Here is a 72089-nt window from a genome sequence, read left to right as displayed (position 1 = left end):
TGGGCATGTTCCTGGCAATCAAGGAGTTAAATGTGATTACTGGTGTACTGATGGGCAATCTGACGCTATCTGGGAAGGGTGCGAAAATCACAGGAGCGCGAATCACGTATATATACGTGATTTTGCGCACCCGTGCCGCCCTGTAGCAGTATTTCTACTATAGGACAGCGCGGAAGCAGTTAAATATGTCCAGTAAAAAAAAATTTAAAAATCGAATTTCATTAGAAATTTAGGCCAAAATGTATTCTACGACACGTCTTTTCTGAAAAAAAATCCCAATACGTGTAAATTATTTGGTTTATGTGAAAGTTATAGTGTTTACAAATGGCAGTATAGATACTGGATTTTTTTTTTTTATTTATAATGGCGGCGATCAGTGACTTATAGCGGGCATTCTGACACTGAGGGAAACTGACTTGGTGTCACTGACATCCCCAGTGACACCAATACAGTGATCAGTGCTAAAAAAAGCACTGACACTGTACTAACGGCACTGGGCAGGAAGAGGTTAACATGAGGGGCGATCAAAGGGTTAACTGTGTGCTGGGAGTGCTTTACTAGGGGGCGGTGTGTGCTTCACTGTAAGCACACTGCTCTGAATGGCTGTGCACAGCCGCAAATGTCGGCGCGGGTAGGGCGAGCGCGTAGCTAGATACGGAAATGCTAAATTACATATATATACATGATTTTGCACACCCGTGCCACCCTGTAACAGTATTTTTGCTATAGGGCAGTCGGGAAGCTGTTAAAGAGTCATGTCCAATTTCTGAGCAGTGCGGTCCTGTTCAGGTGTGGATTACAGGCTATTGACTTCTATGGGAACCGTTTCTAAACCGCATATATGTGAACAAGATAAGTTCCTGAGCTGCTCCTGTGCTGAACCTGATGTGAACCTGAGAACAACCACTGTATCAATTATCTTTGAAACTTGAGCTTCAATCTGCTCTGCACATGTGAGAACAGCACTAACCCCTGGTTTACATCTGTGCAGGTGGTGCCACTGCGGATCCACACAAAAATCTGCGCAGCTGCACCACCCGAACAGAGGAATGTAGACCCGCTGGCGGGTGCCATTAATTCTAATGGCATGCTGCCCGCACTGGAAATCGCAACCATACTGGGAACCGCAGTTCCCATGCAGTCTGCATTTCTGAAGAAGTGCAGGGACTTCTTCCCTGCGTGTCTCGGGGTACGGGAGTCCGTTCAAATGAATGGGCTCTCGTGCCCGTGCAAAACGCGGCCCGCAGGAATGCGGAGATGTGAACCTAGCCTAAGTGTCTATATAGTGAAACAACATTCACAAAGTGCAATGAAAAAAAAGGCTATAACTTCCCAATGTCCTTGCGACAAAGAAACCAAAGACAATTCTTCAACAATGTGCTTCCAATGTGCTTAGTTAGGAGCACATTTGGCTTTCTTTGTCATGGACATTGGGAAGTTATGGACTTTCTTCTTTGATTGCACTCTGTGAATGTGGTTTCACTATATGGACACCTTATATTTTAGTTTTGTTGTTTTATTCACATTATATTTTGATTCACATTATATAGTTAAGTACTTTAGCACTGCACGTTTGTACAATAATAATAATACCAGTTGCCTTCCTGGATTCAATATTTTCTGGGACACCTACCGTTTACAAGCCTGCACATGGGCGGTTCTTATATCTACTAGACTCTGTCTAAAATAAAAAAAAAGTTTTGGCTTTTATGAAGATGAGAGTAAGGCTTTCCCTAGGACCGTGGGCCTAGTAATAGTAGCTTTCTTAGCTACCCTTTTGCACTGAGCTGTGGCATGGCAATATGTACAAATCCACACTAATGTTTTTACTACAGCACATGCACTTCTTTTGTTCTGTTTTTAATGGTAATTTCTCTCCAGTCTGCAAGTGAACAAAAAGCAGAAGAACCGGTATTCAAAGCAGAATGGCCAGAGGAATGCTTCAGTGCTTATCAACAGACTGGCTGCTTTTTCTTTCAATAAGGAAACCTAATTACCTGCAACTTGAAATCTGATTCTATGACTGATAGAGCAACTCATTAACAAAGGACATGATGAGAGATAATTTTTCACCAGAAAATGGAGCTCCAATTTTCTAGGACAGAGATGCACCTGATTATGTTTTTACTATTAATGATAAATATGGTACAGAGTAGCCTTGCTACCTTTCAGGATATAAAATTGAAGTAGCAGCAAATGTATTATGTCTGCTGAAAATGTAAAAAAATCTGATACAGTGAGGAACAGAAGTATTTGAACACCCTGCTATTTTGCAAGTCCTCCCACTTAGAAATCATGGAGGGGTCTGAAATTCACATTGTAGGTGCATTCCCACTCTGGGAGACAGAATTTAAAAAAAATTTAGTTAATCACATTGTATGATTTTTAAAGAATTTATTTGTCTTGCACTGCTGAACATAAGTATTTGAACACCTAAGAAACAGCAAGAATGCTGGCTCTCAAAGACCTGTTACTGTGCCTTTAAAAAGTCCACCTCTACTCCACTCATTAATGTAACTTAGTAGCACCTGTCTGAGCTCTTTAAAGACACCTGTCCACCCCACAGTCAGTCAGATGCCAACTAGTACCATGGGCAAGACCAAAGAGCTGTCAAAAGACACCAGAGACAAAATTGTGGACCTCCACAAGGTTGGAAAGGGCTACGGGGCAATTGCCAAGCAGCTTGGTGAAAATAGATCAACTGTTGGAGCAATTGTTAGAAAATGGAAAAGGCTAAAGACAACTGTCAGTCTCCCTCGGACTGGGGCTCCATGCAAGATCTCACCTCACTGATGATAAGAAAGGTGAGGAATCAGCCCAGAACTACAAGGGAGGAGCTTGTCAATGACGTGAAGAGAGCTGGGACCACAGTTTCAAAGGTCACTGTCGGTAGAACACTACGGCGTCATGGTTTCAAATCATGCATTGCACGGAAGGTTCCCCTGCTCAAGTCATCACATGTCCAGGCCCGTCTGAAGTTTGCCAATGACCATCTGGATGATCCAGAGGAGGCATGGGAGAAAGTCATGTGGTCAGATGAGACCAAAGTAGAACTTTTTGCTCTAAACTTCACTCGTTGTGTTTGGAGGAAAAAGAAGGATGAGTTGCATCCCAAGAACACCATCCCTACTGTGAAGCATGGGGGTGGTAACATCATGCTTTGGGGGTGCTTTTCTGCGAAGGGGACAGGACGACTGCAGAGGATGAATGGTGCCATTTATTGTGAGATTTTGAGCAACAACCTCCTTCCCTCAGTCAGAGCATTGAAGATGGGTCGTGGCTGGGTCTTCCAACATGACAACGACCTGAAGCATACAGCCAGGATAACCAAGGAGTGGCTCCGTAAGAAGCATATCAAGGTTCTGGAGTGGCCTAGCCAGTCTCCAGACCTAAATCCAATAGAACATCTTTGGAGGGAGCTGCAACTCCATGTTGCTCAGCGACAGCCCCAAAACCTGACACATGCAGAGGAGATCTGTGTGGAGGAGTTGGCCAAAATCCCTGTTGCAGTGTGTGCAAACCTGGCCAAGAACTACAGGAAACGTTTGACCTCTGTAATTGCAAACAAAGGCTTCTGTACCAAATATTAACACTGATTTTCTCAGGTGTTCAAATACTTATGTTCAGCAGTGCAAGACAAATAAATTCTTTAAAAATCATACAATGTGATTTCCTGAATTTGTTTTTAAAATGGTTAAGTGGGAATGCACCCATAATGTGAATTTCAGACCCCTCCATGATTTCTAAGTGGGAGAACTTGCAAAATCGCAGGGTGTTCAAGTACTTCTGTTCCTCACTGTACAAGGTGTGTCCAGAATATAATGAGATTGAAATTCCTACACTCGGGAAGAGCTGTGTGAAGGAAGAAGCTGGCCAAGGTCACTTGGGGTGGGGTGACAGGTATATGTTAAAACACTGGTCAGTTGCATTCCAGCCCTTTCAGAGTCGAGACATTCGTTTTTGTGAGAGACATTCTTTTTTGTGACACCCTGTTCAACTGCCTTATACTAAGAAAAATACAAGCAAGTTTGGAACAGCGGTATGCAATAAAATTATGTATACAATTGGATAAAATTAAATCAGAAACTTTGGAAATGGCAGGGAAAGCTTATGGAGAAGCTGCACTATCATCTGCACCAGTGTACCAATGGCAAAGGGTCTTCAAAGAAGAATCAGAAGGTGTTGAAGACAAACAAGGATCAGGCTGTCCCTCTTCGTCAAAAACAGAATGTGGATGCAGTGAGGTCTGTTCTCAACCGTGACCAACGGTCCACTAATGGAAGATGAAGGAGGGATTGAAAGGATACCATTTTGGTAGTGTGGATGACGTCCAAACAACCACTACGCAGCATTGTGTACACTCATAAGGTGCATACTTTGAAGGAGACAATGTTCAATTGTAACATTTTTCAATAAAATAATTTTTAAAATATTATTCTCAGTACTTTCTGGACACACCTTGTACAGTATGTCAGTGCCTCATCTTTAACCACTTTGAGTGCCATTCTTCATTACAAGGCCATTTTTTGTTTTGTTTTTCAGTGCTCTGATACTCTAAGTGACAATTACTCCATCATGCTATACCATAACCAAATTACATTTATATACACTGCTCAAAAAAATTAAAGGAACACTTTTTAATCAGAGTATCGCATCAAGTCAATGAAACTCCTGGGGTATTGATCTGGTCAGTTAAGTAGCAGAGGGGAATGTTAATCAGTTTCAGCTGCTTTGGTGTTAAAGAAATTAACAACAGGTGAACCAGATGGGCAACAATGAGATGACCCCCAAAACAGGAATGGGTTTATAGGTGGAAGCCACTGACATTTTTTCCCTACTCATCTTTTCTGACTGTTTTTAACTAGTTTTGCATTTGGCTAGGGTCAGTGTCACTACTGGTAGCATGAGGTGATACCTGGACCCTACAGAGGTTGCACAGGCAGTCCAACTCCTCCAGGATGGCATATCAATAAGTGCCATTGCCAGAAGGCTTGCTGCTTCTCTCAGCACAGTCTCAAGAACATGGAGGAGATTTCAGGAGACAGGCAGTTACTCTAGAAGAGCTGGACAGGGCTGTTGAAGGTCCCTAACCCATCAGTAGGACCAGTATCTGTTCCTTTGTGCAAGCAGGAACAGGGTGAGCCCTACAAAATGACCTCCAGTAGGCCACTGGTGTGAATGTCTCTGACCAAACAATCAGAAACAGACTTCCTGAGGGCAGTCTGAGGGCCCTATGTCCTCTAGTGAGCCCTGTGCTCACTGTCCGGCACCATAGTACTCGATTGGCATTTGCCATTGAACACCAGAATTTCACAGATGAGAGCAGGTTCACCCTGAGCACACGTGAAAGACATGAAAGGGTCTGGAGACGCTGTGGAGAATGTTATGCTGCCTGTAACATCATTCAGCATGACCATTTTGGTGGTGGGTCAGTGAAGGTCTGGGGAGGCGTATCCATGGAGGGACACACAGACCTCTACAGGCTAGACAATGGCACCCTGATTGCCATTATTTATCGGAATGAAATTCTTGGACCCATTGGCAGACCCTACACTGGTGCAGTGGGTCCTGGGTTCCTCCTGGTGCAGGACAATGCCCGGCCTCATGTGGCGAGAGTATGCAGGCAGTTCCTGGAGGATGAAGGAATTGAATTGATACCATTGAAAGGCCCCCCCATGCTTGTCTGATCTAAATCCAATAGAACACCTCTGGGTTATCATGTTTCGGTCCATCCAACACCACCAGGTTGCACTTCAGACTGTCCTGGAGCTCACTGATGCCCTGGTCCAGATCTGGGAGGAAATACCCCAGGACACCATCTGTTGTCTCATTAGGAGCATGTCTACCTGTCTATCCTGTGCAGGCAGATGTCATCTCATCAGTTGTAATCAGGGGTGGACTGACCATTTGGAAACTCGGGCACTGCCAGTCAGTAGGGGGCCCCATGAGATGCCCCTGGTACCTTTTTCATAGGCTTTTTTTAGTTTGGGCAAGGACACAGGGGCTCCATGATCCCCTATTGCCCGGGGGCCCCATGAGTTGTCAGTCCGCCCCTGGTTGTAATTGATTTAACCCCTTGGCGCTAGTGCCTCTCAGCCCTTTTCAGATGCTGGGAAGTGGTTTGTGATCATGTGACCGCTGTCATTGCCTGTCGCAGAGGTCACATGAGTTAAACAGCGGATGATTTATTAAACAGTTAAATGTTTAGGAGCTAGGATTCTCCATTGTAAGTCAAGTCCCCAGCCTTTCTATTGGGGCAAATCACACTGAACTAGTTAAGAAACTCATGCAGTCAATTTTCTCCTCGGAAACATCTAAAAAGGGAAGAAATATACTGTATATATATATATATATATATATATATAATTTTTAGGTATGCTGTGAGCATAAACACACATAATAAACATAAAGTGGAGTTTTCTCGTATTTGAATGCAAAAGTGGAATACACTTTAAAGTGGAGTTCCACCCAAAAGTGGAAGATCCGCTTTACTGCTTCCTCCCCCCATCTGCTGCCACATTTGGCACCTTTTGGGGGGGGGGGGACAGGCCGCGCGCGCCTCCCCACATCCCCGTCCCACTTCCAGCTGAGTGCACCTCAGCAAACTGAGCCAGAAGTTTGCCACGCAGCCCTCTGGGACACCTCCAAGGTCACAGAGGACAACAGCCCATTTACAAAGTGCAGCACTCTTCACGCATTCACAGCAAGGGGTAGACGATGAAGACGCAAGGCTTCGCTGCTGGTTTCCCTTAGTCAAGATGGCGGCGCCAGCACCTGACAAGCGATTGAAGAATCAGTTAGGGTGAGGACACTGCTGGTTGCCTGGACAGGTAAGTTCCCTACTATTCAAAGTCAGTAGCCACAGTATTTGTAGCTGCTAACTTAATTTTTTTTTTTGGGAGGTGGCGGGGTCCACAACTCTGCTCTAAGTGTTATTTAAGCACTATAAAACTCCAATAAGATATCGCTATATGCAACTGATTCCTTTTCTGCTGACATCCTCTGATGTCAATAAGCTCAATTCTTTATTTCCAGGGCTTTTTCTCTTCAGGTGCACTCACATTCACATTCCCCCCCATGACGGCCCACCCCAGAAGCACATATTGCACATGGTGCAGAGATCAGGAGTGATCATTGCTCAGTGCTCAGGAGTGCATATGACACAGATTCCCCCCTCCCTCAGCGCTGACCTCTCCCCCTAATTACCTCCAGTAGAGAACTCTCCCGCCAGTGCAGAGCTTTCCCCCTAATTCACTCCTCCCAAGTACAGAGCTCCCCACCATACAAAGCTCCTTCTCTTCTCAGTGCAGAGCTCTCACCCTAACTCCCCCCCCAGTACAGAACTTCCCTCCTTCCCAATACAGATCTCCCCCCTCCTTCAATGCAAAGCTTTCCCCCTAACTTCCATTCCAGTACAGAACCCCCTCCCTCCTTCATTGCAGAGCTCTCCCCTTAACTCCACCCCCCACAGTATATAGTCCCCCCCAAATACAGAGCTCCCCCCTAACTCCCCCCAGTAAATTGCTCCCCCCTATGTGCAGAGCCCCCCCCAGTACAGCTCTAACCCCCCTCCGTGCATAGCCCCCCCAGTACAGAGCTAAGTGTAGAGTTATTCCCCTACCCAGTGCAGAGCTCTCCCCCTAACTCTGCCCCAGTACAGATTCCCCCCTCCCTCCATGCAGAGCTCCCCCCCAGTACAGAGCTAACACCCCCAGTGCAGAGCTCTTCCCCTAACTCCCCCCCCCAGTACTGAGCTCCCCCTACCCAGTGCAGAGCTCTCCCCTAACTCCACCTCTGTACAGATTCCCCCCTCCCTCCATGCAGAGCTCCCCCCCCGGTACAGAGCTAATACCCCCAGTGCAGAACTCTTCCCCTAACTCCCCCAGTACTGAGCTCCCACCCACATCAGTGCAGCGCTCTCCCCCCAACTTTCTCACCCAGTACAGAGCTCTCCCCTAACCCCTCCCCCCCTGTACAGAGGTCCCCCTATCCCCAAATAGTACCCCCTTCCTAGTACAAAATTGCATAAAGGCGCACTTAACTTAGAGATGGCGATTCAGGATACTGTCACATTCTGCCTGAAAAAAGCCCTGATCATTTCAACTTCAAAGGACAACATGTCAAGCAGAAAGAAGAGTGTCATGGTGGATTGAGATATAAGGACTTTTTAAGGACTAATGTGTGTTGTGTTTTGACATACTGGGTACCTGTTATTTATTATTCAACCCCTTCCCACCCAGCCCTAGTATTCACTTTTTAGGGTCTGTACATCCAGGAGGCAGAAAGTATTGGCAATCATGTAGCGACCATGATTCCTTGTAACAGTGGTCACATGATTGGGAGCTGGTCCCACCAGCTAGAGATCGTTAGTGGGAACCGAGAGCTGTCCTTGACAGCTCGGTCTCTGTGCTGGGAGTCTCAGCACACAAACATTGGCTGCCCAATGACACACATGCGTTGCATGTGGGCATTAAACCCCATCCCTTTGCTGCCAAGCATATGTGTTACACTGGGAGCAACAGGTTAAAATGCATTTATAGCCAAACTATTTAAGTAGTGTTGGATAAGGTTGGGGGTAGTTAAAATTCCTGGCAGTTTATTTTCTGTCTGTATTCTGTTATGGAGATTTTCCTTCACTTCCTGTCAAACAACATAAGGGAAAAAAAATGTTTCCAAAGGAAGGAGACTTTCCTCGTAGTTGTCATCGGGTCAGGTGTCTCCATTGGAGGTGTTTACTATACATACAGTACATACAGTACAGAGCTAACCCCCTACTGTGCATAGCCCCCCACAGTACATTTCAATATCTTTTCATAATTATTATTATTACTATTCAGGATTTATATAGGGCCAACAGTCTGCACAACGCACTACAAAATGATATAATGTAATGTTTAATTCCTCATGTACACTGGATGTTTTTACAGCTGCTGTTTTTGGCTTTTGGCATTTTTTTCTACAGCCAGTAAACTCCCCAGCATGTTATCCTATGTGTCCATGCACACATAGACTGTAATCAGCGGTTTTTGGCAGGGGTATTTTTTGGCTGAAAAAAAAAGGTTTCTGGAGGCGCATTTTAGCTGTAAAAACACTCTAATGCTGAAAAACACGGTAAAACAGGAAACCTGGCATTTTGGGGTGTTTTTTTTTTAGCAAAAATTTTAATTTTTTTATGTACAAAATGCAAAAAAAACGCAAACGCAGCTAAACGCAGATGCAAAAACACTGAAAAATGTGTGTTTTTAATGCGACTTTACACAGTTGACACTACCAGCGTTATTAAAATGCCCAGTGTGCATTGGAGCCTAAAATGGAAGGGATACCATTTTTTAGTTTTTTTGTATTGATATATTAACCACTTGCCCTACAGAGGATTTACCCCCCTTCCTGACCAGGCCATTTTTTGTGATACGGCGCTGCGTTACTTTAACTGACAATTGCGCGGTCATGTAATGCTGCACCCAAATGAAATTTATGTCCTTTTTTCCACACATATAGAGCATTCTTTTGGTGGTATTTGGTCACCTGTACGTTTTTTATTCTTTGTGCTATAAACAAAAAAGTCCAACAATTTTGAGAAAAAAAACAATATTTTTGACTTTTTGCTATTAAACATGTCCAGTAAAAAAATTAAAAAAATCAAATTTCGCCATAAATTTAGGCCAAAATGTATTCTGCTACATGTCTTTGCTAAAAATAAAATACCAATACTTGTAAATTAATTGGTTTACGTGAAAGTTATAGTGTCTACAAATGGTGATATATATACTAGAATTTTTTTGTTTTGTTTTTAACTAGTAATGGCTGCGATCAGCGACTTATAGTGGGACTGCAGTGGGCATTCTGACACTGGGGGGAAACTGATTAACTGCCACTGACATCCCCAGTGACACTAATACAGTGATCAATGCTAATTTTTATTAGCACTGACACTGTACACTGTACTAATGTAATGGGCAGGAAGGGGTTAACATCTGGAGCAGTCAAAGGGTTACCTGTGTGCTGTTTTATTGTGTGCTGTGTGTGTTTTACTGTGTAAGCATGCTGCTTTGTATTGTTCTGTTGTGCAGAGCAATACAAAGCAATGTGCAGGAACTGACAGGGGAGAGATCTGCACTTCTATGTAGTCCTCCTGTGCTCTAAGTATCTAATGTTTATATAAAGCTGCTAACACCTTACCATATACCAAATAAAACAATGCCAAGTGAAAAATAATTGGTGCTGCGCTAATATTAAATAAATATAAAATAGTCAAGAAAATTAATAGTCAAGAAAAATAATTATTATTATTATTTTTCTTGACTATATTAATTTTCTTGACTATTTTATATATATTTATTATTAGCGCAGCACCAATTATTTTTCACTGAGAGATCTGTATTGTTTACATACAGACCTCTCTCCTGTAAGTGATGCTCAGTGATCGCTTTGTGCCGCCAGGGAATCACAAGCCGGGACCCAGTGATCGACAGCTGAGGCCGCCAATGGTGGCATGGGTAGGGCCCTCTATCTGGAAATGCAAAATCATATATGTATGTATGTATGTATGTATGTATATATATATATGTGGCTTTGCGCAGTATTTCTGCTATATGGCAGCGGGTAAGCGATTAACTGTTGAATGCATTTGCTGTTTTCACAACATAGGGTGTAGGAGCTCAGAAGTTCTAAATAATAATAATATATAGTCTTATCAGATATGAATGATGAAATTACAGTAGCGCAAAGCAAAATGATTCAGACTCACCTAACCGGTATTCATAAATCTTAAAGGAGAACTAAGAGCTTTTAATATTGCTGTCAGTTGGCAAGGGAATTTTCTCCAGAGCTTAGTGAACATGGTGAAAGAATATCCAATCATGTGTAAGGAAAAAACAAAAACAACATTTTTATTGCTTGCACATGATTGGATGATGGAAGCCAGCAGAGCTTCACCTCGTTCACTTAAAGTGGAGCTCCACCCAAAAGGGGAAGATCCGCTTTAAGGACTGCTCCCCCGCTCCCCTTTAAGGATTGGCACCTTTGGGGGGCGGGGGGGGAGCGGGTACCCGAATTCGACAGGTACCCGCTCCCACTTCCGGTCCGATCGCCTAGGTGATTGGAAACGGAAGGTGCCCTCCCTCCCTGTAGTCTTTTGGGACACGTGACAGGTCCCAGAAGACTACAGGACCATTCATGAAGCGCATGCGCAGTGGGTACTCGGCTGTGAAGCCGCAAGCTATCACAGCCGGGTGCCCACAATGAAGATGCCGGCCTCCTTCAATAAAGGACGGCCGGTGAAACGGGCTGCAGGGGACACACCACGGGACCGAGGGACAGGTACTGTAAGTGGCTGTTTTTTAAAAGTCAGCAGCTACAGTTTTTGTAGCTGCTGACTTTTATTTTTTGACAGGGTGAGTGGAACTCCGCTTTGACTTAATTCTTTTCCAGAGACCAACTTGCTTTAGTGACATTGCTTTAAAAAAGGCCTGGATTCTATCTTAGATACACAGAATATAACTGGATACTAACATTTATAGGTAAAGTTGATCCAGGGAATATCTGATCACGTCTCGGGGGTCAGGAAGGATTTTTTTTTTTCTGCATGAGCAAATTATATGATGCTTTGCTGTTTTTTTTTTGCCTTCCTCTGGATCAACTGTGGGTATAGGATTATAGCTTTTTTTTTTTTTTGGTGGTTGAACTGGATGGACTTTTGTCTTTTTTCAGCCAGACTAGATATGTAACTATGTAACTTCCCTTGCAAAGTGAACAGTCTATTAGCATTTAGTAAACCCTGAGTGTCTCTTCCGCTATGAGGCTTCTGTCTTGTCTGCTAACAATTTTCTTCATTTTGTACATGGAGCCATGTAGCTCAGTATACAATGTCTCCACTCCTTGGTGCCAAAAAGAATGAACTCCCATGTGCGCATGCATGGATGTTATGTCATCCCAGATGAATCAAGACCGTCAATGACAGCAAACGTGTTTGAAGACTGGGGTGAAGAAAGTTGCGCAAGGAGGGAGGTCCGATACATCACATCGCTGCAGGCAGAGGGTGGCCCTTGTAAGGTAAGCATGTCCTAATATGCATGTATACAGTGCCGACTTGCACATTCTGGCAAAAGTCCAATCACCACAATGCTGGCTTTAGTTCCACTTTAAAATAAAATCAATTGCCTAATCCATTAGTCCCAGCCATGGAGTCTGCTTGTTGCATCTACACTATGATGCTTATGCCTGAAGCAAAAATGCCTTCATATCATAATAACCACATTAATAACCACATGATTTTCATAATGCTTTATGAATAAAATAATATACAGCCTGTCACGGAAACCACCGTGACTTGGGCTGCTGGAGGGGCCTAGGGGCCAGTCTCCTTCTCACTGACTATCGACCCAGGACAAAAGAGACCCCCATCTTGGGGTTAAAATGAACCTTTTCCCAAAGAGGGTTATATAACTTCCCTTGGTACCTAGCTGACTGTGAATTACACCTGCTACTGTTTCTCTGCAATTGGAGCTGAAGGGACTGTTTCTATGCGCAGGGGGGTTAGTTCCAGCATACTGTATGTGGGGTTAAGGAAATGTATTTTCTCTTACAGGATTCCTGGCATCAACCATTGTTTGCTGTAATTAGGTTTAGTTGATAAGCTCTCACTTAGTTTATTCACCTCCAAAATCCAGACTGCTAGGTGCTGGGAAGGAATCCATTGTTTTCTAGTGTTTGATTGCTTATTTGTTTATGTAATGTAAATTTCTCCTGGGACTTGTAATGTAGGACATACCTGTCTGGGGGGGGGGGGGAGGGTTTTGTGTATAAATGCTGTGCTGTTTATTAATAAAATCAGTCTTTGTTTTATTCCAACATTGGTTCTGTCTGATGCTTGGGGGGTATTTGCTATATTCCGGTTCCAGAGTAGAAGAAGCTGTAGTATGGTGGAAATACCACGTTGTGGTGTCAGGCAGTCCATTACACAGCCTTTCTAAATGATCATTAAAGTGGTTGTAAACTATTACATATACCCAGTGAAGTGACTGGCTTCAGAGATTAAACAAATCCTCCTACATAAGTTATACCTGTGTATCTGCAGCCCTCTCTTTGCTGCATCGGTTCAAAGTGCTGAATTATAAAGCTTTTCTGAGAGTTAAAAAATAGGGGCTTAGGGCTGAATTTACACTCTACAGAGTTCAGCAAAAAGAGCTCTGAGAGCTGATTGGAGGGAAGGGACACACCCACCTCCACACAGCACGCAGGAACAGAGCTGAGGCTGTCGGTCAGCTGGAGTTTCCTCCCATCACCATTTTTCTCTGCAGTGTCAAACACACTCTATTATGCATCATTTATGATTGGACACAGGAGCAATCAGTACTAATCAGACACAGGAGCTTTCAGCTTTCAGTTGCTTCATAGAGAGCCATACAGGGAAAGCAGTTCTTGTAATTGTGCCCCACCTACACCATTTTTCACCCAGTTGGGGTGTCAGGAAAATTTGTCAGAAGTGACTCAACCAATCAGCTCCACGGTTTTATTGTCAAAGCTTAATTGAAGCTGAAGTTGGAAGCTGATTGGCTGCCATGCACAGCTGCACCAGAGTTTGCACTCTCCAATTTTAGTAAATCAACCTTTTAGTGCTCTTAATTGAGATAAGAACACACTATAGAGGGGTATGCTTTTGTTCATATTTCATTTCTGAGGTTTACAACCACTTTTAAGTACAGTATATGTGAACCATCATCTTATAAATCAACTCATTCAGTTTAAATTAGAAATGCAAGGGGGGAGGGACATGAACATGGCGCCGTAAGCAGCGTAAGCTCCAGGCACCTGCCATCCACGAGCGAAGCCCTGCAGCCCATCAGCCTACCCTGATCTATCTTGCTGCTCTCCCTAAAGCCCTGTCCTACCTGAAAGCTGGGCGGGAGTGGAGCAGAGAGCCACAGCGGCACCGGGTCTGGGCATCCTGGAGCTGGTCCTGGAGGCAGTCGGTGTCGGTGGGCGGCGAGGCTTGGCGGTTCTTTGGGAGGAGGAGAAGGGGATGGTGAGAGCATCCCTGTGACACCCATGTGACCGCCTATGTGACCTAGCAGGTGACAGCCCATGTGACGGAAGGTGGTAATTTTGAAAAAGTGACAAGCAATTTCAAAAGCTCAGGAAAGTGATGTGGCTTCACAGCTGAAGAAGAGAAAGAACTTTAAAGGTGATTTACTAAGGACCTGGGTAGCAGCCTTGGGAGACCCTGAGACACCCTAGATGTTCAAGATACAGAGACCCCTCATTAATTTATCTAACCCCATTGAGAGTCAGGCTCGGTGGTAACGGCTGGGACTGAGTGCACCCTAGGGCGGTGAGATCTGGATCTACTGGCACAAAAGGTGGTGGTGAGTTGCTGTGAGCAACGGTGGGACTTTTTCTATTGTGATTCATCTGATGTTACTGCTTCAGTCTAAATGCACTCCTGAGTACTGGGGGGGGGGGGCGGAGGACTGTATTCGTGGGGGTTCTCAGTGGTTCTCAGCTGCAGTGGAATCGGTTAGATCACTCCTGCTCCCAAAGTAACAAATAGTAGTGATTAAAGTCAGCAGAGGAAAAAGTATTTCCTGGGGATGGATAATACAGCAGCCATGCATCAATAGCAAACTCAGTGGTAAAGTTCAAAGGGATGAGGAGCAAATCTGCAAAAGGGGGGGGGAGTAAAAACCCCCCAAGCAATTGCAAATACTAGCATGATAAGGAAATATCTACCTCTGCAGGAGAAAAGTCCAGAGAAATTAACCCCTGAGAAACAACAGGAGAGAACTAGAAAAGGGGTGGGAGATCACTCAAGAATGTCACTAGGGATACAAGAAGCAAACCAGTCCAATGGCCCAATAAATAGGGACAGTATATCAGATCAAAGTGTTTTGGAGCAACAGGGAGCTACATTAGAAACACTTACAAAAGCTGATATGGAAGATATGTTTGCAAAACTCGAATTATCTATGAAAAATTAATTGGGGGCAATACGTAACGATCTTGGCCGAATACTGACACGAGTGGAAGAGGTAGAGGGGAAAATGGAGACACAGGAGCTTTGGATCACTAAACTTGAGACGCGGGTCGAAGAGATGCAAAGAGAACAGAGAAAGCTTGTATTTATATTAGAGGATCAAGAGAATAGAGAAAGAAGAAATAATCTAAGGATCCTGGTTTGACAGAAGAGTCCCATGGGAAAGAATTGGGAGATAACTTAAAGAAAGTGCTTAACCCATTGTTAGGTAGACTCACAACAGAATATCTCAAAATGGAGAGAGTACATAGGATAAGGAGACATCAAGGAGTGCCAACAGACTTGCCCAGAGATGTAATTGTCCGTTTCCACCACTATAAGGACAGAGAAAAAATTTGGAAAAAGCTTAGAGAGACCCCTGAAATAAAATATGGAGAGATAAAGTTACAAATATTTGCTAACATTGCATCTGAGATGCTAGCTAGGAGAAGATCACTGAAACCGCTGTTGGAGCAGATGAAGGAGAAAAAGATCTGATATAACTGAAGGTTCCCGGCCTACCTGATTGGATGGAAAGATGGGAGATTGGCAAGACTGAGATTCCCAGAAGAATTTAGTGACTTCTGTAGAAAATTAGATTTACAGGAAATGGACATCGTGGGATGTGCAGGGGGTCTACTGAGTGTTCAGGGCCGGGAAAGGAAACGTGGCAATGGTAAATAAAAGGAGAAGGTAAACCAGTGTAGGGGGGAATTAGGGAGGTGAAGGAGGTGAGGGGTGTCTGTCTGTATCTGTTTTCTCTTGCAAGGAAAGCTAGTAGGTCAACGTAACTATAATAGAAATGAGTTTGATTAAGTTTATGATCTATAATGTGAAAGGACTGAGCTCCCCTATAAAAGGACATAAGATACTCAGGGAAATCCATCAACACTCTATAGAAGTAGTATTTCTTCAAGAAACACATTTAACTCGAGATACAAATATCACTCTATACTCAAAGTATTATCCAGTGTGGTACTATACTGGCTCACCAGTTAAAGGGGCCAAAGGAGTATCAATCGGGTTCTCAAAAAATGTAAATTTTTCCCTGGAAGATAGACTAGAAGACCCAGAGGGTCGTTTTCTATTTCTCAGGGGAAAGTTACAAGGATTGGAATTTACATTAGCTAATATATATTTCCCAAACAAAAACCTAGTGATAATCTTAGAGGGGATGTTAAGGAAATTCTCTGAATATAAAAAGGGAAGTCTGGTCATGGCTGGAGATTTTAATCTGTGTTTAGATCCTCAGTTGGATGTGTCATCATGTACACAGAGAGAAGGAAGTAGAAAGTTGAAATTACTGAAGAGGTTATTATATAAACATCAACTGGCAGAGAAATGGACAGTGAAACATCCAAGAGAAAGAGATTATATCTTCTTTTCTCGTGTACATGGTTCGTATTTGAGTCTGGATTATCTTGATAGAAGATAGACAGTTGTAGTCATTGGTTAGTGCCAACATATAGGTCATGTCCATTTCTGATCATGCTCACGTCACAATGAGATTACGAGCAGGAAGAGGCCAAGATAAAACAACTATATGGAGATTAAATGAAATGCTCACACAGTATCACGAATAGAGATGAGCGAATTATTCAAAAATTCGATTTGGCTGATTCGCCGAATTTGCGGGAGAAATTCGATTCGATGCGAATTTATTCGCCGCAAATTTAACTTATTTAAAGGGTTTCTAGGCTTCAGAGAGCCTTTATATTAGTGCAGAACACTGTACCTTTAATTTAAATGCCCTTGGAGTCTGCTGGGGAAGAGAAATAATACTGTCAGTCAGTATGACATGCAGATGAGTGCCGTCGATCTTAGAATCACTGCACACTTCACTCATTTTGGCAGTCACGGGGCACGACGAAGAAGAAGAAGAAGAAGAAGAAGAATGAAAAGAAGAATGAAAAGAAGAAGAAGAAGAATGAAAAGAAGAAGAAGAAGAATGAAAAGAAGAATGAAAAGAAGAAGAAGAAGAATGAAAAGAAGAATGAAAAGAAGAAGAAGAAGAATGAAAAGAAGAAGAAGAAGAATGAAAAGAAGAATGACAAGAAGAAGAATGACAAGAAGAAGAAGAAGAATGAAAAGAAGAAGAAGAAGAATGAAAAGAAGAATGAAAAGAAGAAGAAAAAGAATGAAAAGAAGAAGAAGAATGAAAAGAATAAGAAGAAGAATGAAAAGAATAAGAAGAAGAATGAAAAGAAGAAAAAGAAGAATGAAAAGAAGAATGAAAAGAAGAAGAAGTAGAATGAAAAGAAGAAGAATGAAAAGAAGAAGAAGAATGAAAAGAAGAATGAAAAGAAGAAGAAGAAGAATGAAAAGAAGAAGGAGAATGAAAAGAAGAAGAAGAAGAAGAATGAAAAGAAGAATGAAAAGAAGAAGAAGAAGAATGAAAAGAAGAAGAAGTAGAATGAAAAGAAGAAGAAGCAGAATGAAAAGAAGAATGAAAAGAAGAAGAAGAAGAATGAAAAGAAGAAGAAGAAGAATGAAAAGAAGAATGAAAAGAAGAAGAAGAAGAATGAAAAGAAGAATGAAAAGAAGAAGAAGAATGAAAAGAAGAAGAAGAAGAAGAATGAAAAGAAGAATGAAAAGAAGAAGAAGAATGAAAAGAAGAATGAAAAGAAGAATGAAAAGAAGAAGAAGAATGAAAAGAAGAAGAAGAAGAATGAAAAGAAGAATGAAAAGAAGAAGAAGAAGAATGAAAAGAAGAAGAAGAAGAATGAAAAGAAGAATGAAAAGAAGAAGAAGAAGAATGAAAAGAAGAAGAAGAATGAAAAGAAGAATGAAAAGAAGAAGAATGAAAAGAAGAAGAAGAAGAATGAAAAGAAGAAGAATGAAAAGAAGAAGAAGAAGAATGAAAAGAAGAAGAATGAAAAGAAGAATGAAAAGAAGAAGAAGAAGAAGAATGAAAAGAAGAAGAAGAAGAATGAAAAGAAGAATGAAAAGAAGAAGAAGAAGAATGAAAAGAAGAAGAAGAAGAAGAATGAAAAGAAGAATGAAAAGAAGAAGAAGAAGAATGAAAAGAAGAATGAAAAGAAGAAGAAGAATGAAAAGAAGAAGAAGAAGAATGAAAAGAAGAAGAAGAATGAAAAGAAGAATGAAAAGAAGAAGAATGAAAAGAAGAATGACAAGAAGAAGAAGAAGAATGACAAGAAGAAGAAGAATGAAAAGAAGAAGAAGAAGAATGAAAAGAAGAATGAAAAGAAGAAGAAGAAGAAGAAGAAGAAGAAGAATGAAAAGAAGAAGAAGAAGAATGAAAAGAAGAATGAAAAGAAGAAGAAGAAGAATGACAAGAATAAGAAGAAGAATGAAAAGAATAAGAAGAAGAATGAAAAGAAGAAGAAGAAGAATGAAAAGAAGAATGACAAGAAGAAGAATGACAAGAAGAAGAAGAAGAATGAAAAGAAGAAGAAGAAGAATGAAAAGAAGAATGAAAAGAAGAAGAAAAAGAATGAAAAGAAGAAGAAGAATGAAAAGAATAAGAAGAAGAATGAAAAGAAGAAGAAGAAGAATGAAAAGAAGAAAAAGAAGAATGAAAAGAAGAATGAAAAGAAGAAGAAGTAGAATGAAAAGAAGAAGAATGAAAAGAAGAAGAAGAATGAAAAGAAGAATGAAAAGAAGAAGAAGAAGAATGAAAAGAAGAAGGAGAATGAAAAGAAGAAGAAGAAGAATGAAAAGAAGAATGAAAAGAAGAAGAAGTAGAATGAAAAGAAGAAGAAGCAGAATGAAAAGAAGAATGAAAAGAAGAAGAAGAAGAATGAAAAGAAGAAGAAGAAGAATGAAAAGAAGAATGAAAAGAAGAAGAAGAAGAATGAAAAGAAGAATGAAAAGAAGAAGAAGAATGAAAAGAAGAAGAAGAAGAAGAATGAAAAGAAGAATGAAAAGAAGAAGAAGAATGAAAAGAAGAATGAAAAGAAGAATGAAAAGAAGAAGAAGAATGAAAAGAAGAAGAAGAAGAATGAAAAGAAGAATGAAAAGAAGAAGAAGAAGAATGAAAAGAAGAAGAAGAAGAATGAAAAGAAGAATGAAAAGAAGAAGAAGAATGAAAAGAAGAATGAAAAGAAGAAGAAGAAAAATGAAAAGAAGAAGAAGAATGAAAAGAAGAATGAAAAGAAGAAGAATGAAAAGAAGAAGAAGAAGAATGAAAAGAAGAAGAATGAAAAGAAGAAGAAGAAGAATGAAAAGAAGAAGAATGAAAAGAAGAATGAAAAGAAGAAGAAGAAGAAGAATGAAAAGAAGAAGAAGAAGAATGAAAAGAAGAATGAAAAGAAGAAGAAGAAGAATGAAAAGAAGAAGAAGAAGAAGAATGAAAAGAAGAATGAAAAGAAGAAGAAGAAGAATGAAAAGAAGAATGAAAAGAAGAAGAAGAATGAAAAGAAGAAGAAGAAGAATGAAAAGAAGAAGAAGAATGAAAAGAAGAATGAAAAGAAGAAGAATGAAAAGAAGAAGAAGAAGAATGAAAAGAAGAAGAAGAATGAAAAGAAGAAGAAGAAGAATGAAAAGAAGAATGACAAGAAGAAGAAGAAGAATGACAAGAAGAAGAAGAATGAAAAGAAGAAGAAGAAGAATGAAAAGAAGAATGAAAAGAAGAAGAAGAAGAAGAAGAATGAAAAGAAGAAGAAGAAGAATGAAAAGAAGAATGAAAAGAAGAAGAAGAAGAATGAAAAGAAGAATGAAAAGAATAAGAAGAAGAATGAAAAGAAGAAGAAGAAGAATGAAAAGAAGAATGAAAAGAAGAAGAAGAATGAAAAGAAGAAGAAGAAGAATGAAAAGAAGAATGAAAAGAAGAAGAAGAAGAATGAAAAGAAGAAGAAGAAGAATGAAAAGAAGAAGAAGCAGAATGAAAAGAAGAATGAAAAGAAGAAGAAGAAGAATGAAAAGAAGAAGAAGAAGAATGAAAAGAAGAATGAAAAGAAGAAGAAGAAGAATGAAAAGAAGAAGAAGAATGAAAAGAAGAATGAAAAGAAGAAGAAGAATGAAAAGAAGAAGAAGAAGAATGAAAAGAAGAATGAAAAGAAGAAGAAGAATGAAAAGAAGAAGAAGAATGAAAAGAAGAAGAAGAAGGATGAAAAGAAGAATGAAAAGAAGAAGAAGAAGAATGAAAAGAAGAAGAAGAAGAATGAAAAGAAGAAGAAGAAGAATGAAAAGAAGAATGAAAAGAAGAAGAAGAAGAATGAAAAGAAGAAGAAGAATGAAAAGAAGAAGAATGAGAAGAAGAAGAATGAAAAGAAGAAGAAGAAGAATGAAAAGAAGAATGAAAAGAAGAAGAAGAAGAATGAAAAGAAGAAGAATGAAAAGAAGAATGAAAAGAAGAAGAAGAAGAAGAAGAATGAAAAGAAGAAGAAGAAGAATGAAAAGAAGAATGAAAAGAAGAAGAATAAGAAGAATGAAAAGAAGAAGAAGAAGAAGAATGAAAAGAAGAATGAAAAGAAGAAGAAGAAGAATGAAAAGAAGAATGAAAAGAAGAAGAAGAATGAAAAGAAGAAGAAGAATGAAAAGAAGAAGAAGAATGAAAAGAAGAATGAAAAGAAGAAGAAGAATGAAAAGAAGAAGAAGAAGAATGAAAAGAAGAAGAAGAATGAAAAGAAGAAGAAGAAGAATGAAAAGAAGAATGACAAGAAGAAGAAGAAGAATGACAAGAAGAAGAAGAATGAAAAGAAGAAGAAGAAGAATGAAAAGAAGAAGAAGAAGAATGAAAAGAAGAATGAAAAGAAGAAGAAGAATGAAAAGAAGAAGAAGAATGAATGAAAAGAAGAATGAAAAGAAGAAGAAGAAGAATGAAAAGAAGAAGAAGCAGAATGAAAAGAAGAATGAAAAGAAGAAGAAGAAGAATGAAAAGAAGAATGAAAAGAAGAAGAAGAAGAATGAAAAGAAGAAGAAGAATGAAAAGAAGAAGAAGAAGAATGAAAAGAAGAATGAAAAGAAGAAGAATGAAAAGAAGAAGAAGAAGAAGAAGAATGAAAAGAAGAAGAAGAAGAATGAAAAGAAGAATGAAAAGAAGAAGAAGAATGAAAAGAAGAAGAAGAAGAATGAAAAGAAGAATGAAAAGAAGAAGAAGAAGAAGAAGAAGAATGAAAAGAAGAAGAAGAAGAATGAAAAGAAGAATGAAAAGAAGAAGAAGAAGAAGAATGAAAAGAAGAATGAAAAGAAGAAGAATGAAAAGAAGAAGAATGAAAAGAAGAAGAAGAATGAAAAGAAGAAGAAGAATGAAAAGAAGAAGAAGAAGAATGAAAAGAAGAAGAAGAAGAATGAAAAGAAGAATGAAAAGAAGAAGAAGAAGAATGAAAAGAAGAATGAAAAGAAGAAGAAGAAGAAGAATGAAAAGAAGAAGAATAAGAAGAATGAAAAGAAGAAGAAGAAGAATGAAAAGAAGAATGAAAAGAAGAAGAAGAATGAAAAGAAGAAGAATGAAAAGAAGAAGAAGAATGAAAAGAAGAATGAAAAGAAGAAGAAGAATGAAAAGAAGAAGAAGAAGAATGAAAAGAAGAAGAAGAATGAAAAGAAGAAGAATGAAAAGAAGAAGAAGAAGAATGAAAAGAAGAATGACAAGAAGAAGAAGAAGAATGACAAGAAGAAGAAGAATGAAAAGAAGAAGAAGTAGAATGAAAAGAAGAATGAAAAGAAGAAGAAGAAGAAGAAGAATGAAAAGAAGAAGAAGAAGAATGAAAAGAAGAATGAAAAGAAGAAGAAGAAGAATGAAAAGAAGAATGAAAAGAAGAAGAAGAAGAATGAACAGAAAAAGAAGAAGAATGAAAAGAAGAATGAAAAGAAGAAGAAGAATGAAAAGAAGAAGAATGAAAAGAAGAAGAAGAATGAAAAGAATAAGAAGAAGAATGAAAAGAAGAAGAAGAAGAATGAAAAGAAGAATGAAAAGAATAAGAAGAATGAAAAGAAGAAGAAGAAGAATGAAAAGAAGAATGAAAAGAAGAAGTAGAATGAAAAGAAGAAGAAGAAGAAGAAGAATGAAAAGAAGAATGAAAAGAAGAATGAAAAGAATAAGAAGAAGAATGAAAAGAAGAAGAAGAAGAATGAAAAGAAGAAGAATGAAAAGAAGAATGAAAAGAAGAAGAAGGAGAATGAAAAGAAGAAGAGAAGAATGAAAATAAGAATGAAAAGAATAAGAAGAAGAATGAAAAGAAGAAGAAGAAGAAGAAGAAGAATGAAAAGAAGAAGAAGAAGAATGAAAAGAAGAATGAAAAGAAGAAGAAGAAGAAGAATGAAAAGAAGAATGACAAGAAGAAGAAGAAGAATGAAAAGAAGAAGAAGAAGAATAAAAAGAAGAATGAAAAGAAGAAGAAGAAGAATGAAAAGAATAAGAAGAAGAATGAAAAGAAGAAGAAGAATGAAAAGAAGAAGAATGAAAAGAAGAATGACAAGAAGAAGAAGAAGAATGACAAGAATAAGAAGAAGAATGAAAAGAAGAAGAAGAAGAATGAAAAGAAGAATGAAAAGAATAAGAAGAAGAATGAAAAGAAGAAGAATGAAAAGAATAAGAAGAAGAATGAAAAGAAGAAGAAGAAGAATGAAAAGAAGAAGAATGAAAAGAAGAATGAAAAGAAGAAGAAGAAGAATGAAAAGAAGAAGAAGAAGAATGAAAAGAAGAATGAAAAGAAGAAGAAGAAGAATGAAAAGAAGAAGAAGAAGAATGAAAAGAAGAAGAAGAATGAAAAGAAGAATGAAAAGAATAAGAAGAAGAATGAAAAGAAGAATGAAAAGAAGAAGAAGAAGAAGAATGACAAGAAGAAGAAGAAGAATGACAAGAAGAAGAAGAAGAATGAAAAGAAGAAGAATGAAAAGAAGAATGAAAAGAAGAAGAAGAAGAATGAAAAGAAGAAGAAGAAGAATGAAAAGAAGAATGAAAAGAAGAAGAAGAAGAATGAAAAGAAGAAGAAGAAGAATGAAAAGAAGAAGAAGAAGAAGAAGAATGAAAAGAAGAATGAAAAGAAGAAGAAGAATGAAAAGAAGAAGAAGAAGAATGAAAAGAAGAATGAAAAGAAGAAGAATGAAAAGAAGAAGAAGAATGAAAAGAAGAATGAAAAGAAGAAGAAGAAGAAGAATGAAAAGAAGAAGAATGAAAAGAAGAATGAAAAGAAGAAGAATGAAAAGAAGAAGAAGAATGAAAAGAAGAAGAAGAAGAATGAAAAGAAGAATGAAAAGAAGAAGAAGAATGAAAAGAAGAAGAAGAAGAATGAAAAGAAGAATGAAAAGAAGAAGAAGAAGAATGAAAAGAAGAAGAATGAAAAGAAGAATGACAAGAAGAAGAAGAAGAATGACAAGAAGAAGAATGAAAAGAAGAAGAAGAATGAAAAGAAGAATGAAAAGAAGAAGAAGAAGAATGAAAAGAAGAAGAAGAATGAAAAGAAGAAGAAGAATGAAAAGAAGAAGAAGAATGAAAAGAAGAATGAAAAGAAGAAGAAGAAGAATGAAAAGAAGAAGAAGAAGAAGAATGAAAAGAAGAAGAAGAAGAATGAAAAGAAGAAGAATGAAAAGAAGAAGAAGAAGAATGAAAAGAAGAAGAAGAAGAATGAAAAGAAGAAGATGAAAAGAAGAAGAAGAAGAATGAAAAGAAGAATGAAAAGAAGAAGAATGAAAAGAAGAAGAAGAAGAAGAAGAATGAAAAGAAGAAGAATGAAAAGAAGAAGAAGAAGAATGAAAAGAAGAATGAAAAGAAGAAGAAGAAGAATGAAAAGAAGAAGAAGAATGAAAAGAAGAAGTATTCCAGTACAGCAAAAAGTGTATCTGCAGAGAGCTCCGCTATTTCTGACAGTTCTCTGACAGTTCCTTCACATTTACAGCGGTTGAAACATTGTATCTATTTATTTCCGAATAAAAACATCTGTATCCTAAATGGAAACAAATAGATACAATGTTTCAACCGCTGTAAATGAACTGTCAGAACTGTCAGAAATAGCGGAGCTCTCTGCAGTGACACTTTTGCCGGCTGATCGGGAAAAATTTGATTCGTGCACCCGAAGTTGGCTAAAATTCGGATTCGATGCGAATCGAATTTTTCCCGATATTCGAAACGAATTCCACTTCGCCTGGTTCGATTCGCTCATCTCTAATCACGAAGTAGAGAAAAGGTATAGGCAAGACATTGAACAATTTTTCGAGCTTAATGAGACTAACAAGGTCTTGAAGGCCACAGTCTGTGAGACACATAAAGCATATATTAGGGGAATACTGATTTTGGCAGGAACCAAACAAAAGAAGGAACAAGGGAACAAAATAAAGATGTTGATGGAAGGGCTTTATAAGTTGGAACAGTTACATTAAAAAATGAGGGGAACAGATGTATACCAGAAGATGAGTTAAAAGATCTTATGGAACACGAGTCGAGGTGGATATTTAATAGGGTCTCAAAGGAAAGATACCAGTTTGGGAATAGACCTGGAAAATATTTAATGAGAGGGTTAAAGAACAAGAAATCCAAAAATTTTATAGCAAAAATTTGAGATGGGAAAGGAGAAATATTGCATGCTACCTCTGATATTGCTAATAGGTTCCAAAAATATTATAGTGAACTGTATGACGTGAGCTGTGGTGATCAAAAGGAAAGGGAAGAGGAAAAGAAAAGAATTAGACAGAAATATTTAAGTGAGGTGGGGCTGCCACGATTAGCACAAGAAAAATTAGAGACCCTCGAAAGACCTATTACCCAGGAGGAAATTAAACTAGCCTTAAAGAATACGGTGGGAGGTAAAATCCCAGGCCCGGATGAATACACAGTGGGATATTTTTAATACTTTTGAGATCTTCTTGTCCCTAAAATGTGTAGGTATATGAACGCACTGAGGGAAGAGTTGGAAATGAGAGAGGAGTCACTGCAAGCTCATATAACGATTATTCTTAAAGAAGGGAAGGATAGCACACAGTGTTCCAATTATAGGTCCAGGGGCGGACTGACCATTTGGAAACTTGGGCACTGTTCGAGGGTCAGTAGGAGGCCCCATGAGATGCCCCTGGTACCTTTTTGCATAGGCTTTTTTGAGTTTGGGCAAGGACACAGGGGCTCCATGATCCCCTATTGCCTGGGGACCCATGAGTTGTCAGTCCGCCCTTGTATAGGTCCATATCATTATTAAACATAGACATTAAACTATATGCTAAGGTGCTGGCGACAAGACTGAAGGACTTGATGCCGGAATGGGTACATCTAGATCAGGTGGGTTTTATTCTGGGAAGAGAAGGTAGGGATAATGGTTTGAGATCCTTGATTCTTGTACAAAGAGCTAAAAGAGAGAAAGTGCCGGTAATAATCCGTATTATTCGATTTATTATTCGTAATAATCGATTGATGCCGAAAAAGCTTTTGATAGTATTAATTGGGGATTTACGTTTAACACACTAGAGGCAATAGGAATAGGGCCTAAAATGCTAAAATGGATAAAAGGATTGTATAATAACCCATCAGTGGCGGTTAAGGTTAACTGATCACTTTCTCGGTTTTTTAGAATGTATAAGGGTACTAGGCAGGGATGCCCCCTCTCTCCCTTGTTGCTTGTACTGTCTTTGGAACCTGTTGTGGTGAGGGTAAGGAAGTGTGTAGATATAGCTGGAATAAAGATAGGTGAAGGGGAGCATAAAGTAGCTGCATATACAGATGATATGTTGTTTTATATTGTTAAACCTAGAATAATGTTGTCTAACCTAATGAGAGTATTAAAACAGTATGTTGAGCTATCAAACTTGAAAATAAAATCAGAAATAATAAATATCAACCTTCTAATGTCAGAAAAGTGGAGTCTACAAAAAGTTTCCATTTAAAAGGAAATATGATACTTGGGGGTAAAATTAACCCCCTCAATAAAAAGTATATATCAGGCAAACTATATCCCCCTAATAAATGAAATTAAGGAAGAACTAAGGAGACTTTCAAAGGGAGGAGCCTCTTGTATAGGATGTATAAATCTGGTAAAGACGGTGATAATGCCAAAAATTCTGTATAAGTTCCACCTGCTTCTGGTTCACCTCCCAGGGTCTTTTTTCGGAATATTAAAGAAGATGATCACTAAATTTAAACCGAGAATCAGTTATGAGGTCCTGAGTAGAGAAAATGGGAATTGGGGTTTGGGCTTACTTAATTTATCACATTTGATGAGCGGCGGTATTATCAATTAAGCCATTTCGTTTCAAGTCTCCCTCAACCACTGAGGACGTGGGAAGATATGTATCCATTTGAAAAACTATTAAATGAAAACATAACCCCAACAAATGTCACTTCTAGGATTTACAAGATCCTAATGGTTATGGAAGAAACTGATCCTCCAGGGTTTTTGGAAAAATGGGAAAAGGAGCCTGGAACATAATTGAATGTACAGCAATAGAATACATTTTTCAAATGAACACATGAGGTGACAAATATGAGCACAGAAGAGATGAACTATAAATGTCTAGCTAGATGGTATATAACACCAAACGTAGCTTACAGACAACAAGTAGATACCTCACCTCTGTGCTGGAGAGGATGTGGAGAAAGGGGTACAATGGCACATATATGGTGGGGTTTCCCAAAAATATGGGATTACTGAAGGGAAATAATCCAATATATTCAGGCGATATGCGGGATAACTGTACAGAAAGATCCTTGGGGGCGTTTATTCTATAAGTTTGAGCTCTCAGCAAAACTATATAAAGATAGGGTACTCTATCATCTAATTAGTGCGGCTAAGGGTTTGATTCCCAAGTTCTGGCAGGTTCCTGAAGCACCAAGAATTAACGAATGGATAAATAGAGTTGAAAATATTTATAGGACGGAGGAGGATAAAATGGAAAAATTCAAGAAAACGTGATGTAGTTGGCTGAAATTTAAATCCTCTGAAAGATATATGGAACTGGTTGGAATTGACGGGGAAGTTTAGAAGTCAGGAGAGAGCCTTAGTTGAGAATTTGAGAGAGAGCAGTATCAGAGATAGAAAGATAAACATGAGAGAAGATATAGTTCAGGAAAGAGGATGTGGATTGGGAAAATGGGTTGGGGGGAGGACAGAACGGCAGGGGGGAGGGGTAATATTGGGGTAAATGGAATGTGTATACATGAAATATTTTTATAAATGTGTTGTTATTTTTGTACTGGAAAATCAAATAAAAGTTAAATAATAAAAACAAAATTAGAAATGCAAGGCAAAACATTTCTGTGCATATTCATAAGAAAAACATAAATTTTATCTGACTTTTATAAGTGATTGTGTAATCTCTGTTCTCAGCTGCATAAGGGGTTTAGAGAGGTGCGCTGATCTTCCCAGTGAATGTCCATGCAGGGGCATAAGTCTGACCATTGGAGTACAGTCAGGCTGTGCTCCTACCACAGCCAGAAAAATACCCATGCTAGGATGGATGAGCTTCCATTCCTAGCATGGCCAGTTATTAATAGGGAAGTCAGGGGACTGGTAGAATCACCAGATATTTCATACAAAGAAAGCAATGCAAAGAGAACTTGAATACATTTTAATATAAGTACATGGTACAACAGACACATATTAGGAATATGAAATGATGGGGTAACAAACACTTTTTAGTGGATCTACAGCCTTTTTTGTGCTGAATAGAAAGAAGTGTTAATTGAACTCCAAGTAAAATGACTTCAATTTAAATAGGTTCCTCAATAACCAATAAATCCACTTTTCGTGCACCAAATGCTTTTGCAAACCCAGATGTTATCTTGTAAAAATGGTGATGATGTCACTGGGCTGCACAAAGCCTGTGTAGATAGCAGAGCTGTGGGTGAATTCCTCCTAGGGTTTCACTTCATTTTGTAGTAACAGTAAAAATAAAGTGTTAAGGAAACTACATTTTTCTTGATTATAACTTTTGCATTCATTAGATGGAAAGTTTTCGTTAAGAGTTTTTGACAGGTTTAAAAATGTTTAACAGTGAGGAGCAATACTGCAAAGTCCATGCTTCCTGCGAGATCTACCAATTACAGTGTGCCTGTTCAGTTCATGGCCGAACATTCAAACCTAACAAAATTTTGCCCACAAACTTTGAACAGAGGGGACAATTCACTAAGCGATATCTTACCGCATATAGGTATGCGTTAAGATACCACACAGCTTCTTAAGACACTCTTTAATGTTTCAACTGTCAACAGGATTCCCCACTGACAGCTGAATGTAAAAAGAATTACCCCCCCCCCCCATCCATGCCAAGCCCTTCGGATTTGGTACGCCAACATTTTTTAAAAAATGGCATGGAGGTCACCCCCAAAATCCTCCAAAGACCCTTATCTGAGCATGCAGCCCAGCAGGTCAGGAAAGGGGGGGACAAGTGAGTGCCATCCCCCTAAACCATACTAGGCCACATCCCCTCAACATGGGATGGGTTTTTTTTTCCCCAAAAGCAGCTTATCTCCATGTTGATGGGGAGAAGGGCCTCTTTCTCACAACCGTGGCCCCCAGATCCCAGCCCCCCATGTAAATGAGTATGGGGCACATGGTACCCCTACTCATTGACAAAAAAAAAAGTGTAGCATAAAAAATAACAGGAGACAGTTTTTAACAAGTCCTTTATAAAAACAAAATGTAAAAAAATGTTCCTCGAAGTAGATTCAACATCAATCACGATGCTCGCCACCACCGCTGACCTGGAAAAGAAGGAAACTAAAAACCCTCCTTTGTCGATGCTGGCTCCCACCATCTGACAGCTGCGCAAGGATGACATTTCTTATATACTGTGGTGACATCACAAGGGGGCAGGGTCACCCCACTCCCTTGTGATGTCATCACACGCTATGAGTGGCCAAAGCATGGCACCTGACCTGTGGTCAGGTGCATTGCTTTGGCCAATCACAATGCATTGTGGGGCGCAGCAGTTGAAAAGCCCACTGAACGCCCTTACCGGTCGTGTGTTCGATGAACACACGAACACCCAATGTTGGCCTTGCTTTGGCCAATCACAATGTGTTGTGGGGTGCGGTGGGTGAACAGCCTGCCAAACGCCCTTACCACTCATGTGTTTGCTGAACACAGGAACGCCCAATGTTTGATTCAAACTTATGTTCGACTCGAACATAATGCCGAACACTATCTGCCTGTAGGAAACTACAGGATGGGCAGATACAAGTCCAGTCATCCTACACAAGGAGAGAGCAGTAGTGACTGGCCTATATTACAGGAAGCTCCTGCACTGAGGCCAAGTGCAGGAGTTGCCCTATGATGGATTACTGCATAGATGATCCCTTGTTATCCATAAATAGTCTCTCATCCTCTCTTCTTTCTTTAGTTGCTTTTCCTCTCAAAATGTTTCCTTATTGCTTTACTACTGTTTACTTGAAAAAAGTTTTTTGTTTCCTAAGTTCTTTTTTCAAAGTGTAAGGGTCCCTTTATACCTTTCCAGTCCATTGCTTTCCCCCAGCCACGTTAAAGTGTACTATTGTTAATGTCTATTGCATTAAGGCATCCCATTCATTTTTAATTTTCTGCCTACAAATGACAATGGACAAATAAAACAGACTTGCCTTTTTTAACACGATGCATTATAATCCATTGCATGTGTATTATGGTGTGCTGCAGCATGGTTATGTTGCAGGCTACTTTGTTTGTGCTTTTCAGTCTAAATAACTGACACTACAAAATGCTGCAAACATATAATTGTGAAGCCAGACATAAAAAATATTTAAAAAATCTTAAAAATGCTTGTATTTCATTTTGGAAAAAAATAATCATGTTTTGTGCAAGAAACATAATGTTAGTGCCATAAACAGCTCCCACAGGATGCATAGGGCCAATCACAGCTCCCTGCACCATGTGACTAGTTCTGGCCAATCACAGATCACTATTATATTGAACTGTCATGAACTTAACTCATTCATGACAGTTCAAAGCAAGCTTTGCATTGCAGAGCAATAAACTTTATTTACCCCCAGAGTAGTACAATGTTTCTATGGTAACTTTGCACTACTCTGATAAAAGTATTTTTAACAAAAAAAAAAATACAAAATGTAAAAAAAAAAAAAAAATACTGTATTGAAAATGTATTTAAATTTATTTTAAAAATGATTAAGGGTTTTTTTTTCTTTAAGCTCTTGCCAACTGCCTGCCCGCATTGGGTGGTCAAGCAGCAGCTCTGGGCAAAGCAACACAGCCTTAGCGATGCCGCTTTCTATTTTGGATTGTGAACGCGCCTGCACCCCCCGCTGCCCTCCATTGGTCCAGGGAGAGAAGAGAGAACTGTAAGTAAAAGCACTACATTTTCACCCACACATTAGATTAGCACATTTCCCCTGTCAATCGCCCCTCTTAACCCTTTGATCACCCAACTGGTGCCATTAGTACAGTGTCAGTATTTAGAATTTTTCACTGATCACTGTATTACTGCTGCATCCACCTAGGTGAGTATAAATGTTTGTTTTTATAAAGTCTGTATTTGTTTAATAAAATAGAAACAAACTAAACTCTTCAGCAGGAAAAAAATGGTTGAAGAGAGAAGGAGAATAAGGAGTTAATTGCGGCTGATTAGAATAAACTAAGGGTTAATAAGGCGTCAAAGGAACATTTTATAAAAAACAAAATCAACAACTTTTTTTTACCTGTTGGGTTGCTTTAAATGACATCATTTGCAGATCTAAGTTCTCCCCTTTGATATGCAGATAAATGAACAAAAAGATACAAGTGTAACAATACAGTATGCTTACATTGTATCTTTGTATAATGGTTTGAGCAGTGTTGTTCATAAACATTTATTCAGATTGCTTTTTTAACAACTAGAGCTGCCCACTTCTTTTCTGAGTATACTGTAATGCCTGCTATGATTGATCACAGCAAACAATTAAGATACTCTGGGAGGGTGAGTCCCAAAAGCAGGGACAAGAGACTGGATGTGTTACACAAACCCTGTGCACAATGATTACATTTTTTACACAATTCTGCAACGAGTTAAAGTGTGAAAAATGTGCATATAAATAAATAAAACTCACATAAAAATGCATGAAAACGCAGGTGACTGCATATCAGTTTTTACCTGCATTTTTTTTACACACAAGTGTGAACCAGCCCTAATATTTGGGTAGTTATCTTTTATTTATTTTTTGGGGGAAGGGTTGACAAATGGCCCTCCCCAAGTAGGATATTATGCTAAACCTGTAGGTAATAAAGAGAACCATAACCTTCACTAGGTGGAAGAGTGGGTTTGTTAATAAAGTTGCCTCCACTCAGGACAGGACCTCTGTGAACAAAGGGGATTTTCTTCCTGGAAAATTAACCAGTAAAGTACCTGGGAGCAGAGGAACTACTGCAACCATCATATAACACTTATATAACATTAAGTGCAGCTCAAAGTCCTAGCAGTATGGAACAAACAGTCTCTATATCACTTCATACGCCTGTCCTGCAGAACAAGCTTACCCTAGTGGGTTGAATCTCCAGTCTCTGAATTTAGGAAATATCTTTCTTCCAGTCATTTGAACTTACATCCAGGCTTACATAAACCATTAAGGAGGTCCCAGACATTGCACAGTTCTGGCCTGGGGGGAACCTTATATTCTTGCTCTATTTGTCATGCACATCCCAGGTGTGGAAAACTGACAGATGGCATTCCTCAGTTGTTATTGTCTGGACCCTGGGGAATTAATAGATTCACCAGGAGATGTTTCGAGCTCTATTTCATAGGTAGAAAACACCAGACATTAACCTTTTGGTACCAGGTTCAACAATAAATAGAACAAATTGTTGGCCAAATTAGGGATCCTCAGGCCATTGTACTTACACACTGTCAAGCTCATGAGAGATTCTCTGTTGGCCTCCCCAGATCAACCAGACTTCTATTCTAGAGCCCGGTCTATACCCTGTTTGTCAGCTTTGGCGGCATTACTGTTGAAGCCCAGGTCCTGATGGACAGGGGTCTCTCAGATTTAGTCATTACTACTCTCCTAAAATCTAGGAAATCAATTTCTGGTAAAGTCTACCATCATGTTTGGAAGGCATACGTTGCTTGGTGCCGGGCTAGTAAGTTCCTTCCCAGGAAGTACTCCATATTACAAATCCTGTCTTTTCTCCAGTTGGGTTTGGACTTATTTCATCCTTAGTGTTTCTGTATTAGAGGCCACTTGGTTCTCATTACACAGGGTACAGGGTGTCACTTACATTGTTCCTTCTGTGCACTCCCTGTTGATGCCACAAGATATCAACCTGGTTCTGTTGGTTCTTCACCAGCATTTGAACCTATGAAAAATTTTATGCTGTCTGCCCTTCTTCACATGGTGGCCTTTTTCATCACCATCACCTTTGCAAGGCGGGTTTCTGAGTATGTGGCCTTGTCCTGTGAAGAACCTTTTTCTGGTTCTTTACAAGGACAAAATTTGGTTTGAGGCCAAGAACTTCTTTCCTTCTTTAAATGGTTTCTGCCTGCCTTCAGGATGTCATCTTACCTTTTCTTTGTCCTGCTTTATGAATCCTAAAGAGAATTCTCTTCATTTTGTTGGATAAATGCTGTTCACATTTACATTTCAGCTACATCCTCTTTTTGTCAGTCTTACTCTGTTATTCCTCAAGAACCCCTCAAGGGTCAGCCAGCCTTCAACTGCACTGTTGCTAGGTAGGTAGGGAAATGTATCATTTAAACCTATACCTCAGGCATAAAGTTCCCCCCTTTCTGGTCAAGGCACACTCACTTGAAGTGATAGCGTATCTTTGGATTTTCAGCATTAGGCTTTGGTCCACTGATCTGCAAGGCCACCACTTGGTCCTCAGTTCACAGATTTAGGTTGTACCAGGTGAGCTTTGGCTGTAAGGTTGTTTTGGTAGCCCTGTGACCTGGGAACCTTGCCTATTTTGTTTCTTTTCACTCTTGTTCAGGCCTGTTAGCAGTTTTTTTGCTGTGTGGCCCACCCCTCAGTTGGAATACTTTGAGACATCCCTTTAGTGACTGATTTAACAACCTGTGTCCTCTGATGTTCGATCAAGAATATTGTTTTTTTGTTTTACCTGTAAAATTATATTCTTGGAATACATTACAGGCTACAAACCCCTCCCTCTCTCCCTGGTTACTGCTTGCTGCAAAACTGAATGTATGCTGGGAGTGGGAGGGCATAACCTGGGTTGTCTATACAGCTTTTGTTTGCCAGTGTCAAATCACCTGAAGGTAGCTGCTTAACCCAATAGTGTTTGATTTACCAACTTGTGTCCTGTGATGAGATAAAAATCCTATTTTTAGTTTCAGATCTGTCTTAAAGTGGTTGTAAAGGCTCAAGGTTTTTTACCTTCATGCATTCTATGTGTGAAGGTTAAAGACCTTCTGTGTGCAGCAGCCCCTTCAGCCCCAGCTAATACTTACCTGAGCCCCCTCTGGATCCAGTGATGTGCACAAGGTCCTTGGCTCTCCATGCTATGCTGTCAATCACAGCTAGTGAACCAATGAGGAGAGAAAGGGGGCGGACCATGGCTCTCTGTGTGAATAGGCACGCAGAACAGCAGCTCGGGAACAAACCTTCTTGGGTGCCCCATAGCAAGCTGCTTGGGGACGGGACAGGAACATAGACATGGGGCCTGAGAAAAGAAGGATTGCGGCTGCTCTGTGCTAAACCACTGCACAGAGCAGGTAAGTATGACATGTTTGTTATTTTAAAAAAATTGCCTTTAACCTCTTCCTGTCCGGCCCATGCCAATAAACGGCCAGACGGGAGCGCTCCTGATGCGGGGGGACGTTTCTAAACGTCCCCCTGCATCTATTGCCTGTGTGTGCGCTACCTGGGAGCGCACAGCGCCACGATCTGTGCCCACTGTGTCCACTGGACACAGAGGAACACAGGTCATTGTACGGAACCTCTGTGTAAGGTCCCTATGCATGTGATCACTGATTGGCCAATCAGTGATCACATGAACAGTAGTAAACAAGATGTCACTTCCTGACATCATTGTTTACTACCTGTGAATTCTGTGAATGATCACAGAGGTCACATGGCACAAGGATATTCACAACAGCCTTGTACCATGTGACAAGCTGTGACCAATCACAGCTCTCAGAGGAATGCAGCCAGAGAGAAAGAGAAATGATTGCTTTTACAGCCTTTATGGGTGTAAAAGCAATCAGTATAAAATAAAATATCTTCATCACTTCCCGCAAGTAGTACAGTTTCACTATGGTGATACTGTACTGCTAGGGTGACAGTATGTAAAGAAAATAATACATAAATAATATTACAAAAAAAAGAAAAATGCACATAACATTTTTGAAAAATTATAATTTTTTTTATACACTAATTTGGGCTATTTTTTTTACCAGAAAGATAGCTGAATACATTTTGGCCAAGATTTATAAAGAAGGATTATTTATTTGCAAAATTTTATAAGAAAACACTTTTTTCAAAATGTTTGGGATTTTTCATTTATATAGTAAAAAACTAAAAATCCCAGTGTTGACCACCAAAAGAAAGTTTTATCTGTCTCAAAAAAATGCCATATGGGTACACTATTGTATGACCGCGCAATTGGCATTCAAAATGTGATAGCGCTGAAAGCTGAAAATTGGCCTAGAATGGAAGGGGGTGAAAGTGTCCGGACTTGAAGTGGTTAATATTTATTTATTACAGGTACTTATATAGCTCCATCAATTCACAGAGTGCTTCACATATATATTGTACATTCACATCAGTCCCTAACCCTCAAGGGGTGTACAATCTAAGGTCCCTAACTTACATTCATATATACACATACTAGGGCCAATTTAGACAGGATCCAATTAACCTACTAAAATGTCTTTAGAGTGTGGGAGGAGGAAACCAGAGTACCCGGAGGAAACCCACACAGGCACAGGGAGAACATGCAAACCAGGCAGGTGGTGCCATTGTTTGGATTGAAACCAACAACTCTAGTACTGACAGGCGGAAGTGCTAACGATTTAGCCACAGTGCTGCCCATAATGTCACTTTAAAGCATAGGTGCTAGTGTTTTGAAAGCATTTGGAAGGACACCTTGGGCCTTGCGCACATAGGTGGTATGGCCCTTTTGCATGGGTACACCGTACTCAACGCAGAGTTCCTGTGTTCTGGGCATGCATCCCTGAACGCAAATGGCCCTAAACTGCATGGTACTGCCTCCACATATTTTCACGTGTCATATATTTTGACGGGCTGCTGGCAGCAGGGTTTGACACTGGACATGGACTGGCCACCAATGTGCATGTAGCCTTACAGGGCTCGAGAAGAAGTATGCATATGTGGTCAAAAATGAGCTGTGGTGTCAATTAAGTGGATATCACTTCACTTGTAGTATGGCACCATTGCTTTGCTATGTTTTGAACAAAATAGGGCTTGGAGATACACTGAAGAAAATGTAAGAAAATCTTCATCAACGTCAGTAGATGCAATAAAATCCCCTGGCATTGGTGTTAGTGGTTGCAGTAACAACCTCCAGCATGGGTGTGAATGGGTGCAGTAATAACCCCCCCAGCACTTTTTCACCTTTGTGCTGCTTTTGCACTGCCTGTCTCTGCACCCACATCCACTGCTTGCCTCTGTACTCTCTATCCACAGCTCTGCCGTGCACAACTCACTCATCATTTGGCTTTGAATACCCTTCCACTACTTGCCTCTGCATGCATCGATCACAGCTTGCTTCTTCACCTCTTATTCACCACTTAGCCTCTGTACAACTCATCACCACATGCTTCTGCACCCCTCCTACACAACTCATTTTCCTCACTCTAGGCACTTCTGCACTCCTTGTTCACCCTGCCCTTCATCCACTGTCCATGGGTGCATCCATCATCCACAATTTGCCTCTGCACCCCTCCTCCACAGTTCACCTTCGCTTCCTTCCTCCTCTGCACCCCTTATTCACAGTTCACCATTGCACCCCTCCTCCACAGCTAACCCCCTACACTCACACATTAGGCACAGCTTGCTTCTGCACCCCTCATTCACAGCTCATGTCTGCACCCCTTTATCCACCACTTGTCTCTGCACCCCTTGTCCACAAGTCACATCCACCCTTCATCAACAGATTACTTGCACTCCCTGCACTCTTTGTCTACAGCTCATTTGAACCCCTTGTCCACCGTTTACCTGCCTTCTGAACCACTTGTTCATAGCTCACTTGAGCCAAACTTACCTGCACCCATCCTCTACAGCTCACCTGTGCCTCTGAACCTTGTCCATAGCTCACTTGAGCCAAACTTACCTGCACCCATCCTCTACAGCTCACCTGTGCCTCTGAACCCTTGTCCACAGCTCACCTGAACGCAGCTCACCTAACTCCTTGTGTACAACTCACCCTCACCCTTTCACCAGCTCCTTCAATGCCTCCTCTCCAGTATCAGACCAGTAGTACTATCCTGCCCCTCCACCACACACACCCATATGTGGCATATTTGAATGAAAATCCTGTGGCTCATTCCTTGGACACAGTCTCATCGGGACAACTGAACAAAAAATGAGACTGTCCAAGCAAGTCCATGACAAAGGGTGGATAAAGGGGTGCAGACGTGAGCTGTGAATGAGGGGCAAAAAAGTTTTTGTTTTTTTTCCTTTTCCAATTCAAGCAATAAAATAAAGTATTAATTGTCCTACCAAAAACATATTGGGTATATTTATAAAGCAGTAAATGTGACATTCACCAAACATTCACTGCAAGTGAATAAATCACTGTAATTTAAAACACATACACCAGAAAGATGCACTGGCAGTGAATATTTGGTGAATATCACATTCACCACTTTGTAAATATACCCACTGGTATCATAAGCAACAACAAAGTGATTGGTGAACGAATATATTCATACCTGAACTGTGCAAATGGCTCTAGAATTTAACTGGTTAAACATCCAGTCAAGTGGAGAAAAAGCTCTATTTTGAAAGCATTCCTTTTTGTATGGCTGGAGAAGTTCATATAGGGATACTTCACTTCATACCTTAGGCCTAGGTTCATTCACCCTTAATGTTTTATTAACTCATCCACTGTTTTTTTTTTTGTTTTATCCTCATTTCCTAAGTTCTACCTTGGAACAAATGACGGAATCTGGGGGATGGTCCAGCCATAGAATCTGATAAAGTTTGTGGTAATAATGGCCCAGGCACCTCATGGTACCCGTGTGTTGTTTTTTTCAAGGAATTTGGCATAAGGTTAAATAAGCATCTGCAAAACATTTGGCTGAGAGTACTATCTGTTCGTAGGAGAAGCACCTGTTCAGTTTCACTGCAAATTAAGTGGTTGCCCAAGATCTAGTACATAGCCAAGAATACACTGCGAGAACAAAACTACTGTACACATGCGTCACTTACTTAGGGTGTGTTATATGACTACATACCAAGTCGATGATCACCAACAAACATCGCAGATCACACTAACCCACCTGATATTATATCTTGGCATGTCTATCATGGGAAGGTCTTTCTCCTTGTTGATTTGCGGATTGAAACTTTTATTGATTTGCCATCGGAATAATGTGGCAAAGAGTGGTTGGACCATGCCCTTGCCTCTGGCTACGGTACCTTTACACTTTGTGACACAGCAGTGAAAGTCTAATTTCTCCAAAAGCATTCTCCACAATATAAATATGACCTATTGAGAGAGTGAAATCCTCTAGTATTGACCATGATTGACCTTAAACCTGAAAAGGTCGATTGACCACAAATTAACATTTCAATGACTGCTATATTCTGGAAAGTTACCCTCTCTTACAGCTTTTTGTGTCTCTTGGTAGTAAGATATCTGCATTTGAACTTCCAAGTCTGCCCACTTGTCATGGCAAATACCTTAACTTTCATTTGTTTGTGGAGAGGACTGAGGACACTTCAAGGTGGGCAGGAAGACTGCTGGGAACTGTTGCACAGAGTTTGAGCCACTGAAGACCTTAGATACATAAGAAGCCCATGGTGGATTCAACTCTTTAGATTACACCTTTGAAGAAATACTCTGGGCAAAATTGTTATTTTCCCTTGCAGTGGAGCTGTGCCCACAATGCATGGGTTAACTGCTCATTTTTGTCTAGGCCAGGGGTCTCCAAACTGCAGTCCTTGGGCCAGATGTGGCCCTTTGCTTGTCTTTATCTGGCCCTTGGGGCACTATTCCTCCCACTACCACCAACAATGGGTTATTATTCTTTCCACCAGAGATGGGGAACTAATTCTTCTATTGACACCAATAAAGGAGCACTATTCCTCCTACTGACACCAATGAACAGGCACTATTCCTCCCAGTGACACCAATGAACAGGCACTATTCCTCCCACTGACACAAATTATGATTTTTTTTTTACTCCCACTGACCACCATACCCTATGGCTTTGTGTACTCCCAATGATGTCAAGGCATTTTCTACTCCCACTGGCCAAAGTCTGACCCCCCTAAAGTTTGAAGGGCAGTAAACTGGCCCTTTGCTTCAACAGTCTGCAGACCCCTGGTCTAGGGGAATGCAGAGTGGAGATATATTTAATTAATCTGCCGATCCTCCTAGCGCAAGACCGGTCCCTGCCCCCCCCCCCCCCGCATGCTAGTGGTCTTGTGAATGAACTGTTCCTGATGTCATCACGCCCATAGACCAACTCTGGACATGAGAACAGCAGGAATGGTCCACTGCTGGATTTGGAGAGCACTGTTTTCCAGAGGATCGGGTAAGTATAGTGTTTCCTTGTGCTCCTGGACAAAATGAGCAGATAACTCATGCAGTGTGATGCATGGAAAAATAAAGATTTTGCCCAAAGTTCTTCTTTAACTGAAATACCACTCTATGGTGGACTTACCAGTCTGGGTTCTCAGATCTTGCCACTGGATTCCTTATAACCAACTATTAGATGATCAGATGGAATTTACACATACCTGAATAAGTTCTTGAATAGACCAATTCACATTTTACTTTACATTTTATATACTTTAGGATAACGTTCGCTTTTAAAATGATATATTAGTGAAATATAAATAAATTACAATGACAGATTGTTTCCTTCCCTCTGTGCGTAAATTAATATCGATATAGATCAAATTGTATGTAAACGTTTAGAGCTTAATTGACGGTTATATTTAATACATAATGCTAAACCTTGTTTCTGGCATTTAACCTTGCTTAACCTTAAACACAAACATGCAGATAACTCATCCCACACACATCCAGGCACCTTTCCAACACACAGCAACCTCCCTTCAATTCCACCATCATACCATACTATTATAAATCACATATTCAGCCATTTTCACACATGACTTAAACAATATAAAAATACAATTAGAGAAAGAGTAAGTTTTTTTTTATTGTAGAAACATGTATTATTTGGAAAAAGCATAAACATTTACAAAATACAAAAATAACAATTTAAAAAAGGCATTCATTTGGCTTTGCACATTGACATTTTACAGACTTTGTACAAACTTTGCATGAATATTCAGCTATGTACAGTTTGCACTGATCAATATTATACTAACAGGGATATCTGTAATAACATGGAGGGAAAATAATGCAGATTTATAAAGGCGCTATATTGCGTTAAGACTGTACAGACCAGGTACAGTTTTGTTTTTCTTAAATATACATAACAGTATTTAAATCAAGCGTAAGTAGTATGTTGCTGTATCATCACATCCTGATTTGGGCAAATCGACTAAGCACTGAAAATAAAAAAAATCATCAAAAGCATTCTGAACAACCCCCACTGCGCCAAATGGTGAGTGGGAGCTGCGCTTCAGCGATTTGCCCGGCGTGAAATATCGAATACTGAAATTAATTAACCTCCATATTCTTTTTTTTATATTAAATCACTGGCTTGCAGCTCAGAAGCAGACTCTAGTTTCTCTCCCCCTCCCTCTGTGCCTAGATATATCTCAGTAGGCCTCCCAGATTCTACTGATACGTTTCCCTGAGTTCGCTGACGGTCTGTGGCTTGCCAAAGCTCTTTTCCTGCAGTACACAACAATGACCACCAGGGGCGTGTAGAGCTCTAGCAGCTGTCACCAAGCGCCTGTGTAGCCCAACCTGGTGCAGACTCACTCAACAGGTAACACTTTCCCCACCCAAAATCCCGGTCGTAGCCTCCACCCAAATGATTAGTGATTTTGTTTTTCCGTCTTCATCGATCTTAACAGTCAATGACAGCGTCCTCTGCTGGGTGGGGCAAGTGTTCCCTGCCTAGGTTTGTTCAGTTCACAGTCTTAAAAAAAAAAAAAAAAAAAACAGCCAAAGTCACCATTGATCTTATGTGGCAAATCCAAAGTTTGTAACAATAATGAAGTAGATGGTGAATAAAGGTTCAAAGTCCTCGTGTCCTTCGTTGGCTCCTGGACAAGGCAGTCGGCGTCCCCGTAGGGCTGATTACACGTAGTTGCTGGCTGGTCCAGATCGTGCTGCGGAGTATTTGGCAGAGTAAGGCTTCTGGTCCCTTGGTGGGCAGTTGCAGCACAGCATGGCACCGCCCAGGAGGAGCAAGGCAGCGGCCGCCCAGCCAATGTACAGCGATGCCCCCAGCTCTCTCTTCTGAGCTTCCACCACCAGAGGATTGTAGAAGTCTCGGATGATGTTGTTGGCGGACCAGGACACTGGGATCAAGGTGAGGATTCCGGCCAGGATGAAGATGATGCCAGCGACGATCATGACCTTAGCCTTGGCAGACTCATCTTCCACGCAGTTGGTGCACTTGCCTCCAATGATGGCCATGAGCACTCCCAGGAGGGCCACAATGATGGCGATGACCACCAGGGCTCTGGCTGCCTGGAGGTCCTGAGGAAGGGCCAGCATGGAGTCATAGATCTTGCACTGCATCTGCCCTGTGCTCTGCACCACGCAGTTCATCCATAGTCCTTCCCAAACGATCTGGGCCACCACGATGTTGTTCCCGATGAAGGCTGTCACCCTCCACATAGGGAGAGCACAGGTGATCAAAGTGCCCAGCCATCCTATGATAGAGAGGGCGATGCCCAACACCTGCAGACCCAGAGAAGCCATGGGTGGATGCTCGATCCGCTGCTGCTGCTGCTGCTGCTGGAGATGTCAAGGTGTGCTGCCTCTTGGCTGATGAGGAATGTGAGGGATGTGGGAACCTACAAAGGTAGATATAGCCCCAGCACCTTGGGGAGGAGTTTGTCTGCATCGATCCGGTTCTCCATCTCACAGAAACTCACCAGGAGCCATGAAACCAGTTGGGCTGGATTCTCTGTTTTGTCACAACAATGAGTGGTTTCACCCTCCCGTCACCTCCCCCCTCTGTTTGGCAGCCTCGTCACTTTATGGAGTGTGTCATCAGCTGCACAGAGAATTCCCCAGTATCACCAGCACTGAAACTCAGGGGAAATGATGAGGATGACCAAGGGGAAAGAAAGTGTTCATTGACATCCTTGTACACATTAGAAATGAGGGTGACTCATGCCATGTCCCCTGACCCACATGACAGCAATCTGATGCTCTGTCCACAGGATATGACAGGTGTGCACTGCCAGGAATATACACAATGCAATCAAAATCAACACTCAGGATCCCACAAGCTGTGTACCTGTCTGGCCTCATGCACACAGGGCATTAATGCTGATTTTAGGAGTGTCATCATTTTGGGGTTTTTTTACTGCTTCCGAATGCCCCTCCATGTTATTCTATGCGTCCACACATACACATAAAGCTTTTAGAAGCCTGTGGGGCCAGTTCACACTACATGCTTTTCAGTTGCATTTTTTCTGCATTAGAACACACAGAAAGTAGGTTATTCGGTTGTCAATGTCATTGTTCACATCAGTGCTTGCAGTTCCAGTGCGTTCCAGATGCAGAAAAAAAAGTAGAGCATTTTTTCTACACAGAACTGTACTGGAACGTTGTAAATACAAAATGCACTGGAACGCACCAAAAACGTACTGGAATGCATTTGTCCTATTTAAATTGAAGAACTTTTTTTTTTCTCTTCTCTTTTTCTTTCTGTCTTTCTCCTCAATTATGATTTATCATCTTGGTTGTGCAGTGTTTTTTCATATTGGTCCATACACCGTGCCAGGGGATACCCTCCCCCCGACAGTCTGTTATGTTCTACCTCCATAATATCAGTTATCGATCCTTTCCGCTCACTATTATATTGCACTATCTTTATGTATCCACATGGATCATAACCACCTTTGATGTTTTTCTTTTGTTTATGTATTTGTACTTGATTTTGATAAATTTACCTTTAAATTGAATAACAAGAGAGGGGAAAAAATTGTTTGGAATGCATAAAAAGCGTACTAAAACGCATTAACCACTTGCCTACCAGGCGCTTAAACCCCCTTATTTACCAGGCCAATTTTCAGCTTTCAGCGCTGCCGCACTTTGATTGACAATTGCGCGGTCATGCAACATTGTACCCATATGAAATTTTGATAATTTTTTTCTCACAAATAGAGCTTTCTTTTGGTGGTATTTAATCGCCACTGGGCACTTTACTTTTTGCGCTATAAATAAAAAAAGTGCAAAAAATTTGAAAAAGAAAAAAGTTTGTTTCTATTATAAAATTTTTCAAACAGGTATTTTTTCTCCTTCACTGATGTGCGTTGATGAGGCAGCACTGATGGGCACTGATAGGCGGCACTGATAGGCAGCACTAAAGGGCACTGATAGGCAGTACTAATGAGGTGGCACGGATAGGCGGCACTGATAGGCAGCACTAATGAGGTGTCACGGATAGGCGGCACTAATATGCAGCACTGATAGGCGGCACTGATAGGTGACACTGATGATGGGTACTGATAGACGGCACTGACTGGCATCACTGCTGGGCACTGACTGGCGGCACTGACTGGCACAACCGCTGGGCACTGACTGGTGGCACTGACTGGCAGCACTGCTGGGCTGCACTGGTGGGTGGCACTGGTGGGCAGCACTGGTGGGTGGGCACAGGTGGGTGGCACTGGTGGGCACAGGTGGGTGGCACTGCTGGGCACAGGTAGGTGGCACTTCTGGGCACAGGTGTGTGACACTGCAGAGTGGCACAGGTGGGTGCACTGCTGGGCACAGGTGGGTGCACTGCTGGGCACAGGTGGGTGATCTGCTGGGCACAGGTGGGCGGAGCTAGTGGGCGCACTGCAGGGCACAGGTGGGCGGAACTTGCGGGTGGCACTGCTGGGCACCGATCATCAGGGCACTGATCATCAGTGCCCTGATGATCGGTGCCGATCCCCGCTCTGACAACTGCCGGTTCTCGGCAGTACTTTCCTCACGATCTGACAGCGTGAGGAAAGTGCAGCCGAGAATCGGCACTTGCATTTCCCTCTGATCAGCGTGTCATTGGACACCGCTGATCACGTGGTAAAAGGCCGGTGTGATTGGCCTTTTACCACATCACGTGATCAGCTGTGTCCGTAGGACACAGCGATCACGGAGATCGCCGGGGGCGCGCAGGAGAGCGCGTTCTGGGAGGACGTCATATGACGTCCACTCAGAACTGGCCGGCCGCAGTGAAGCCGTCATTCAGCTATCTGCGGTCGGCAACTAGTTAAAAACACAGCAGAACGGGTCAAAAATGCGCATGCAAAAACACATACAGAACACATCTGGACTGCATTTCTATAGTGTGAACTGGCCCTTAGGGCTAGTTCACTCTAAATGCAGTTCAGTGCACTTTTTTTCTGCATCAAAAATGCATGCGCAGTGATTTCCATGTATTCCATGTATGTATGGCCCTGGTTCACACTATAGTGCAGTCATTTCCAGTCAGTTTCCGGTGAAGAAAAAAGTAGAACATGCTGCATTTTGTCTGCACAGAACCATTCTGGAACACAGCAAACTGCATCAAAACTGTACCGGAACTGCATGTGGTGTGAACTGTAAGCAAAAACGTATTCAGAATGCTTCCAGAGTGCGTTTTTGTAGTGTGAACTTGCCCCAGTTCACACTACATGTGTTTCAGTTGCTTTTTTTCTGCATCAAAAAAGCATGCACTGTGTTTTCCATGTATTCCAATGGCCCTAGTTCACACCAGTGCAGTCAATTCCAGTCAGTTTCTGGTGCAAACAAAAAGTAGAAACTGATGCATTTTTTCTGCACAAAACCATGCTGGAACATAGCAAACTGCATCAGAACTGCACCGTAACTGCGTGTGGTGTGAACTGTAAGCAAAAACGTATCTGGAATGCATCCAGAGTGTGTTTTTGTAGTGTGAACTGGCCAGAACACACTGGAATGCACCAAAAACGTACTGGAACGCACGTGTCCCTATTTTAATTGAAGAAAAAGGGGAAAAATGAATTGGAATGCATCAAAAACACACTGGAATGCATAAAAAATGCACTGGAACGCGCCAAAGATGCGTCACAAAACACGCCTGCAAAAACGCATCTAGAACACATCTGGACTGCGTTTCTATAGTGTGAACCAGCCCTTAGGCTCCATGCACACTAAAAAAAAGATGGAAAAAACACTGGGTAAATAATGCTGGTAATAGTGATTTTTAGTAGCGTTTAGAAGCGTCAGCGCTTTATTAGCATTTTTACAGTACAGGCAGAAAAAAAGACTAGAAAAAAAGCTGTTAGGAGCATTTAGTAGCATTTAGCAGCATTTTGGAGTGTTTTTTTTTTTTTTTTTTTTAATTTAAATATTTATTAAATTTTTCATGTTAATACAAAAACTCAAAAAGGGAAGTAATTCTCATACAGATAGACATTTATAAAATTTCTGCCTTTCCCTTACTAAAAACTCTTTTCTTTCCCATCCCACTACCCCTCCTTCCCACCCCTCCTCCCCCTCTGCAGACTCTAACCCATTCTATTCTCTTGAGGCTTTTTAATTTTTTTGTTAACATCGTTGTTCATGTTTTCCTATATTTCTCTTTCAATCCTGCTCTTTCCCACTTTTCCCATCTCCTGAGATAAACTCTCATTCTATCTTCCTGCATATGATATGATCTTTCCATTCTACCTATCTGGTTTACTCTGTTAATCCAGTCCACCTCCTTCGGTACCTCGACTTTCCGCCAAAACTTGGGTATCAGCCCTCTCGCCGCATTCAAGAAGTACCAAATACCTGAATCTTTATATTTATTTACAGATGTCTCCACATTGTGTAGGAGACACGTCGTTGGGTCTAATCCTATGTCAATTTCCGTTATTTCTTTAATCAACTTGACTATTGTCTTCCAAAAAGCCTGGATTTTCGGACATTCCCACCATATGTGAAACACCGTGCCTATATCTCCACATCCTCTCCAACACATATTTGAACTTTCCCCATTCATCTTGTGTTCTACACTCGGTGTGATGTGCCATCGTGTCACACACTTATAATTAACCTCCACCTCTCTCATACTAACATTATCGTGTATCAATCTAAACATCTTTCTCTGTCTATCTTCATCAAACCCAACTCCCATATCTCTTTCCCATTTTGTCATAAAGTTTAACTTTGTGTTTGTGTCTAATTCTGTGAGTATTCTATACACTTTTGAAATACCGTGCTTCCCATCCCTTCGTGTCTCCAACAACCTTTCAAACATATTCCACTCCTGTTTTATTCTCAAAGGTTTCGGTAGTTTTCCAATAAAACTTTTCAATTGATGGTATTTCCACTCATCCATTCTAATAAAAATGTCTCCCTTCTTCTCTATTAACTCTTTAAGTGATCTCAATTCCCCCTCCACCAATACATCTCTCAGTTGGGTATCCTCCTTTCTAAACCATCTCCCCGATATCTTGTTCTTTCCCGGAGGAAAGTACTCAGAATTCGTGAGAGGCATTAATATTGAATTAAATTCCCATTTCATATTTTTATGTAAATTGTCCCATACCCTAAAAACATTTAAAGTGTAAATACTTGTGCTTTCTTTGGTTCCCCTGAACTGTGGTGGGACCCATATCATCTGACTCAATCTAATGCCTCTAAGATCATTTTCAATTGTTACCCAACTTTTCCCCTTATGGTTAAATGTCCAGTCATATATTCTTGCCAAAACCACTGCTTTATAGTATCTCTTGACATCTGGTAAACCCAATCCCCCTTTCTCTTTAGTCCTACTCAATGTTTCATATGCTATTCTAGGTTTTTTATTCTTCCATATGTATCTTGTTAACATTTTTTTCAATATCTTAAAGAAGGCTTCTGGAATTTTAATTGGTACCATTTGAAATCTATACAGTATTTTAGGCATAATTACCATTTTGACTAAGTTTATACGTCCTATCCAGGATGGATTTCCTCCTTCTAGTCTTTTTAAATCTTCCCTGATCTCATTTATCAAAGAGATATAGTTTAATCTATACAAATGCTTAGATGAGGTAGTGAGTTTTATTCCTAGGTATTTTATCTCTTTTTCTCTCCATATAAAGGGGAATTCTTTTTGTAATTTTTCTTTTTCGTTCTTTGATATATTAATATTCAGGATCTCTGTTTTCGTTGGATTAATTTTTAAATTTGATAGTTCACCGTACTCCTTCAGAATCTTCATTATATTTGGGAGAGTTATTCGGGGATTCCCCACGTAGAACAATAAGTCGTCCGCAAAGGCCGCTACTCTATGTTCTATGGATTCTATCTGAATTCCCTTTACCGATCCACTATTTCTTATTATTGACAACAGAGGTTCGAGTGACAATACATATAGCAGGGGGGACAGAGGACAGCCCTGTCTTGTACCATTTGACATTCCAATGGGTTCTGATCTCTCCCCATTTACCGTGATGATTGCAGTAGGCTCCCTATATAGTTTACTTATCCACTCTCGCATTCTATCTCCTATCCCCAACACTTTTAAGTTATCCATCATAAAGCCCCAGTCCACTCTATCAAATGCCTTCTCCGCATCAATCGACAAGAGCACCACCGGGGCTTTCCCTCTTCTACTCTTCTGAATAAGCATCAGGGTTCTCAAGCCGTTATCTCTACCTTCTCTCCCCGGTACAAAGCCCACCTGATCTCCGTGGATCCATTCAGGCATCAGATCTCTCAACCTGTTTGCTAACACCTTTGCATACAGTTTAGTGTCTGTGTTCAATAGTGAGATAGGTCTATAGCTGGAGCACTGCGATGGGTCCTTACCCTCCTTGTGAATAAGTACTACATGTGCCTGTAGGGATTCTCTCCTCACTTCCATCCCACCTCCCAGAGCATTCATATATTTCTCCAGCTTGGGTAACAATACTTCACTAAATTTCTTATAGTACCTAACTGTATAGCCATCCGGACCTGGACTTTTTCCCCCTCCTGTACTTCTTAATGCTATTTTAATTTCTTCCTGGGAGATTTCTACGTCTAGGGAGTTCAACTGTGCTTCACTTAGTTTTGGTAATCCCGCATTTTTTAAGTATGTCTTCTTTTTTTTCTTAATTCCCTCTTGGGCTTCTTTTAGAGGGTCTTGGGGGCTAATATTATATAACTTTTTGTAATACTCCGTAAACACTTTAATAATCTCTTTATTTGAGTGGACCAGCTCCCCCTTTGAACTTTTTATCTTTTCTATATAATTCCTATTTTTCTTTTTATTCAAAGCTCTCATTAGATATCTTCCTGGTCTGTCTCCCCATCTATACCTCTCGTTCAAAACCCTGTTATATACTCTTCTCTTCTCCTCATCCATCAACCTCTCTAGCTCCTCTTTTTTATCCAGTAAGTTCTGTCTCGTATCTTTTGTTATTTTCTTCTTATGGATCTGCTCCAAGTCCAATATTTCTTTTAAGAGCCCACTGACCCTCTCTCTTCTTTCCTTTTTCTTCCTTGCTCCAGCCGCAATCAAGATTCCTCTTATGAATACCTTATGACTTTCCCAGACTGTAGCTATCGATACTTCCTCTGTTTCGTTCTCCTTAAAGTATACCTTAATCTCTTTCTCGATTTTCTGAACTACATCCTCATCCAGAAGAAGAGCCTCATTTAACCTCCACCCTAATTCTCCCGTCCACCTTCTTCCCCATCTCAACTTCATCCCGACCGGAGCGTGATCCGAGAACGTCCTTGTCTCTATGTCAATTTTTACCAGATGATCTATTAGTTGATGTTCTATTACGATGTAATCTAATCTCGAGTATATCTCATGTGCATTAGAGAAGAAGGTATAGTCTCTGTCTTTCATATGCATTATTCTCCAGGTATCCACTAGTTGATATTCATGCATCACTTTTTTCAAAGCTCTCAGAGACCTACTCCCCTCTCTTTGCACAGGAGAGGTATTATCCTTTTGTGGGTCCATACAAAAGTTTAGGTCTCCAGCTACTATCAAGCGCCCTTTTTTAAAGTCCATTAATTTTTTCAACAAGCCCTTCATATACTTCTCCGAGTTTTTATTGGGACAATATATATTGGCTAAAGTACACTCAATCCCCTGAAGTCTACCTTTTAAAAATAAGAACCTCCCCTCCGGGTCGGTTCTTCTATCCTCCAACTCAAATCTCATGTTCTTTGCCAAACCTATTGCAACCCCTTTTGCTCTTTTAATTGGAGAATCTGCATAGTACCATGTTGGATAGTATTTGGATTTCAATTTCACGTTTGCCTCTATCTCAAAATGCGTCTCCTGTAAAAATACCACTGACGTAGCCCTGTGATGTAACTCATTAAACAACCTAAATCTCTTCCCTGGACAACTCAGCCCGTTCACATTATAGGTTATAAACTGTAATTCTTCCATCTTTCCCAATTAAGTCCATCTCTCTTCCAGATTGCCTCTTCCTCTTTATCCCTTCTGTCCTGCAGAGTATTGACCCAATACCTCCTCCCCTCCCTTCCTCCCACCCAACTCTCATCCCCCCCCCCTCCCTCCCTCCCCCCCCAACCACCCCTCTCATCCTCCCTTCTTTTTCCCCTACCCGTTTTTAGGCCTATAAACTGCCTACAAATCATTTGTGGATCCATTTCCACCATTGATTTAAAATTTGGGGCATCAGCTCCACCTATGTACGGTTCACCTCTCCTCCAGCCGCCCCGATTCCCTCTCTCTGTCATCTAGATTCAACAAGAGTCTTTACTCTTTACCTCCCTGCCTTAATCGGAGCCTCCAAGCAGGTCTCAGCATCCGGAGGGGGAAGGCCAGAGGCGAGAGAGAGAAGTAAGAGGAAAAAAAAAAAAAAAAATTCATTTTCTACTTAATTCTCCCTCTCCTCCCCCTCCACCCCTGGGGCCTCCCTCAGCCCGACCTGTTGCCAGTCCTCTTTTCTTATAACATTTATGTTTCCTATATCTTCTTTTTCTTCTTCCCACCCAGGTATCTCCATTCTTTGCAAGTCCAGTCTATCACAGAAATCTCTTAATTCATCCGGAAATCTCAGATACGCTGTGACCCCATTTTTCCAGCCAATCAGAAATGCTGAGGTACCCCATCTATACTGCACATTCTGTTTTCTCATTTGCTCCAACAGGGGTTTCAGGGATCTCCTTCTCCTTAGGGTCTCTACTGTTAAGTCCGCATAGATTTGGATAGTCAAGTCTCCACACTTAATTAATGATCTTCCCTTGATCTTCTTCCAGATCTCGTCTTTGGCCCCAAAATTTTGGAACTGGACAATTATGTCCCTCGGTCTTTCCTTCTCATTAGCCCGTTTGAACTTTCCTACCCTAATCACTCCGTCCAAATCGATCCCATCAGATTCCGGTTTATCTCTTATGGAGTTTAGGGTTTTTTTAACTAGTTCATATAGTATTTCCCCTTTAGCAGTCTCTGGGATTCCTCGTATTCTAAGATTACTCCTTCTTTCTTTATTTTCTTGAACTTCCATCCTAAAGATCATTTTTTTCTGGTTATTTTCTAATTGGCTTATTCTTTCCCTTAAATTATCTATTTTCTGGGCCTGGATTTTAACTTTCTCCTCCGTTTCTTCCATTCTTAATAGAAGGTGACCTAAATCATTTCGAATAGCTGTCATTTCATGTTTTATCGTTTTTTCCAGATTTTGAAACATTTCTGCCATCTCCTTCTTATTTGGTAATTGTAGTTCACCTTCTAATTCTTTTTTTCCCAAGCCCTCCACTATTTGTTGGCTACCGCTGCTGTTCGTGCTCCATGATAATCTAGGGCTATTTCCTGAACTAGTGTCCATTTCCCCCTTTGCACCTTGGGCCCTTTCTGGCGTAGTATTTCCATATGATGTAAATTTCTTTATTGTTCCTGTTTGGGCCCCTTTGGGCCCTGCTCCCTTGGGACCTTTGTTCTTCATATCTTCTATATATCTTGATAGCCTTGCAATTGTTCCTATATCCTTTACTCTCCTGGGACACCTGGGCCTCCTTTCTTCTTCTCTTCTATCCCCTGGGAATCCTCCCCTCTTTGACCCCTTGGACACCTGTATCACTCAGGGGTTCACCATGCAATAAGCCCCCAACAGTTTTCACTCACCCTTCCCTTCTCAGGACGGTGGTTCCAGGCTTATGTGGAGGGCCTTCACTGCTGCTCAGTCCTGGGGGGGATTCCTCGGGGTATCCGATACTTTATTTCTTTCTTTCCACCTCCATTCTCTCTCCTTGGGGATGGTCTTGGGGAAGAAGAGTAAATGTCCTGATATTTATGGGTCTCCCTGACCCAGGATCAAACAGCCGGCCAGGGGGATGCAGGCAACTATAAGCCGGCAGCACTTTATTTAATTAGAGCACCAACCAGCCTCCTCTTTCCCTCCGAGGTCCTCCTCAGCTGGTCCCTTTCTCCTGCTTCACTCCTCCACTGGCCGCACGGCTTTCCAGTCCTGTAGCACAGGGGGAGCCGTCATGTCGCTGCCGCTCTGACAGGGAGCCGGCCGGCGTCTCTGCCTCCCAGTGATGCCTTGCGGCGAGCAGCGTGCTCACACCGCCCTGCTTCGTCTCCCCGGCAACCCGACAGCTGCACTGGAGTCTCCGCAGCGAGATCACCTTCCGGAGGTCCGTGCCCGCTCTCCTCTCCCCGCTCCAGTCTCTCCCCGCTTGGAGCCCTCCTCAAGCAGGTAGGGCTTCACTCCATGAGGGTCTCGGGAGGTTAGTTTTGGAGGTTTATCGGAGAGCACTCACATCGTGCTCTCCGACGCCGCCATGTTTAGGCTCCGCCAGCATTTTGGAGTGTTTAGCATTTTATTCTGCTGGAAAAACGCTCCAAGCTCTACAAAAAACAGGTTTTTATTCTGCTCCTAGACGCTAAAGCACAAAAAACACTTATAGCCTAAAGTAATGTGCATGGACACAGAGGATAACACGATTTAGCTTCTAGGAGCAGAAAAAAAAACCTCTAAGGCTCCACGCACACCACTGTTTTTTTATGGTAAAAAAATGGTGGGTAAAAACCGCTGGTAACAGCATTTTTTATTTAGCTTCTAGGAGCAGAAAAAAAAGGCTAAGGCTCCACGCACACCACCGTTTTTTTATGTTAAAAAAATGGTGGGTAAAAAACGCTGGTAATAGCATTTTTTACTAGCTTTTAGGAACGATAGTGTTTTATTAGCATTTTTACAGTACATGTATAAAAAAAAGCAAGAAAAAAGCTGTTAGGAATGTTTTAGGAGCATTTATCATTTTTTTTTCTGCAGGAATAACATTCCAAAAAACTCTACAAAACAAGTGTTTTTTCTGCTCCTAAATGCTGAAGCTAAAAAAACGCTAATAGTAGTGTGCATGGACACAGAGGATAACATTATTTAACTTCTAGGAGCAGAAGAAAAAAATGCTTAGGCTCTATGCACACCACCATTTTTTTAAAGCTAAAAAAAGCTGGGTAAAAAACGCTGGTAATAGCGTTTTTTAATAGCGTTTAGGAATGATAGCATTTTTACAGTACATGTAGAAAAAAAGCAAGAAAAAAGCTGTTAGGAGCATTTTAGTAGCGTTTAGCATTTTTTCTGCTGGAAAAACGTTCCAGAAAAACTCTACAAAAACATTTTTCTTTTTGTTCCTAGATGCTGAAGCTCAAATATTGCTATTGGCCTAAAGTAGTATGCATAAACACAGAGGATAACGCTGCTTAGCTTCTAGGAGCAGAAAAAAACCTCTAAGGCTCCATGTACACGGGACGTTTGGAAAACACTTCTGAACGATGGAAACTGACTGCTGGGAAACGTAGGTTAAAAAACGTCTGTTTAGTCACGTTTGCATACCGCGTTTATGAGCGTTTGCGTTTAGAACCGTTTTTTTTAGATAACCTCAAGGGACCTTCCCAAATGCAAAAACAGTAAAAAATTAACATTGACATTTTGAGAGGAATAGAGAGAGCAGAAGCAGAGAGAGCAGTATGTGTTGAGATACAATGCCTCCTCACCTCCTCCCTGTGACCCCTAGGGGCCAACACGCTTGCAGGATCACCCTGGATCCTTAAATCATATGGACCAGCAGCCTTCTTCCTCCAGTGGATCTCCTCATGGGGCTCCTGTTGCCCCTGATCAAACCTGATGTCTCTACGGGACAATAGCTCACCAGCCCAGTGAGCCAAGAAAAAGAGACCCTCTAAGTGTAGTATTAGTATAGATAAGGCTCCTTTTATTGTAAGAGAAGGAATATCACTCACATGTATCGCAGTTCCCCCTCCTCACCGATGTGTGGGCATACTGCATGTGCATGGGACTTCCTGGGTATACCAAGATGGCGTCGCACGCCGGAAGTGCGTCACCGCGCACCGGAAACTGCGTACTCACGTACCTACGCGTTACGTCACTAAATACTCGTGACAACAGAATTGTTGAACACTATTGCACATTGCATGATTTTTTTCATCACTTATATACTATTTTTGGATATTTTTTCATTTGAGTATTTTTGAAGCGTGGACACTTTATTGCACTTTGGCACTTTTTTGTTTAGCCCCTTGTTTTGGATTAGAGGGGTTGTGGACATACTATTTAAATGTATTTTATTAAGTGTGTGTACACGGTTTTTTAAATGAGAGGCACTGTTATAGATACTGTATTTATTTTGTGTGTGTGCACATTTTTAAGCGAGGGGCACATTTTGGGTCTGACACTTTACATGTTTAGCACTATTGTAGTGATGAGTTACACAATATATGAATTTTTATTGTATTTTCTATTTTGTATTTATTTTGAGCGCTACACTATTTATATATATGAATGATTAACACTGTTTGGGTATCAGTTTTCTGAGTGTTGGCAGCTTTTTGTTTGGCACACTTCCTTTAGGACTTTGATTCAATGTGTTGAGATGACCTGTCTTTTCTGGTTGTATTCACTATGGATCCCATCATGAGCATAATGCAGCACATTCTACCATTTTTTCCTTCACACAAAACCTGCAACTGACTGCGCTGGTGTACCGGGTCCATTTGAATACATGGAAAACACTTTGCATGCATTTCTGATGATGAAAAAAGGCTCTGGACAGCATCTGGATATGGAACAGTTAAAAAACTCTTCTAAATGCAAATGCTTATAAATGCGGTTAGCCGCGCTTACAAGCGTTTGGCGTTTGAAACACTGATAAAATCTACTTCTGAGCGCAAGTTTGGTCGTTCAAAAAAATGACTGCAAACTCAACTGCCTGTAAATGACTGTAAATGACAATGTGTACATGGACACATAGGAAAACATTAGGGAGAGTTCAGGGGCTGCCTTCAAAAAAGCAGAAAAGCTCCTGAACGTGAGTTTATCAGCTGCAGTGTACATGAACCCCAAAGCTCCATGCATAAGACTGGGTAAAAAACGCTGGTGATAGGTGTTTTCAGTCTGTTTAGGAACGTTAGCGTTTTATTAGCGTTTTAGTAGTAGTAGTCTGCGTGGACACATAGGATAACACTATTTAGCTTGTAGGAGCATTAAAAAAATGCCAATAACAGCTTTTAGGAGGTTAAAAAGTGTGCATGGAGCCTTAGTGGAAGGGGGGTTTAAGCCCCCGTACACACAATGAGAATATCAGACGAATGATAGGAGCTTAAAAAGTGTGCATGGAGCCTTAGTGGGAGGGGGGTTTAAGCCCCCGTACACACAATGAGAATATCAGACGAATGATAGGAGCTTAAAAAGTGTGCATGGAGCCTTAGTGGAAGGGGGGTTTAAGCCCCCGTACACACAATGAGAATATCAGACGAATGATCATCCTTTTTTTTTTGCGTGCTAGTCTCATACCGAAAGCAAAGGGGTTACTAAAGTTTTTTTGTGACAGAATAAAAATGTCAAAGTGATGTCATGTATTGTTTTGTATTTGCATAAAATTTTCAGATGAAAACACTGATTAATCGCCTTCCGCCCACCATATAAGGTAATGACGGGCGCAAGGCGGTTCTCTCGTTCTGGGATGACGTCACATGACGTCCTCCCATTCTAACCGTGCATGACCGGCTCCGGGAGCGCACAGTGTGGCGATCGGCGGTGCGCTGTGTCCCTCACCGATCAACGGAAAGAGCCGAAGATGTCGGCTCGGTCATGTGATCAGCTGTATCCAATCACAGCTGATCACATGTAAAGAGGGAAATGCCAGTTACCGGCATTTCTCTCCTCAGGAGCTCTCACACTGACAGCTCGAGAGGAGAAGAGAGCCGGTAATCGGCATTACTCAGAGGGGACATGTGCACTGATCATCAGGGCACTGATGATCAGTGTGCGCTGATGATCAGTGTAGCCCCAGCAGTGCCACCTGTCAGTGTCCATCAGTGCCAGCTGTCAGTGCTCATCAATGCCACCTGCCAGTGCCCATCAGTGCCACATCAATGCCACATATCAGTGCCTACCAGTGCACATCAATGCCACCTATCAGTGCCCATCTGAGCTGCCTTTCAGTGTTACCTATCAGTGCCAGTCAGTGCCACCTATCAATGCCAGTCAGTGCTACCTATCAGTGCTGCCAATCAGTGCCAGTCAGTGCCGCCTATCAGTGCCAGTCAGTGCCGCCTATCAGTGCCATATATGAGTGCTGCCTTTCAGTGCCCATCAGTGATGCCTGTCAATGCCCATCAGTGCCACCTACCAGTGCCTCCTCATCAGTGCCACCTATCAGTGTCCATCAGTGCAGCTTATCAGTGTCCATCACTGCAGCCTCATTAGCGTACATCAGTGAAGGAGAAAAATCACTTATTTACAAAATTTTATAACAAAAACTAAGAAAAAACTTTTTTTTTTAAATTTTCAGTGGTTTTCTGTTTGTTTAGCAAAAAATAAATAACCCAGAGGTCATTAAATACCATCAAAATAAAGCTCTATCTGTCTCAAAAAAATTATAAAAATTTCATATGGGTACAGTGTTGCATGACCGCGCAATTGTCATTCAAAGTGCAACAGCGCTGAAAGCTGAAAATTGGCCTGGGCAGGAAGGGGTATAAGTACCCTGTAGGTGAGTGGTTAAACGAAAATCGTACAATCTGGTATCATATGAAAAAAATGTTCATGCTTGTCCCTTTGAATAATTTTGGACGAAAGCTGTGTACTATCTGATCGATTCAAAAGCGGTATTTTCCGTACAATTTTCTGATCGTGTGTACTAGGTTTTAGAGGCAATAACAAAAATAACAGGGTTAATGCATCCTGGAACAGTGGTGTTTTGGCAGAAAAATGCTTGACACTTGAAACGTGTAAATGCACCTAAACGCTAGCCACATCTAGCGCTTGAGCATTATTTATTTCACTGGCCAGATGAAATCATTTATTCTGGCCAATGAAATGAATTAACATCCAACACTTGATGCGGTAGTACACAGGCGCTGCTGCCAGGAAGAGGCTTCTACGGGAATTAAAAAAAAACATCTGTGTGCATGAGTCCTTTACTTTTCTATATTTATACAGTGAGGAACAGAAGTATTTGAACACCCTGCGATTTTGCAAGTTCTCCCACTTAGAAATCATGGAGGGGTCTGAAATTCACATTGTAGGTGCATTCCCACTCTGAGAGGAATAATTAAAAAAAACATTCAGGAAATCACATTGTATGATTTTTTAAGAATGCATTTGTCTTGCACTGCTGAACAGAAGTATTTGAACACCTGAGAAAATCAGTGTTAATATTTGGTACAGAAGCCTTTGTTTGCAATTACAGAGGTCAAACGTTTCCTGTAGTTCTTGACCAGGTTTGTACACACTGCAACAGGGATTTTGGCCAACTCCTCCACACAGATCTCCTCTAGATCTGTCAGCTTTCGGGGCTGTCGCTGAGCAACACGGAGTTTCAGCTCCCTCCAAAGATGTTCTATTGGATTTAGGTCTGGAGACTGGCTAGGCCACTCCAAAACCTTGATATGCTTCTTTCGGATCCACTCCTTGGTTATCCTGGCTGTATGCTTCGGGTCGTTGTCATGTTGGAAGACCCAGCCACGACCCATCTTCAATGCTCTGACTGAGGGAAGGAGGTTGTTGCTCAAAATCTCACAATAAATGGCCCCATTCATCCTCTCCTTAATACAGTGCAGTCGTCCTGCCCCCTTCGCAGAAAAGCACCCCCAAAGCATGATGTTACCACCCCCATGCTTTACAGTAGGGATGGTGTTCTTGGGATGCAACTCATCCTTCTTTTTCCTCCAAACACGATGAGTGAAGTTTAGACCAAAAAGTTCTACTTTGGCCTCATCTGACCACATGACTTTCTCCCATGCCTCCTCTGGATCATCCAGATGGTCATTGGCAAACTTCAGACGGGCCTGGACATGTGGTGACTTGAGCAGGGGAACCGTCCGTGCAATGCATGATTTGAAACCATGACGGCGTAGTGTTCTACCGACAGTGACCTTCGTAACTGTGGTCCCAGCTCTCTTCATGTCATTGACCAGCTCCTCCATTGTAGTTCTGGGCTGATTCCTCACCTTTCTTATCATCAGTGATACCTCATGAGGTGAGGTCTTGCATGGAGCCCCAGTCTGAGGGAGACTGACAGTCGTCTTTAGCCTCTTCCATTTTCTAACAATTGCTCCAACAGTTGATCTATTTTCACCAAGCTGCTTGGCAATTGCCCCGTAGCCCTTTCCAGCCTTGTAGAGGTCCACAATTTTGTCTCTGGTGTCTTTTGACAGCTCTTTGGTCTTGCCCATGGTAGTAGTTGGCGTCTGACTGACTGTGGGGTGGACAGGTGTCTTTAAAGAGCTCAGACAGGTGCTACTAAGTGAGATGAATGAGTGGAGTAGAGGTGGACTTTTTAAAGGCACAGTAACAGGTCTTTGAGAGCCAGAATTCTTGCTGTTTCTTAGGTGTTCAAATACTTATGTTCAGCAGTGCAAGACAAATAAATTCTTTAAAAATCATACAATGTGATTAACTGAATTTGTTTTTTAAATTCTGTCTCTCATAGTGGGAATGCACCTACAATGTGAATTTCAGACCCCTCCATGATTTCTAAGTGGGAGAACTTGCAAAATCACAGGGTGTTCAAATACTTCTGTTCCTCACTGTATTTACTTTACTTATATTTATGTATTTGCTTATGATATTCAGGGTTTCCTTCTACACAGATACACATTTTACAGTACTTTATATTTAGCAAAGTAAGCTTGGGTTCATACTGATGCGGTGCGGAATTCGCAGCGTTTTCTGTGTGAATTCCACACTGCATCACAATCGCACCCCATTCATGCGAACCGCTGCGGGTGTGTATGGTAAGTTAACAACACCCCGAAATCAGGCCGCAAAACACGGTGCAGTGTGCAGAATCGGATCGCATGGGTGTGAATACCCATGCAACCCGATTCTAGTGCGGTGCAAAAAAAGGGTCCTGCACCTTTTTGGTGCGGATGTGGAGCGATTGGAGCCATACAAAATGTACACAATTGCACACTGGCGTAAAAAAAAAAAAAAAAACACTGATCCTAGAGGAGTTTAGCATTTTGCCTGTAGAAGCAACTAATGTTATCCTATGTGTCCATACACATTAGGTCATTTAGAGGTATATTTTAAGCTCAGCATTTAGAGGCAGAAAAAAGCCCTTCTGTTTTGTGTTTTTGATAGTGTAAAAAATGCTCAAAAGTGTTTTTTTCTGCCAAGAGCACTGGTGTTTTTTATGCCAATGTGCATGCAGCCTTAAAAAAAAGTACAGCAGCATGCATTTTTGTGCTTTGGAACGTGTGTAAAACTGTGTATGTGCAATCTCAATCAATTATGACTGTGGCAAGTCGATCAAACTTGGCAGAATTTTATTGATCACTTCTGATCGATCAAACAGACTATACATGTCACACAACCAGCCATAAGTCGGATCAATTAAATGATATCTTTTTTTTGCTCAATTGGATTTTTCAGTCAGTACTGTATTTATTGCATTATTCAATATTTTAGTCGATGATGAGGCACTTGATTACAAGCGTTTGTAGCTAGATTGATTATGGATCAGTACATGCAAGGCCACCATTATCTTGATTGATCACAAATTGATACACGTAAGGCCACCATTACTTGATCGATATGTGTATAACCACCTTTAGAATACACAAATTCCATTTTATAAATGATAGACTTTTAATATCAGCCAGGTATTGGATGCAAAAAGATCCAGACAACCTACTGCCATCATAGCAATATAAATACACTGCTCCAAAAAATTACAGGAACACTTTTTAATCAGAGTATAGCATCAAGTCAGTTAAACTCCTGGAATATTCATATGGTCAGTTAAGTAGAGGGGGTTGTTAATCGGTTTCAGCTGCTTCTGTGTTAATGAAATTACCAACAGGCGCACTAGATGGGCAACAATGAGACGACCCCCAAAACAGGAATGGTTTTACAGGTGAAAGCCACTGACATTTTTTTCCCTACTCATCTTTTCTGACTGTTTTTCACTAGTTTTGCATTTGGCTAGGGTCAGTGTCACTACTGGTAGCATGAGGCAATACCTGGACCCTACAGAGGTTGTACAAGCAGTCCAACTCCTCCAAGATGGCACATCAATACATTCCATTGCCAGAAGGTTTGCTGTGTCTCCCAGCACAGTCTTCAGAACATGAAGGAGATTCCAGGAGACAGGCAGTTACTCTAGGGGAGCTGGACCGGGCCGTAGAAGGTCTTTAACCCATCAGCAGGACCGGTATCTGCTCCTTTGTGAAAGGAGGAACAGGATGAGCACTGCCAGAGCCCTACAAAATGACCTCCAGCAGGCCACTGGTGTGAATGTCTCTGACCAAAGAATCAGAACCAGACTTCATGAGGGAGGCCTGGGGGCCCGACATCCTCTAGTGGGCCCTGTGCTCACTGCACCATAGAGCTCGATTGGCATTTGCCATTGAACACCAGAATTGGCAGGTCCGTCACTGGCGCCTTGTGCTTTTCACAGATTAGAGCAGGTTCACCCTGAGCACATGTGACAGACGTGAAAGGGTCTGGAGAAGCCGTGGAGAACATTCTGCTGCCTTTAACATCATTTAGTATGACCGTTTTGGTGGTGGGTCAGTGATCGTCTGGGGAGGCATATCCATGGAGGGATGCACAGACCTCTACAGGCTAGACAATGGCACCCTGATTGTTATTAGGTATCGGGATGAAATCCTTGGACCCATTGTCAGACCCTACACTGGTGCAGTGTGTCCTGGGCTCCTCTTGGTGCACGACAATGCCCGGTCTCATGTGGCAAGAGTATGCAGGCAGCTCCTGGAGGATGAAGGAATTGATACCATTGAATGGCCCCCACGCTCGCCTGACCTAAATCCAATAGAACACCTCTGGGATATCATGTTTCGGTCCATCCAACGCCGCCAGGTTGCACCTCAGACTGTCCAGGAGCTCAGTGATACCCTGGTCCAGATCTGGATGGAAATACCCCAGGACACCATCTGTTAATGCTCCTTTTTGCATCGATGTTGTCAGACATGCATAAAAGCACGTGGGGGCCATACAAACTACTGAGTACTATTTTGAGTTGCTGCAATGAAATTTCAGCAAAATGGACTAGCCTGCTGCATCATTTTTTCACTTTGATTTTCAGGGTGTCTTTGAATTCATTCTTCTGTTGGTTGATAATTTTCATTTCCATCAAACGATGGGGCATCCTTACGTTCCTAACACATTGCCCAGTACATATCAGTATAGATATCCAGCATGAGATTTTTCCCCATTGAGATCTGATGTGTTTTCAAAGTGTTCCTTTAATTTTTTTGAGCCGTGTATATAAATTGGGTTTGACAGGTTGCTTTGGCTTGTTCAGTTATTTTGTGATGGAAACTAAGTTAAAATAGATGAATATTACTATGTACTGTATGCACAAGTATAAGGCTGAGATTTGCTTGTCAAATGTTTGTCCGGTTCCAATGCCATACAGAGCACTCCAAAAACACTAAGGACCTGTTCACCCCAGTCTAGTCTGCTGTGGTGCGCTGAATGGACTGCCTAACGCACCACAAATTGTGCATACAGCATTTTTGGCAGTGCACACCAACAGTGGCATAGTGAGGGGGGGCAGCCAGGGCTGTCGCCTCAGGAGCAAAATGTAAATGGGTGCAGAAATTAGTCCCGTGCTGTCCTGAGACCCCCACTATGACTGACCATCGTCCAATCATGGCATCGGCTGCCCGATGTCTGGCGCTGTGCTGCTGCTGCCACCGCCTTCTCCACCCTGGGCCAGGCCCAGACTCCCCGCAGCGCTTTCAGTCAGGACCCCACCAATCCCAGTTCCAATCTCAGGGAGGGGAGCCAGCTACTCTCTAGCAGTGGGGGAGGAGGAGGTGGCACGCAGCTCACACCGGACCCCTCACCCACCAGTCCGATCCCAGCCAGGTCCTCAGAGAACATCGGGTGGTGTTTCAGAACACTGCTTTCTCTTTTACACTTTTTCTCTTTCTGTTTCGCTCCTTTTCTCTTTCTTTCTTTCTTTCTTTCTTTCTCTTTCTCTCTTTCGCTCTCTCTTTTTCTGTTTCTCTTTAACTCATTCTCTTTTTCTTTCTCTTTAACTCATTCTCTTTTTCTTTCTCTTTAACTTTTTCTTTCTAACACTTTCTCTTTTTCTCTTTTACTTTTTCTTTCTTTTTCTCTTCTCTTTAGTTTTCTTTTTGTTTTCTCTTTCTCTCTTTTTTGTCTTTCTTTCTCTCTCTCTCTTTTTTTTCTCTCTCTCTCTCTCTTTTTCTTTCTCTCTTTTTCTTTCTCTCTTTTTTGCGTTTTCTCTTGTTAGGGGGTGCAAAATTGCTTGCCTTGTCCCAAACACTGGCAGACAACGCTACACCACTGCACAGCACCACATGGTAGTACGTTACCAGTCAAATCAATGGGCATAATGAGTGTTATTGTGCATTGCTGAAACTTGTGCATTACCACAGTGAATTAGTCTGAATGGGCCTTTAGGGCTCTTTGAACCTATTGCATTGCGGTAATGCAAGTTTCATCACCTGATACTCCAACCCATGAAACATAGTGTATTGTGGTGCAGTGCCATTCATATGTGGCTAAACGGTTAGCACCTCCACCTGGCAGTCCTAGGGTCATTGGTTTGAATCCCAACTATGGCACCACCTGCCTGGAGTTGCATGTTCTCCCTGTGCCTGCGTGGGTTTTCCAGGTACTCCAGTTTCCTTCCACACTCCAAAGACATGCTGGTAGGTTAATTGGATCCTGTCTAAGGCTCTGTTCACATCTATGCAGTTTGATTTTTGTCCATTTTTCAGTGCTTTTTACAGTTCCTTTTACATTTTTCTACATGCGTTTTTGCCGCGGTTTGCATTTTGTTCAGCTTTTTTTTTTTATGTAGAATTTTTTTTTGCTTGGCAGAATAAAAAATGCAAAAAAGCCCCTGACCCTTTCCAAAAATGCAGTAGCTCAAAAAAAAATCATAGATGTGAACATGTTAAATAGGTAACCATTATAGTGCGTTTCTGACAAAAGCACTAAAAAGCGCATTGGTGTAAATGGAGCCTAAACTGGCCCTAGTATGTGTATGTATAATTGTGAGCAGGGGGGACTGACCATTTGGAAACTCGGGCACTGCCTGAGGGCCCAGGGTCAGTAGGGGGCCCCATGAGATGCCCCTGGTACCTTTTTCATAGGATTATTTGAGTTTGGGCAAGGACACAGGGGCCCCATGATCCCCTATTGCCCGGGGGGGCCCCATAAGTTGTCAGTCCGCCCCTGATTGTGAGTTAGGGACCTTAGATTGTATGCCCCTTGAGCCTGGGTTTACATATATGCGGTGCGGTATATTGCATGTGATTCGCACAGGAACCGCACCACATTCCTGTGCAAATTACATGCGATTTCTGTGTGGTGCGATTGGAGCCATACAGTCCAATACAGGAAAAATACAGCATTTTCTACTTGTTTTCCTAGAACTGGAATGCCCTGGAACTGACCATGCTGATGTGAACTATGCCATTGGAAACCATATCACCTACTTTCCATGTGTTCTTGATGCAGAAAAAAATGCACTGGACTGCATGTGGTGTGAATTGGCCCTAAGCCAAAACATAGGCTCAGTGGGAAAAATCAAACATATTCCTTTATCCATGCTATACAACATGGATGGATGAATTTCCTGCTGTGGCTATTCAGGGTCGTCCCTAGGGTTGGTGTCACCCGGTGTCGGAACACTTGGTGACACCCCCTCCGGCAATCCCTGCAGGATGGATCGGATCTGCGGATTGAGCATAATGGATCGGAGTCCAATCCATTATCCTCCCTAATCCACAGATCAGATACATCCAGCGGGGATCGTCAGCTTGCAACCTATACGGGGTTAACTGATCTCTCCACGAGCTCCATGAAAAGGTAAGTTTTAAAGCAAGCTGACAATCCCCACAAGATGGATTGGATCTGCGGATTCGGGAGCATAATGGATTGGACTCCGAGTCCGATCCATTATGCTCAATCTGCAGATCCGATTCATCCTGCAGGGATTGTCGGCTTGCAACCTATACGGAGTTAACTGAACTCTCCACAAGCTCCACAAAAAGGTAAGCTTTAAAGCAAGCCGACGATTCATCCTGAATCGGATCTGCGGATTAAGGAGGATAATGGATTGGACTCCGATCTATTATGCTCAATCCGCAGATCCGATCAATCCTGCGGAGATCATCGGCTTGCAATCTATACGGGGTTAACTGAACTCTCCACGAGCTCTGCAAAAAGGTAAGTTTTAAAGCAAGCCAACGCTCCCCGCAGGATGAATCGGATCTGCAGATTGAGCATAATGGATCGAAGTCCGATCCATTATGCTCCCCAATCCTCAGATCCAATCCATCTTGCGGGGATTGTCGGCTTGCTTTAAAACTTACCTTTTTGTGGAGCTCGTGGAGGGTTCAGTTAACCCCGTATAGGTTGCAAGCCGACAGTCCCTGCAGGATGGATCAGATCTGCGGATTGGGGAGGATAATGGATTGGACTCCAATCCATTATGCTCAATCCGCAGATCTGATCCATCCTGCGGTGATCATCAGCTTGCTTTAAAACTTACCTTTTCGTGGAGCGGGTCCAGTGTCACCCCGTGCAATAGGTGTCACCCAGTGCGGCGCGCACCCCCCGCACATGCCTAGGGATGCCCCTGTGGCTATTATATTTTGACAAAGTACTCGACCAATGTCTGAATCTGATTGGTCAGATGCATGAAATTGTCCAAAATGTCTTGGTATGTTGACTCCTTAAGACAGGGATTTCACTCTGGCGGTCCTCCAGCTGTTGCCAAACTACAAGTTCCATGATGCTTCTGCCTTTGGGAGTCATACTTGTAACTGTCAATCTTGCAATGCCTCATGGGACTTGTAGTTTGACAACAGCTGGAGGGCTGCCAGTTTGACACCTGTGCTTAAGAGTTCCCTTTGCTGGAACTAAGGGGCCAAGCCCAACCCCTTAAAAACAACCCCACACCATAGTCCCCCCTCCACCAAACTTTACACTTGGTACAATGCAGTCAAAAATTTTCTGCCTGGCTCCTTTGATTTTTCATTGATTGCACAGGAAGGTGCTGTGTATTTCTGTGTGATTCACATACAGTATGATCCAGGTGCAGTGCAATTTCTGCCCATTCATTTAAATGGGCTGAAACTGCTTCGGACAGCATCAAAAGTAGTGCATGCACTACTTTACAAAACACAAGGTAACTGGATCGCATGGAACTACTGTAAAATGCAATCCAGTGCAGGCAAATGCACTGCATTTGGGGTGTCATTAAGTTTACACTGACACCTGCTGCAGGTCGCAAGTACAGTGCCTTTCAGTGTGGTGCCAGAAATGCACATGGAACATGGGTTTCCTGCACCATGTTCTGGTATGAAGTGGCCATTAGTCCGGTTCGTTAGGAATTAAGGTACACATGACATGCTGCCAGATATGAAATCATTGCTTCCAGGTACAGAAAATATACAGTACATGTGTGGTGTGTGTAACTGCGTAATTAAACAATGGGAAAATATACAGAAAAAGTGAGTGATGGAAAACGGTAGAATCCTTGCAATCTGAAAGGTCGCGTTTTTTATCTTTTTCGGTGATAATTTTACTAAAAATGTGCAGGACTTTTTTTGATACTCAAAATGTGCTCCTTCTGCAATGTTATCTATATGGGCAGTTGTTATTTACCACTTGCCCTCCAAACGATTTACCACTCTTCCTGATGAGGCCATTTTTTGCGTTATGGCGCTGCGTTACTTTAACTGACAATTGCGTGGTCATGCAATGCTGTCCTTTTTTTTCCCCATGAATAGAGCTTTCTTTTGGTGGTATTTGATCGCCTGTGCATTTTTTATTTTTGCGCTATTAAAAAAAAGACCGACAATTTTGAGGAAAAAAAAATATTTATGAAGTTTAAAAAATCTAATTTCATCATAAATTTAGGCCAAAATGTATTCTGCTACATGTCATTGCTAAAAAAAAAAAATTGCAATATGTGTAAATTAATTGGTTTATGTGAAAGTTATAGCATTTAACCACCTCCTGCCCGCCATATAGTAATATGATGGGCGCAAGATGGTTCTCCCATTCTCATTGCGCATGCGCGGCTCAGGAAGCGTGCAGCGCGCTGATCGGCGGTGCGCTATGTCCCTCGGACACAGCGGATCACCGATCACGGAAAGAGCCGAAGATGTCGGCTCGGTCATGTGATCAGCTGTGTCCAATCACAGCTGATCACATGTAAACAGGGAAATGCCGGTTATCGGCATTTATCTCCTCTAGAGCTGTCACACTGACAGCTCGAGAGGAGAGGAGAGCCGGTAATTGGCTTTCCACGGAGGGGACATCTACACTGATCATCAGGGCACTGAGGATCAGTGTGCGCTGATGATCAGTGTAGCCCCAGCAGTGCCACCTGTCAGTGTCCATCGGTGCCTTATGTCAGTGCTCATCAGTGCCTCATGCAAGTGCCCATCAGTGCCACATCAGTGCCACATATCAGTGCCTACCAGTGCACATCAATGCCACATATCAGTGCCCATCTGAGCTGCCTTTCAGTGTCACCCATCAGTGCCAGTCAGTGCCACCTATCAGTGCTGCCAGTCAGTGCCACCTATCAGTGCCAGTCAGTGCTGCCTATCAGTGCCAGTCAATGCCGCCTATCAGTGCCTGTCAGAGCCACCTAAAAGTGCCAGTCAGTGCGGCCTATCAGTACCAGTCAGTGCCGCCTATCAGTGCCAGTCAGTGCCGCTTATCAGTGCCATGTATCAGTGCTGCCTTTCAGTGCCTATCAGTAATGCCTGTCAATGCCCATCAGTGCCACCTACCAGTGCCTCATCATCAGTGCCACCTATCAGTGTCCATCAGTGCAGCCTATCAGTGCCCATCACTGCAGCCTCATTAGCGCACATCAGTGAAGGAGAAAAATCACTTATTTACAAAATTTTATAACAAAAACTAAGAAAAAACATTTTTTTTTCAAAATTTTCAGTGGTTTTTGGTTTGTTTAAGAAAACATAAAAAACCCAGAGGTTATTAAATACCACCAAAATAAAGCTCTATCTGTCACAAAAAAATGATAAAAATGTCATATGGGTACAGTGTTGCATGACCGCGCAATTGTCATTCAAAGGGCGACAGCACTTAAAGCTGAAAATTGGCCTGGGCAGGAAGGGGGTATAAGTGCCCTGTAGGCTAGCGGTTAAAAATGGCGGTGTATATATACTAGTTTGTTTTTTTTCATTACTAGTAATGGCGGTGATCAGTAACTTATAGCGGGACTGCGGCTGGCATTCTGACACTGGAGGGGAATCGACTTGGTGTCACTGACATCCCCAGTGACACCAATTCAGTGATCAGTGCTAATAAAAAGTACTAATGACACTGGAGAGGAAGAGGTTAACATGTGGCGTGATCAAAGGGTTAACTGTGTGCCATTTTACATAGTGTGCTGTGTTTCTGCTTCACTGTAAGCACACTGCTTTGTTTGGCTCTGCAAAGCAGTATGCAGGAGCTGAAAGGGGAGAGAACAGTATTGTTTACAAACAGTTCTCCTCCCCGTCGGAGACGCTTGGCAATCACCGGGCGCTGGCAAGTAATCACCAGCCAGGACCTGGTGATTGACAGCCGAGGCCGCAAATGTATATACATACAGTTTATATATGTGATTTTGCACACCCGTGCTGCCCTGTAGCAGAACCTCTGTTATGTGGTGGACGGGAAGCGGTTAAAGTGGAGTTCTAGTTGAATTAAAAATAAATAAATAAAAGTCAGCAGCAAAAACTGTAGCTGCTGACTTATAAAATACAACCACTTACCTGTCCCTCGATCCAGTGGTGTCCTTACCACCACTGGTTTCACCGGCCATCTTCTCTCCCCGGCATCGTCAGTATGGGCACCCAGCTGTGACAGCTTTCGGCTTCACAGCTTGGTGCCCACTGCGCATGTGCGAGAAGCGGTGCGCCTTGTGAATGGTCCTGTAGTCTTCTGGGACCTGTCATGTGTCCCATGAGACTATGGGAGGGGGGAGGACAATTACAGCTTCCAATCGCCTTAGGAAATTGCACAGGAAGTGTCAAACTCAGATACCCGCTCCCCCCCCGCTCCCCAAAGCTGGCAATCCTTACCAGGGTGCTGAGGATGAAGCCTTAAAGCAGAACTTCCCCTTTTGGGTGGAGCTCCACTTTAAACTACAAATTCCAGCACATCATATCTGCTCCAGACTGTCAGGAGTATAGTGTCAACTAAGACAGAGAGCCTGAAAAGGTATGCTGGCACCTGTAGTTCCACCAAAGAAGCCCTTTTTTATTGTCCTAATGTAGAGTTACACCATAGCTATACAAGGAGTATCACAAACAGGGGAGGACTGACCATTTGGAAACTCGGGCACTGGCCGAGGGCCCGGGGTCAGTAGGGGGCCCCATGAGATGCCCCTGGTACCTTTTTTCATAGGATTTTTTGAGTTTGGGCAAGGACACAGGGGCCCCATGATTCCCTATTGCCCGGGGGCCCCATGAGTTGTCCGTCCACCCCTGATCACAAATAACCTTTTGTTATACTGCCAGGTATCATCATTGCATACAATACTGATATAAAAGGGGCTTTGTCAGTATCTGCCCATCACATTTCCATAGATAATCACTGTGCTGTTATTATATGTTAAATAGGAAGTGCGGCACTTTCCTTTCATGCTCAGACCTTTTCCTGCAAGGACATTAGAAACTCTGAAGTCTTTGTAATGTGCTGGAAGTTTGCAGCTTCAGTGATACTGCTATTTAGTATCATGTCCTGAGGTTGTACATTGTCTGTGTCCAGGGCCGTGGATAAGGGGGTGCCACTAGTCCCCCTATATGGGGCCCAGGCTAGCAGGGGGGGCCCAGGCAGCTTGGTGAATCAAACGGGGGCAGGGAGGGTGATCAACATGGCAGGAGGGCAGGGGGGATGGGACTACCTGATGTCAAGAGATACTACAGAGCAGTAATTTTAGCAAGAATTTATGATTGGACTTTTAACCATAAGGGGAAAAGTTGGGTAAAAATAGAAAATGAACTGAGTGGAATTAATTTGAGTAAGATGTTATGGGTTCCAGCACATTATAGAAGAATTAAAGAAAGCACAAGCACTTACACTTTAAATGTTTTAAGGATATGGGATAATTTACATAAACACATGAAATGGGAATTTAACTCTATATTAATGCCTCTTGCAAACACAGAGTTTTTCCCTCCAGGAAAAGATGAGTTATCAGGGAGATGGTTTAAAAAGGAAGATATCCAATTGAGAGACGTATTGAGAGACGTATAGGGGAATTGAGAACATTTAAAGAATTAAAAGAGAGGGGAGGAGATATGTTTACTAAAATAGATGAGTGGAAATATCAACAACTAAAATGTTTTATCGGAACTCTCCCAAAACCCTTGAGATTAAAAAAGGAGTGGAATATGTTTGAAAGGCTGTTGGAAACACGTAGAGATGGGAGACACGGTGTAACAAAAGTGTATAGAATACTCACAGAATTAGACACAGACACAAAGTTAATTTTTATAACAAACTGGGAAAGAGATATGGAGGTGGTACTAGATGAAGACCAACAGAATAAGATATTTAGATTAGTGCACGAAAGTGTTTGTATGAGAGACGTTGAGATTAATTATAAATGTTTGACACGATGGCATATTACTCCGAGCACTGAGCACAGGATGAGGGGAGAGAATTCAAAAATGTGTTGGAGAGGATATGGGGAGGAGGGAACGGTGTATCACATTTGGTGGCAATGTCCAAAAATTCAGGTTTTCTGGAAGACAATAGTCAAATTAATAGAAATAATAACTGGAAATGACATAGGATTAGACCCAACCATGTGTCTCCTACATAATGTTGAGACAACAGTAAATAAATATAAAGAATCAGGAGTATGGTACTACTTGAGTGCTAAAAAAGGGTTGATTCCCAAGTTTTGGTGGAAGACAGAGGTGCCGATGGAGGAGGATTGGATCAATAGGGTAAACAAGATAAGTAGAATGGAAAAATCTTATTATATTCAGGAAGACAGGTTGAAATTATACTATTTGCGATGGGAAAAATGAGAAAAATCAGGATTGAAAGAGAAATATAGAAAACTCTAAACCAGGAAGTTATTTTAAGTTATTGGGTCTTGAGAGATGGGAGATCTTGCAGAGGGGAGGGAGGGGGGAAGGGGGGAAAAGGTGGGTTGGGAGGGAAGGGAAAGAAAAGAGGTAAATAGAAGGGATAAAGTAGAAATGTAGAGATTATTTATATGTATTGTGTCTCTTCTTATGAAATTTTTGTAATAACATGAAAAATTAATAAACATTTAAATTAAAAAAAAAAAAAACATGGCAGGAGGGCAATTACTGGAATTGACCCCCCTGTATGGCTCTCTCTGCAGCAGCTGAAAGCTGGCTTCTTCTCTCCTTCCTGCTGGCTTTCAGCTACTGCAGAAAGAGCCATACAGAGGATCAAGCGGTTCCAGTAATAGCCCCCCACCACACCAATCACCCTCACTCTGAACCATACATTTCCCTATGCTGCCCAGCCCCCCATATGCCCCCACCCTGCAGTGCTGCTGGCTTCCCTCCTCTCCTTCCCACAGGCGGCTTCAAGCACACAACAGGATCCTTCATAATGGAGAGTCGGGGGAAATGTCACATTTACCAGCTTCTACCTTTCCTGAATGAACACAATGAGTGATTGGTACCAATCACTAACAGTGTTCATTCATAGCTGAAGCATAGTAAACTTTTTTGGAGAGGAGGGCCCTGTCAGGTTTGCTGCATGGGGCCTCGTGGCTTCTAACAGCAGCCCTGTCTGTGTCCATATCATAGCCCAGGAAAGGTACTCTAAATCTGCCAATGCAATGATCAAAATACCCTGATGAACCAGCCAAATTTTGATCAGTGTATGGTCATGTCTGTTCAACAGAGGTCAATCTTTAAATTGATTTCTATTGAAGGGACCTGTTGGAAATGTTTTGTTGATCAGCGGTTGCAGTCACTGATCAGTGTATTCTGACAGCTGTGGGTGCCATTGTCAGAATACAGTGTCCCAGTGGGGGGATTTCTTCATCCTCCTGGTTTGTGTGGATGGAGGAATCTGTCTTTTTTTTTTTTTTCTCATTCAGCCCAACAGCTGAATGAAAAAAAAATATTAATAGTGTATGACCAGCTTTAGGCTAGGTTTAGATGTATGGCTAAGATTGCTGCAACTTTGAAAAGTGATCCGTAGTGGATTGCCTTTCAGGGGTGTTTTACAGGAGATGGGGAGGTGATATGACACTCCTGGTTTAAACTGATAAATGCAGCACCCCCACTTCCATTACATTTGGTTGTCGGGCATTTGCGGCATCTACCCGTTTGCTTAATTAGGTAGTATTTGGTGGTGGTACTGCTTGTAGAACACAACAAGGGTGACCATTTTTGCTATGGCAAGTGTACTCACCCACTCAACTGCTTTACAGTTTAAAGGGGCGCAGCCATTTGGGTATTCTGAATGGCACCCTAAACAAGGTGCGATTTTGCCGTGATTGTCACATAACAAAATGTGCAGAATCGCAGCAAAACGCACATGTAAAGTTTGGTCCCTGAGCCAAATGCACATAGGGCAGCCCATTCAAATGAATGGACTGCCTTGTGCATGACACACAGGAATGTGTGTGAATCGCAATTCGGAACCCACATTCCTAATACACGATATGTAAATGGGGCCTCAGGGGGCATTGAAAAAGTGGCTCAGCTGCCAATTTTTGGCACCCCCTCCTGCCAATTGCAAGTGTAAACAATCCCTTACTTATACATTCGTATGTACAGTATGTGGCTCTGTGAGCCCTGTTTGCACAGGAATGGCAGCCCATTCCTTTGACTGGCTGTTGGGCCTGCGTTTTCATGCAGGAATTAGGTTCCTGCACCTTTTTTCAAAACACAGTCACAGGGAAATCACATAGTGCTTTTGCATGATGCAATTTCCCACAACCAGAAATGTTCTTTGTTTTCAGGTGCCATTAAAGCCCTGTACACACAGGCCAAATATCGGGTGGTATGGCCGGTTCAATAGAAACCGGCCAACATTCGGCCCATGCGTACAACAACCGGTCCTACAGAAGACGGCTGAATGTCCAGCTTCTGTCGAAGGGGCATGTCTGAAAAAGGTCTGATGATCAGCAGTTCTCCTGTCAGAACACAAGAGCTCAGATTGCTGTGCTAACATCGGATTGTTAGTGCATGATCTTCTCACAAGCCCTTCATTTTTTTTTCATTCAGCCTGCTGGGTTGAACAAAAAAAATTCATAGTGTGTACTAAGCTTAAAGGATAAGTTCACCTTTGGGAACATGTTACATGTTCCACCCGTTTTTAGTCTAGATTCACACCTATGCATTTTGTGCTGCATTTTGCAGAAACGCACTACAGTCCATTTAACATGATTTCCTATGGGACAGATTCACGTCTGCATGTTTTCATCCAGTGCATTTTTTGGAAAGGGTCATGGACTTTTTTGGTTCTATAGACGTCAAAGGAGACACTGCAGAAAAGCATGTAGTGCATTTTTGATGCCTTTTTTATGCATTTTGCATTTTAATCTGCCTAGCAACAAGAAAAAAAAAACAAAACGCATCAAAAACGTGGCAAAAATGCAAAACGCACTGCAGAAACAGATCAAACACAAACTGCATAGGTGTGAACCTAGGCTTAGGGTGGAACATGTTTCCATAGCCGCAGCCATGCCTGCCACCCCCCTTCCCTCTGACAGATAATACAGGGAGAAGTCTCCCCGTACTACAGTGGCGTCCCGAGGCAGGTGCAGGGGTTGCGGTCCACACTGGGTGACACCAACCGCAGGGGGTGACACCAGATTCGCTCCACAAAAAGGTAAGTTGTAAAGCAAGCCAACGATCCCCGCAGGATGGATCTGATCCATCCTGCGGGGATCGACGGCTTTCTTTACAACTTACCTTTTCTTGGAGCTGGTCCGGTGTCACCCCATATACAGTTGTGTCCAAAATTATTCAACCCCCACTGAAATTGAGTGTTTTGGCCAGTTTGACATTGCTTTTGATCATTCAGTCATCTTGCTTACATTTACATTAAAGAGGCACTTGTAGGTCAGACAAATATAACATAACAGTTATAATGAAATAACCACAAATGTCTTTTCTGTGCTCACAGCATTATCAGTTTTATTCAACCCCCAAGTGACATTCAATCTTAGTACTTAGTACAGCATCCTTTTACAGTTATAACAGCTTTTAAACGTGAAGCATAGCTTGACACAAGTGTCTTGCAGCGATCTACGGGTATCTTCGCCCATTCTTCATGGGCAAAGGCCTCCAGTTCAGTCACATTCTTAGGCTTGCGCACTGCAACTGCTTTCTTTAAGTCCCACCAGAGGTTCTCAATCGGATTTAAGTCTGGTGACTGCGATGGCCACTCCAAAATGTTCCAGCCTTTCCTCTGCAACCATGCTCTAGTGGACTTGGAGGTATGCTTGGGATCATTGTCCTGTTGAAAGGTCCAACGTCTCCCAAGCCTCAGGTGTGTGACGGA

At 41.7% G+C, this 72089-nt stretch overlaps 1 protein-coding gene across 1 annotated transcript; it reads right to left on the bottom strand.

Annotated features, from left to right (window-relative positions):
• Positions 1 to 39167: 39167 nt before the first annotated feature.
• On the bottom strand, positions 39168 to 40962 carry LOC149471056 (claudin-4). The gene has a single exon (XM_089657200.1). The coding sequence runs from the start codon at positions 40870 to 40872 to the stop codon at positions 40243 to 40245; it is 630 nt and encodes a 209-aa protein (XP_089513326.1). The 5' UTR covers positions 40873 to 40962; the 3' UTR covers positions 39168 to 40242.
• Positions 40963 to 72089: the final 31127 nt, after the last annotated feature.

The sequence above is a fragment of the Staurois parvus genome, unplaced genomic scaffold (assembly GCF_062004578.1).
Source record: "Staurois parvus isolate SC_StPar_1 unplaced genomic scaffold, SC_StPar_1.0 ptg000029l, whole genome shotgun sequence".
NCBI classification, from domain to species: domain Eukaryota; kingdom Metazoa; phylum Chordata; class Amphibia; order Anura; family Ranidae; genus Staurois; species Staurois parvus.
The sequence above is the reverse complement of the archived record's forward strand: the minus strand, read 5'-3'. Positions and strand labels throughout refer to the sequence as shown.

What these genes read in the sequence shown, in the direction of transcription:
- LOC149471056 (XM_089657200.1), bottom strand. Translation starts at nt 40,872, where the DNA reads ATGGCTTCTCTGGGTCTGCAGGTGTTGGGCATCGCCCTCTCTATCATA.